The sequence below is a fragment of the Akebia trifoliata genome, chromosome 11 (genome assembly GCF_017979445.1).
Source record: "Akebia trifoliata isolate Shusen 1 chromosome 11, ASM1797944v1, whole genome shotgun sequence".
Lineage (NCBI taxonomy): Eukaryota > Viridiplantae > Streptophyta > Magnoliopsida > Ranunculales > Lardizabalaceae > Akebia > Akebia trifoliata.
In genome coordinates this window covers 42,557,288-42,629,376 of record NC_141385.1, presented here as the reverse complement: position 1 = coordinate 42,629,376, position 72,089 = coordinate 42,557,288, and the positions used below count along the sequence as shown (strand labels likewise).

The 72,089-nt window shown below is 33.6% G+C and overlaps 6 protein-coding genes and 3 pseudogenes across 6 annotated transcripts in view; 6 read left to right on the top strand and 3 right to left on the bottom strand.

Annotated features, from left to right (window-relative positions):
• Window positions 1-5,265: 5,265 nt before the first annotated feature.
• On the top strand, window positions 5,266-7,869 carry ALKBH2 (oxidoreductase, 2OG-Fe(II) oxygenase family protein). Its single transcript, XM_086417409.1, has 4 exons — window positions 5,266-5,594; window positions 6,352-6,468; window positions 6,596-6,785; window positions 7,355-7,869. The coding sequence occupies exons 1-4, from the start codon at window positions 5,382-5,384 to the stop codon at window positions 7,561-7,563; spliced, it is 729 nt and encodes a 242-aa protein (XP_086273535.1). The 5' UTR covers window positions 5,266-5,381; the 3' UTR covers window positions 7,564-7,869.
• A 4,086-nt stretch (window positions 7,870-11,955) lies between these two features.
• LOC147391818 (transmembrane emp24 domain-containing protein p24beta2-like) lies at window positions 11,956-16,925 on the bottom strand. Its single transcript, XM_086460035.1, has 5 exons — window positions 16,782-16,925; window positions 15,852-16,061; window positions 13,560-13,746; window positions 13,354-13,461; window positions 11,956-12,376 (listed from the first exon to the last, which is right to left on the bottom strand). The coding sequence occupies exons 2-5, from the start codon at window positions 16,059-16,061 to the stop codon at window positions 12,243-12,245; spliced, it is 639 nt and encodes a 212-aa protein (XP_086316161.1). The 5' UTR covers window positions 16,782-16,925; the 3' UTR covers window positions 11,956-12,242.
• Window positions 16,926-23,717: 6,792 nt separating this feature from the next.
• LOC147391817 (UDP-glucose flavonoid 3-O-glucosyltransferase 7 pseudogene) lies at window positions 23,718-25,422 on the top strand (annotated as a pseudogene).
• A 4,002-nt stretch (window positions 25,423-29,424) lies between these two features.
• On the bottom strand, window positions 29,425-41,427 carry LOC147391816 (patatin-like protein 5; annotated as a pseudogene).
• A 45-nt stretch (window positions 41,428-41,472) lies between these two features.
• LOC147391815 (UDP-glucose flavonoid 3-O-glucosyltransferase 7 pseudogene) lies at window positions 41,473-43,002 on the top strand (annotated as a pseudogene).
• Window positions 43,003-46,301: 3,299 nt separating this feature from the next.
• Window positions 46,302-47,140, top strand: LOC147391814 (scopoletin glucosyltransferase-like). The gene is made up of 2 exons (XM_086459113.1): window positions 46,302-46,863; window positions 46,938-47,140. Exons 1-2 carry the CDS (start codon window positions 46,302-46,304, stop codon window positions 47,138-47,140), a joined length of 765 nt encoding a protein of 254 aa, XP_086315239.1.
• Window positions 47,141-53,984: 6,844 nt separating this feature from the next.
• On the bottom strand, window positions 53,985-64,321 carry LOC147391813 (patatin-like protein 2). Its single transcript, XM_086459112.1, has 9 exons — window positions 64,256-64,321; window positions 63,652-63,837; window positions 62,645-62,806; window positions 61,122-61,184; window positions 55,714-55,881; window positions 55,219-55,323; window positions 55,064-55,106; window positions 54,792-54,958; window positions 53,985-54,377 (listed from the first exon to the last, which is right to left on the bottom strand). Exons 1-8 carry the CDS (start codon window positions 64,319-64,321, stop codon window positions 54,900-54,902), a joined length of 852 nt encoding a protein of 283 aa, XP_086315238.1. The 3' UTR covers window positions 53,985-54,377; window positions 54,792-54,899.
• On the top strand, window positions 63,763-70,907 carry LOC147391812 (WD-40 repeat-containing protein MSI5-like). Its single transcript, XM_086459857.1, has 11 exons — window positions 63,763-64,617; window positions 66,748-66,822; window positions 66,936-67,080; window positions 67,152-67,517; window positions 68,266-68,377; window positions 68,492-68,566; window positions 68,721-68,800; window positions 69,155-69,235; window positions 70,311-70,371; window positions 70,453-70,558; window positions 70,671-70,907. Exons 4-8 carry the CDS (start codon window positions 67,495-67,497, stop codon window positions 69,180-69,182), a joined length of 318 nt encoding a protein of 105 aa, XP_086315983.1. The 5' UTR covers window positions 63,763-64,617; window positions 66,748-66,822; window positions 66,936-67,080; window positions 67,152-67,494; the 3' UTR covers window positions 69,183-69,235; window positions 70,311-70,371; window positions 70,453-70,558; window positions 70,671-70,907.
• LOC147391811 (solanidine UDP-glucose glucosyltransferase 1-like) overlaps window positions 70,544-72,089 on the top strand; it is a 5,257-nt gene continuing 3,711 nt past the window's right edge. Inside the window, exons 1-2 of the mRNA XM_086459111.1 lie at window positions 70,544-70,558; window positions 70,630-70,741. Coding sequence (XP_086315237.1) covers window positions 70,544-70,558; window positions 70,630-70,741 — 127 coding nt within the window. The remainder of the gene's footprint in view (window positions 70,559-70,629; window positions 70,742-72,089) is intronic.

The window sequence follows — 72,089 nt, the reverse complement described above, 5'->3', positions numbered from 1 at the left end:
TATTCACATTATAATTAGAGGGTAAGAAGAACATAAATCACAACCACAAAAATAAAAAGTGTAGCCAACTAAGGCACATATTAATGTGTTAAGAATGGATGGTCATAAAAATGTTAATATCGTACAAAAGTCTGACCTTGAAGATTTAAAATGCACAATTCGTCAAGTGCTTCGCAACTATCTCTCCTAATTCGGTGTAGCTGGCTTTCAGATACAGGCGATACAAGTGTTGTCTCTATTGCAAGATTGATACTAACAGAAGATACCTGAGGCTAGCCATATTTATAAAGTATCACTAAATGTGGTATAGTAAACGTAAAACAACAAAAGAGAGATAAGTTCATGGCACTATGAACTGATACTTCAATAGAAAAATAATGAATTAGTTCACTAAATATGCTGTAGTTTTTTTTTTTATAAGTAAATGAATTACATGAATTCAAATCCGAAAAAAGAAAAAAAAATATCACTGGTCTCTGTATTTAAATCCAATTAGATACCTTTATTTGAAAAAATTCCATATATAGTGAATCGCAACCAGCCCCATCATCTCTTCCTCTTCTTAGGGTTACAATTACAATAATGTGGAGAGAGAGAGAGAGAGAGAGAGAGAGAGAGAGCGAAAAAAGCTTTTGCCAGAGAAGACGGTGTCAAACTTCGCTTGATTTCGTAATCCCTTTGGATTGCTGAAGACTCTTTGTTGGGATCGAGAGAGAGACGATAGTAAATCCGAAACACTAAATCGTGAAATAAGATATTGTGAGCGGAGATCGAATATCAAAAAGCCTAGAGTCGTGAGAGAAGAAATCGAATCGAGTCCTTGATTTGAGATTCTAGGGTTTTTTGGAGAATAAATTTCGAATCGGCTATTGTTAAGGTTTGAGCCTGAATTTTAATGGATATAAATAACAGTGCCACCATAATTTTTTTTAACGCCACACCAATTGGTGTAGCATTAGTAAAAGTGGGTGCGGCAATAGTAATTCTCTTAGTTATTTAATGACGGATTAAGTTAGTTGTTAATAATCGACAATTATAATCGTCGTTACGGATTAGACAACTAATAAAACCTGTCGTAAATAAACAACGGCTTTAGTCCGTCGTTTTTTCCGCTTTATTTAGTCGTTTTTTCTTATAAATGACGTAGTGGAACTCCATAAAATCATAACAACACAATGTGAAAAAACCCAAATTTGATGGCCCATTGCCATTGAATTTCATAAAATTCGACAGACCAATGGGTCGAATGGTATCGAATTTTTCATTGTTGAGTTTTTTTTAAGCCGTCGAATCTGGGAACATCAAGAATTTCGACATCCCTAGACAATCAAAAATCAGTTTCTAAATTACATGGGCAGCCCATCGAATTTTTGTTTTGAATTTTCCAATTTTCACATAGTGCAATTTCAACTTCTAACTCTTTTTCCACATTGATTTTTATGGGAAATAGATGGTATTCACCAAATGAACATTTTAAACCCTAATGTCCTTTTGGGTCTAAAGAGAGAATTTAGCCCCAAAACACTATCATCTAATTTCTAACTCAATTCGTTTGGGTTTTGAGGTGACTGGGCCTCTATTCAAAGGAATCAAATTGCTGAATCAACTCATCAATAGTAGTCAACTTGAAAATATACCGAGTTCAGTTTAGAAATTCTACTGAATTATACAGATATACTTATTATTTTATTAGAGAATATTTTTTATTATTATTTATTTTATAATTTAAAAATTATTTGACATTTTGATTCGGCCAAAGCATATATGATTGTAAGTTACAGGAACCTTTGGGAAAAAATAATCACAATGCAAACATATAGTATAAGCACATATCCCTATTAAAAGCCCATGGGCCTATCTCTTCCTTGAAAACTGGCATGCAAGGAAGGAGAGGGTTGCCCCCACTTGATACACTGCACAACCCAAGAGTACTCAAGCAATGTGGGATTATGCTAACACTCCCCCATTAGCGCCAGGGCTGGAGACATTGGCTCTTCCCTCCATGCAAGGTTGGAGATACTAACCTGACCCAATAAGTTAATATATGATTAAGAATAAGTAAAATTTGGGATGACAATAGAAGTTAAATTTCTATTTTTTGAGTTTATGATTTTATATGAGTATTATAATATTTGGAAATGTGGAGATTGTAATTTGAGTCAAAGCTTTGTAATGTTTGAAGAGTGTGTTTTAATCTTTAATTGGGGTGTGATAAATAAGTTTAGGAATTGGGGGTGCCAATGGCAGTTTTGTAAAATAAAGCCTTGTTGCAAACATTATTAAATTTGTATCACTTTTCTCATGATGTTCAAAACATATCTTGCTAGACCTTTAAATAAAAGGAAATTAAGATATAAAAATTTATGTTACAAATAATTGATCAAATCAACAATTTTGGGCATGTCCTCTATGACCTTGATCTTCTCCATCTTCAACCTTTAGCCAAAGATTCCTCGTGGAGTGACTTCAAGGTTGGACCTCATATTGCACATCTTTTTATGTGAAAGTGGATAGGAATTATAAATGATTTTTCACTCGTATCTCAACAAAAAGCATCTATGGTTCCCATATACTTTTACTTAGAGTGTGCAATTCGAGGTCCAATCTTGAGGTCACTTCGGCATTATTTTTAACCAAAACCTCTTAATCTTTCTCAAAAAAAATAAATTTTGCCATCTTAATAGCTTTTCATTGTCTAGGATAAATTATGTTATAAACTATTTGACCTTGTCTTGAATCTTTAATTTTTTTTTATAACATTTGATTTTTCTATATGTATAAATATATATATCATCTTCAATTTTTCTTAAAAATCTTATTTTAATCTTGAGATTTGAAGATTTAAGTAGATGAAATTTAAGCAGTTGAAGAAAAGGGTCTTTATTTTATTTTCTTTTTCTATTGTCAAAAGGTATGTCAAGAACATTTGGAAACACAAGGGGTATCTCAAACATTAATGATTTTCTGAATAAAAAATTTTCACTTGGTCTTCACTCGATTGACGTGGCAAATGCATAAAATCGTATTCCTTGTGTATCTGAAGAAAAAGATCTATGATTTTGTACCCTTGCCACATCGACCGAGTGAAAATTGTTGAATAAAAAAATCACGGCTCTTAATCAAAAGCAAGAGGATTATGTCTAAATTACCCAAAAGTATTTCAAACATCAAACTTTGTGTTTAGGGTTTTACAGTAAATTCATGTCTCAAAGAATTTGTCTATTTCTTAAGATACCCCATAATACAATTAATCATATCAATACACGTGGCATACATGCACGTAGCGGACTCCATGACTCCACGTTGGATAACTCTTAGATCAAAAGTCAACATATTTAATTACAAATGGACAATTTATTGCTCTGAGATTTGAAAATCGTTTCAACCCTTTAAAAAAAAAAAAAACAATTTGCAATACATGGACGCATATTGGAATTTTTCTTCAAGGGGCAAACTATAAACAATCTATAATGTCAATAATTAATTTACCGCTATGTTTTCAAATTGATGAGATGGTCTTTGACTTTGGTCTTCTCTCACAGATTAATTCTAAATAACATAAATACCATTTATTTGAAGGAAAATATAAGGGTATTTCAAACTATAAGAAAATATGACCAAAATTGGTATTTCTTAATATTAATATCAAAAACATTTACAGTATTTAATAATAATTTTTTAATCGTTTAAAAATAACTTGTGAATCATAAACAAATTTTTTATTTAATAGTCTGGAATGTGTATTGTCTTGGAAAATAAGATGATTTCACCGCATGTTCAAATAACTTCTTGACGAATAATATATTATGAAGATTGAAGATGATTATTTTTTAGAAATAAATCATGGTTTTGATTACAAATTTTTAAAAAGGATATTATTGTCATTTTTAATAGTTTATTAGAGAAGATTGAGGCCAAGAGGAGCCCGTAATCAATTTAAAATCTTACTCGTATCCCAAATATTCTAAAAATACTTAGAGAATTGAGGGGGGAAGGGGCATGTCATTGTTTGAAACCACAAGGATCTTTCTCAAATAATCACTTATAGGAAGTGCGTTCTAAATTTTTTTATTAAAAAAAAACTTGTAAAAAATATGGTGTTGTTGGCACCCCAGCTTTTACTTATTACATCCCAATTTCTTAAATGAGTTACCAGACCCCACTTAAAAATTAAAACACACTCATCAAGCATTACCAAAAGTTCCACTCAAATTATAATCTACACATTATAACATTCGTTTAAACAATTCCAGTTGTTATTTATAATTATGATTAGATTCATATAAAATCTTAAACCCAAAAAATAGAAATCTAGCAACAAAAAAAAAAGGAACTTCTATTGGCACCACAATTTTTATTTATTCAAATATTGACTACCTATCTTTATTGTGTAAATTACCATTTCGTGTACTAAACATGGCAAAATTCTAATTTCCCAGCGAGTTCATCACTTTTATAATCAGTGATATCATTGACAAATTATCAACGAACTCACCATTAAAAATATTGAAGATATTTGACCTTAACATTACGTACGATCGATCTCGCTAGTAATTTATTAACGAGATCACTGATTATAGAAGTCACTTTAAAGTTACCTGCAATGTCACTAATAATTTATCAGCTATATCATTGATTATAAGTGTGATTAGGAAAACATGTTTTGGAAATTAAAATTAACAGTGTACTGGAATTAAAATTTTGTCATAAGTAACGCACGTTTATGACTTCATGGAAATTTATTTTTTGTATTTTCAATTGGGGTGCAATAAGAAAATGTTGGGATTATACCCATAGCTCACTTAGTTTTGATGTATTGCAACAAACACAAAAAAAAAAAAAAAAAAAAATCAACTTAGAGGTCTTGGGTTTAAGTCCAATTTAGCTAGAGAGAGAGAGTTGGGGTGCCAATAGCAGCTCTAAAAAGAAAGCGAATTTGTTTGTGGTGTATTCATGGTTTTTAAACTCGTCCGAGACCGAGACGTATCGCCCGAGTTAACTCAGTATCAGAGTTGAACGAGACTAACTCACAAAGTGATTTTTTTAACCGAGTTTTACATCTCATGTACAAATTTTCCAGTTATCTCATGAGACGTCTCAAATGTATCGGAAAACTCATCCGAGACGACTCGGTATCGGAGCTGAACGAGACGAGACGCCATACCGAGTTTAAAAACCATGGGTGTATTGGTGTCTAATTATGTATATTGGAGTGCTAATATAACATCCCTTTGACTTTGACAATTGGAAGAGATTGCGAGCCTTTTCAAAACCCTCAACGGCATCGGCAGTACAGCACTACATCACCGTATATATAAAAAGGGTGATTTCGAAATCCCATCTGGTAGCCAAATTTCGCGGGTTCTCTGTCTGATAATTCGATGAGTTTCAAGTTTCAAACGAACCCTAACCCTAACCCTAACCCTAATGAGAGGATAAAGAGACAAACTCTCGATCTCGGAAACGGAAGCGAAGTCATCTACATCCCTCGATTTCTGCCCTTCGACGAGTCCTGGAAATTTTTTGATTACCTAAATAAAGAGATTCCATGGACGAGGCCTTCGATCCATGTCTTTGGTCGCTCTTGCATCCAGGTTGTTTTTTTTTTTTTTTTCCCTCTTGTTCCGATTTTTTTCGTAAATTTTTCCATAAAATTGCGATGAAGTTGTATTGTTTTGTTTTTAAAGATTTTTTAGTAGAAATTTCAAGATTAATTCGATTCTTTTTTACACTTTAATGGCAGGTTTATTTGTCATAGTTCTGAGAATGGAAAATAAAAATGTAAAGAAGTGGCCTTTTTTCATCGAATCTTCAGTTCTAGCTAGGGTTTATGTTAATGGAAAACAGATTCTTTGAAGAAGAAAGTCGGAAAACAATTAGTACCCCCCCACCAACCCACACAAACAGAAAAAAAAAAAAAAAAAAAACTTGAAGTTGGGTGAGATAAAATTCTGCTGCCAATTTATCAGCTAATTTCACTGATCAGAATTCAGATAAATTGGAGCTCAAATCTGAATCATTTTTATTTATTTATTTAATGTCTGTCTCTCAAATATGTTAGAAATCCAGACCCTTGGTTAGATTGTAGGAGTTCTTTGAGGTTAAATCTGTATCCTTTTAAGGAGCTACACTTGGTACATTAACCATTGAACACAATGTTTAATGAAGTTATTCTTGATTTTCTTTTACAATATGCCTCTCAAGCTTAGACTCATAGCTCAGTTGGTTGACATAATGCAATGTAAATTTGAGGTTTTGGGTTCAAATCCTTCTTACCCGTCATAGGAAATAGTTTGTTCCGTCTGCTGGTTTGTTGAACCTTGAAATCTAATAATATATCTCCCTCTGCAGCCTAGAGATACATGTTATGTCGCGAATAAAGGGTTGACTGAACTCCGTTACAGTGGATATCAGCCGCACGCTTATTCTTGGGATGATTACCCTCCACTTAAAGACATCTTGGCAGCAGTAAGAACAGTTTGAAAGTTCTAAAACAGAAAATTTTCTTTTTAAGGAAATATATTTGTGGAAATTTTTTCTAAACTGCATGAAATAAAATTTCCTTGCACCTAAATCTTTACATGTTTATTGTCAGGTTCATGAAGCTCTTCCTGGAAGTAGGTTTAATAGTTTGGTCTTGAACAGATACCAGAGTGGATCTGATTATGTGGCATGGCATTCCGATGATGAGAAGTTATATGGACCAACCCCAGAGATCGTGTCGGTCACCTTTGGATGTGAGAGGGAGTTCCTATTGAGGAAAAGACCCAGCAAAATACCCAAAGGTACAATACTAGCTTATTTCCGTAGAATTTGTGCATATTCACATTCATACTGTTCTGGAACTTCAAAATTTCTTAGCCCAGAATTCCAAATTCCCAACGTATGGGACTGTTTGGGGAGTCCGACTTTGAAGTGGCCATCCTGCTTCAAATTTTGAAGGAACCCTCTTCATTACAAGACATGTGGCATTTTGTATTTATTTTATGCCCCTACATATTTGGCAATATTTAGAATATACCTACTTAGAAATGCCACATGTAATCCAAAGGCAAGGGTTCCTTTGAAATTTTGAAGCATGCTTCAAAGTTTTTTCCCTGTTTGGGTATCAGAAAATTATGGTTGGTCAAGGTCAGTTCTGGAATGTGGGAACGATATTTTTTGATCTAGCATATATGATTTTTGGCCCTAAAACTCTGGTTCATCTCTTATTTTTCTGAAACAAGTTTTTAAAAAAAAATCTGGGAATGCGCTCTCTTTTCATCAAACTAGTCAAGAACTAACCTTGAACTGGACTAGGTCTTGCTTGGCCCTGAAAATTAAGAACCATTACACATATTTCTTGTTAATGCAGTGAAAGTAGTAACTGCTAAGTCTGAGGAACAACCGGCAAGCAAGCGTTTAAGAAAGAGCAGCCATGATGATACGCACTCATTTATGTTGAAACACGGATCATTGTTGGTTATGAAAGGGTACACACAGCGGGATTGGGTCCACTCAGTACCCAAGCGTGCAAGAGCAGAATCTGTCAGGATCAACCTCACCTTTAGGCTTGTACTCTGATGGTTCTAAAGATTTCACTACTACTTTCTGGAAATCCCACGACTTGCTGATCCATTGATGAGGCTTCAGTCCAATTTAATGATTTTCTTGTTGGTGTCTTAGAGAAGATCTGAGTGGCCAAGGTATTTTACTGACTTAAGTTCTTAAAAGAGACGCAACGGATGAATATAGCATATTTTGGGTTGTTTCTAGTAACCACCACAAATTGTGTAGTACTGATTGACTGTTACACAATTTTGTTTCTCATAGCTTTTAGTGAGCAAGAAATGTGAAAGTCGTAAGATCATAGAACTGCATGTTTTTCAATTACTTCGGAAGAGAGGTTTATTTGGCAACTTCATAGAAAATACTTGAAATATGTAGAGAAAAATCATTAAAAATGAACCCTTTGAAGTGTGCTTTTGGTGCTTCTTGAAAATACTTGAGATTCATGGTAAGATATAAATGCATCAAAGTTGATCCTACCAACTTTTGGGCCATTAAAGAAATGCCAATACCAACAAATGTCAAGCAGATGAAGAGATTTCTCGGCTGCATCTCTTACATTAAAGATTAATCCCACATTTATCTCAGATAAGATTTTTTATTTGATGAAGTTATTAAAAGGGGAGTGCCTATTGCCATGTTTATCATCGTCTGAAAATACAATGGTGTTTTGTTAGCACAAGATGAGGATGGAACCGAGAGGTTGATTTGTTATTTGAGCTAAGTATTCCTCCCAAATGTTTACTGTGCCAACCAATGGCAATTGAAGCTAATCAAAGTTAACATTGATCATAAAACCCGGAAAGGAGATTATAAAGGGAAAGCTATAGCCAATTTGTAAGCAAAAATCCAATCTCTTACCGTCAAAACTCAGTCTTGTATCTTCTCTTTCTTGTAGAACCAAGCTTCTAGTGAACATCAAATAAGTTTTTCTAACTAGACATCAAACCCAGGGTATTAAGGGCCCGATTGATTCCGCTTCAAAACGCGGATTTTCCAATGTTTGCGGTGGAAAGCCGAGTTTTGAAGCTGAATCAAACATGACCCTACCTCCGTGTTATGATTTTGCGTCGTCGAATTGCGTTTCTAAACGCAAATGTGAAAAGCTGTATTTTAGAGCTTTTTTTAAATTGCGTTTGTAGAGATGCGAATTACCCAAAAACATCTCATATGAAAAGATGCAAATGCCCTTGATCTCATTTTCTTTTCTTCTCTGCCGACAAAGCCCACACAACGCGTTCTCTCTCTCTCTCTCTCTCCCCGTTCAACCTAAACCCATCGACGGCGACACTGTTTTCGTTCAAGTTAAACCCATCGACGACACTATTTTCGTTCAACGACGGTGACCACGATTGACGCCATTGACGACACCGTTTGCGATCAACGCCATTGACGACCATGTTTGCGACGACGTCATTGACGACTCCGTTTGCAATCGAAAAAATGATCTACGTAAGTCTCCATCGTTAGGTTCTTTGGTGATCAATCCCAAAAAATTATTTAAAAAAATCTGTTTGACTGGTGGGTAGAAGATGAAGAATAGTGGTGGTTTTCAAGCAACTTTTGGGTTTTATTTAATTTTTTTTTTCTTTCTGGGTTTGTTTGATTTGAAATGGGCAGGTGTTTCCCTTGTTTTGGATCGTCAAGTAGTGAGAAAAATCAAGTTTTAAAGAATGATTTTGCCAAGGAGGGATCAGCTGCACAATCTCAGCATGTTAGTAGAGTTAGTTCAAGTAATTTTTTTAAAATATATATTTATTGTATTGTACTTTTGATTTGTTCTTGAATAAATGCTGAATTTATATTTTTTATTTGTGTAGTTTTGAGTAACTTGGGATGGATTGTTGATCTTTTAGTTTATTACTGTTTTGATCTGGGCTCTGGGTTTTTTATTTTTATTTTTTCAACTTTTTTTTTTCTTTGGGTTTTTGTTGAATTCTGGTTTTGCATGTCTTATTAATACACTTTAATGGATGAATTGGTTTGTGTAACAAACTGCTATTTGGAAAAAACCCTCTAAAAGATTTTAGGGTCCCAAATACATAGATACATAAACAGGGAGGTTGGTGTTGGAAAATCACGATTTGAAAGATTTTATACAAAATTTGATGTAGGACAACACAATGATTTAGAGGTTTCGTGAATTGTTATATGTTGAGAATTTAAAGGTTAAAATGGTGATGGATGCATATGCCTGGTGATGTGAATTGGGTTTAAGGATTTGGAATTTTTGAAGGCTATGAATTGAGAAATAAGAGCTGCTCATATAAAATTGGAAGAAAAAAGGAATAGATTTGAAGATGTAGAGGCATGACACTTATGGTATTTTTACAGATGATTGAGCAACAACCTTCAAAGACTCATAGTTATGGTAGAGCTGTTGAAGCTTAGATGGTAAAACATTCTAGAATCTAGACCTAATGAGGTTACTTTCGAAATGAAAATCCTACTATTAAAATAAAATAAAAGAAACATATTGAACTTGTAAACATTGAGAATAAGGGGTACTTATAGGTAGCTGAACAGTAGGCTTGGAGTATGTTAAGTAATATACCACTCCAAAAGACCGATCCATTAAAAGAGGGGAGAATTAGGAATATAAGAGGGCCACGAGGCTTAACTAGGATTTGACATACCTGAGAGTGGAGGAAAATATACACTGAACCCCTCTCACTCAAAATATATGAAAAAACATATGTAAAAACAATGTAACAATAATAAATTTTCAAAATATGGGTTAGAAGTTTTAAATTGAGCTGATTTTTTGTGAGGATCTATGATGGGAAGGTCATCCGAAAAAAAAAATCAATCCAATCTAAAACTTCTAACCCCATTTAAAGTGATTTAGAATGTGGACCATTGATTTTTTGCTAATAATTTGTAAATCACTTTTGATGGATTTAGAAGTTTCAGATTGAGCTGATTTTTTGTGAGGATGATCTTCTCATCATAGTGGCCATCCTCGCAAAAAATCAGCTTAATCATAAACCTCTAACCCATATTTTGAAAAACCATTATTTTTATATATGTTTTTACATGTCCCATGAACTGCCCCATATATGTATATAAATATTATTATATATTTATAAGGGTATTCTAGTAATTTTTTATGCATTCTGGGTGCATTATGTTGGATTGCGTATTATACAGGTATTTTTTTTATTAGAAAATTTTCATATGTCCATTTTTAAGAGAAGATGCTGTCGAAATTTCTATAGAATTATAAATTTTTCTATGATTTTTTTTTAGAATTATAAATATTTTAAAATTAAAACAATTATTTTTTTAATTGTATATATAATTTTATTATATATATATATATTTAGTGTAATTATATATTTATAAGGGTATTTTGATAATTTTTAATGCATTCTGGATGCACTATTAACCTTAAGGGTATTCTGATCATTTTACCCTAATACAGTAAATTCTTGAAGTTGTATCAAACAGTAATTACCAGATTCTAATCAACAGCACAACACTTTTACAAAACTCTATTAAACAAGTTTTTCAATGTTTCAACTTCTAACAGTAGATTCTGACAACAGATTCAAGAAACTGAATCAATCAGCACCTAAGTATGTATTAGAATGCAAATCCCACTTGAATTGACCGACTTTTCATAAACTCAATTGACATATTGACAATATTGAATGAGTCAATTTTGTGGATGATTCAATTAAACAAGGGGCATGCTAATGTCCCAAGACCTTAAGGACACTAGCATCATCCCATAATTTTTTGTAGACAAAATAGCCCTCCAAGGGAGGGTAGGAAACAATGTTTTAATTTGGTTTTTTAGTCTTTTCACAACCAAATTTTTTTTTAAAGAGAACAAAGCAGAACAGAAGTCCGGATAGGAAATTGAAGTCTCCTTCAATTGTGAAATTAGGATCCATTCAGGTCAATCAATGGTGTTTTCTCAAGCTGTAACTGCTGAGCTTTATAAACCCAGGCAAGAAATCGACTCAAAAGGGTTTTTTTATTTATCTAAATAGAAAGTACAGACATCATAGAAGGGATTCTTTTCTAAATAAAATATTTAAAATAGGTTTTTGTTTTATTACTATTTTTATTGATTTAATGCTTTATTATTTCTGATTTTGTTTCCACATTCGATTGTATTACGGAGAGCTAATTCAATGGCAAAATCTCAGATTCCGATTATTTTTGGGTTTATTATTTCAACCCCTGAAATAATGCTTTATTCTTTTTGGGCTTTCCTCCACATTTGATCATATTTTTAACATTTGCAATGGATTTTTGTTTTATCATCATTTTAATGAATTTAATGGTTATTATTTCTTGGTTTTCCTCATTTGTATGGAGACTTTTTCTTTCGATTCTAGGTTATATTTGTAGTAGAACGTGAGGGTAAGATCAGGTTTGCAACTCTTAAGAACAAAGAAAGCAACAAGACAATTACTTGTAAATATGCAAATCTGAGGCCAAAGATCAGTTTTCTTAATAAAATACATAATAATTGAAACATTAAAAATGCATTTCCAAAAACTATTCTCTACTAAATTAATCATTGGAAAGAACAACATTTGACAAATTCTTTTTAAATAGATAATGTACATTTTTCCTGTTATGAAACTAACAAGTGGAAAGTGTTACACTTCTATTTAAATATGAAAGGAAAGGAAAACATGGTTCTACACCCAATAGTGATACCAGGTGGCTATCTGAATCTAAACTCTGGATGTGCCAAGCTTCCTTTCAAACAGACGGCGCAAGAGGTAGACTTGGAGAACGCTAGCCCCAATAAGTGCTGCTGATTCAAACATGGCCTTGTGTATTGCTCGCCGGCTCATTCCTTCATTCACTGAAAGCACAATTGGAGGAACTTAATTTCACAGGAAGTTTACTTCATATAAATTGCATTGCAGAGAATATATTCTTAAAGCTAGTTCCTCACCAAGTCATGGTCAGATGTATCTAATATAGAGGGGCAACCAATCACCCGTAAAATGCCTCTCACATATAAATGTTTGCATTACAGTGATTTGTGGCATTCCAAGCAGGGGTCAATACAAAAGGATTGTGTCCAATACATCCGTAAAATTAATGCATCCATAATGTCCATAAGGGCCTATGGCCATGGCTGGAGTGACTAATCATAGCAGGGTTTGGAATTTAAATCATCAAATTAACATTGTATGTGATGCTTATAACATAGTGATTGGTACCCTTATGCTATTTCTTTCAAAAGGCTTCAACTAAAACCTCAACAACTAGCTACACAAGGGTAACATAGACCCCAAGAAATAAAATTCCTGAACCATCGCACCAAGATCCTGAGAATCATAATATATAGCTACTAGACAGTTACAAGTTCTGAAACATAACCCCCCCCCCCCTCTCTCTCTCTCTCTCGCGCAGCGTGGCAGAGCCTTCCAATGAACAGATGTATCTAGTTCCTCGAGGGATGGAAATCATTGTATTTCCAAAACATTTGGGAATAATTTGAAAATCCGGTATTGTTGTTGGCGATAAAATTAACAAGCCTTCTATTCTATTAATCCCAACAAATTCATGCAATGAACACACAAAAACACCAATTTGCAGTTCAGGTGAAGAAACAATGAATCAGGTTCTATTCTTTGAATGCACCTATCCTAATAATAATAAATAAATAAACCCTCTGAAGAAATTTGTGCTGTGGAAAAAATAAAAAGAGAATCTAGATGGGTCAAATATTTTTGTAAACATGATGATCTAAGAGCAAAAAAAAGTTATTTGACTAGTAATAGATAATCTTCTCATTGGAAAAAGAAACAAATATGAAGTTTTGATGCATACCCAGTGCTTGGCGATCAGTTTGAGCCTCTAGCCAATGTTGCTCAAATTGGATGTTGTATAAAGCTTCCTCTAACTTTGCAATCTGTTCCAACAAGGGGGTAAAGTGCTCTGCATACATTCAGAAATTTACCATAAGGACTATTCCCTCAACTTTTTAGGGGTAAACAAGCGCAAAATAATGGAGTCCATAAAAACTGATCTCTTACCATCTTTTGCATGCTGTTCGTAGTATGAGAAATGGCCAACATGTACGTCAAAGTCTACGGTTTCATGATAAGGAGACTTGTTGATGAAGCAAAATTGGTGGAGACCTTTCTTGTGAACCACAAACTCAAACTTCTCACTTGTCTTGTCACGAGAATCATGAATTTGATCACCAGAAGGGCCTTTTACCTGGTAATTCAACAAATTTGCAGGATCAACGGCAGCATTTATGGGAAATATGGGGCAGCAAGAGTAGTAATTCAAGAGAGCCCATGCATAGCATGTTTGTCAAGACACTAACAGATAGGTTGTGAAACTGTGCAAACAACTATTTTCTTTTCAACTATGATGGTTACATGGCATGAGATACCACCCACTCGTTCACTTTCACACCAGGTAAAAAAATGGATTTCATATCTGACTAACTTCTGTGAAAAAAGAGAAGCTCTCTGAACATTGGTGTAGGATGGATAATAACTTCCATAATTCTTCAATCTTCTACTTGATGAAGTTTGTCCTATAAGTAGGAGTTGGATATCCTTTATCCTATTCCTAGACCTTCTTCAGCCTATTCCTAATGGTTTGAATTTTCATAAGGCCTTGATGAAGATGAATGCTGTTAAATCATATCTACTTGTGGATTTGCAGTCCACACACATTTCCAAGCCCAAGCCTAAGACTTCTAATGTCCCATTCCCCATATCCAAAATTCCTAAAACTAATGCACAGAGACATACCATAAAACCAAAAATATTCCAGACAATAAATGGCTAAATCTCGTCCAGCAGATAATAAATATGTTATTATTATCTACTACTGAGAACTCAATGTCAAGTATGGCAGAACATAAGCTAGTCACATGTCCTTGTTTATGACCTATTCCAACTCACCTAAGGATTCCTTAACTAGAGTTTTCCAAATATAGTCCTTATTTAAGTTCAAGCTTCAGGAAAGTTCAAACCCTTTAGGACATACAAGTACCACTTGGAATAACTTCCAATAACATCAACAGCCCATCATACTCCTCTACCCAGACTAGAAGAAATATGGTCATATTTGTAATTACAACTATAGGGAAATGAGTTTCTTGGTCCTTTAATTTCTAAAAAATTGAAATAGTGGAAACTTGTACTATTACTAATTAAACACAAGAAGAGTTACAGATTATTTCTCCTGTGTTCCACTAGATTGCGAGTCCAAGAGCTATCCTTTAGACCATTCTGCCTGCCTATCCATTCCAAGCCCTTACATGGCCAGAAACCACTTGAATGCATTTAATAGTTGAGTAACTGCCACGTGTTTCATGTGAGAAATTTACAGAATCATTTCTCATTTTCTTCAACAGGCTCCAAGTATAAAGTCTATATCCTAAGGGTCAATACCAAAAAAAAATAATTTTTACCATTTACATGAAAATGGAAAAATGCTTAAAATTCGGGTAGGTCTGATTGTTAAGAGAAAGGACAGATATCTTTTGATTGGTTAGCTACTGTACATATTATTATAAGCTTAAATAGGCATTTTCCTCTTTCCATTTGTTATATATAGCAGTTTTTATAATTTTCTTTATTTTTTTTTCATTTGTATTACTCTTTACCTTTGTGACAAAAAAATAAACACATGCAATCAGTGTTGTACTTATGTTTGACAAAGCACATGGATGGAGATAGTTAATTCAATTTCAATTACATAAGACTTGGCAATGGACAAAGTAGAATGGAGGAACAAGATTCATTTGGCTGACGCAAAATATTTGGGATAAGGCTTTATTGATGTTGGTAAAGAAACATTCCGATAGATAAAAGATCTATTTAAAAAAGTGTGCAGGTATTTGTCTAAAACAGGTTCAGCACAATTTCCAATACAGCTAATTCTTTTTATTAAAAAAATGTAGTGTCCTCATTCTTTAAGCAGGTGCCGCACCTCTAGTTAGCTTGATGCAATCCATGCACTTTACGTGAGTTTTGGGGGTAACAAAAAAATGCCCAAGAAAGTCAATAAAGTATTGAGATATTATCAAACATATGAACTTATAAAGTAATGCAAAAGATTCAAAACAAAGCTAAAGATATTGTGAAAAATAAGATTGCTCTATTTTTCTTTTTATATACATATCAGGAACAATGTGGTCGGTGTTTTTACTCTTTAAGAATATAAAACCTTGTAAAATCAGCTAGATGGGAACCTAATAGAAGCGTAAAGAAAGAAATCTACATAACAATATGGATAAAAAAGAAAAATAAAGAAACTTAACAAATTATACACTTAGTTTCATGGAGATAGGTAAGACTTACCACAAGATCCACACCTTCATTACCATAATGCCATGCCGTTTCAGCTTTAATTACAACAAATGAAACATGGACAGTATCTCCTTCATATGGAACGGAATGAGAGAAACATTCTTCCCTATCGATCACAAATCTAATCCCAATTGCTGACTCTAGGCTTGATAAGAGCGCCAATACTCCAATAATAATAAATATTGACAACCGAATTTCCATCTGTACATTTGAAAGAACAAATTTTTAATTGATTCTTGATATCATAAGCAACCCACACTCTAAAACAGAAAATTATATGCACTGAGACATTGGAAAGATAAAAGAAACATCAGATCCACATAAATTAAGTAAACAGGGACAGATAAATACCCACACAAATCTTTGATGAAACTTTTGGATTTCACCAATAAATTAGGGCATATTAAAAATCTAAAATTGTGCAATTTGGGGTTTTCTATACTTCACAAGATTTAAAAAAAAAAAAAATCTAACAAGAATTAGCGATGATTCTATGCGAAAATTGAATAGGGATGCCAGCACAAATCTTTTAAGAAACTTCAGGATTTCTTTCTTGAATTTTTTTTTTTTTCAACAGTTATAAGTTCACCAATAAATTAAGGCATCATAAGAAATTCCATATCCGTCATAATTCAAGATTAACCTACTAAAACTGTGAAATTTAGGGTTTTCTACTCCAAATTTCGAGTTTCAGCAGTTGCACGACGAATGGAAAATTCTACTTTAGAAGATTAAAAACAAGAATTAGGGATAATTCTGTGCGAAAAATGTAAAAATCGAGCAAATAAACGAAGCAGAATTCGATCTACGTATCCGAGATTAATTGAAATAATGTTAATAATGGATCTGATTTCTGTAAAATAAATTCAAATAATAAAAGAAACCCGAACATATGGAAAAACGAAAAATCATCAAAATTACCTTTCGATTTGAAGAATCTTAGAAGAAATCTTCAGATTGAATCGATGGAACTTCGAAGCCTCGATATAGGTTATTTTAAACAACGTAACCTAAGAGATCTATATCGAGTTCTCTCTGACTTTTATTAAATATAAAAGGGACTAGACTTCGGTGTTCAACAAATATAGAAAGAGTGCTGTCCACTTCACATACGGAGTAACTTGTCTTCATTGACTCACATATGTATCAATCAGGACCGCTGATCTGTGGGCCAAATTAGAAGTACTTTCCCTGGATTTTGTAAGAATGATTATTTGATTGAATAGATGGTCCTGATTAATCTTATATAGACTATATTATAGTATCCTGTGATACCAAAAGTTGGTCTTTATCTAGACTTGGAATTAATGTAAATCTAACAATAGTTTACATTTAAGAGGGGCGTTACATATCTACACAAAACCATAATAAGGAGGGAAAATAAATCAAAACCATTGAGTTGTCCCGGGCGAGTCAATTTATCTCAAATAAGACAAATCATTTGACTCGGTTTACATTGATTTATTTACATATATTTAAATTAAAATAATTATAATTTTTTAATATAATAAGGTCAGTTAGAAGATGTTTAATCATAAAATTATATTTTATTTATATAATAAATATTTAAATTCTAAAAAAAGAATTAATGATTTTAAATAAAATATATAAAATCCCATTTGACTCGACCGGTTTTTACTATCTCATCTGAGATTTTCAAAATATCATTCCAATCATCTCGTTTATTTCGTGAGATGGTGTAAAAGCTAAGACACGATGCATAAATCACTTCATCCTTCTAGGGTTCACGGTAAAAAAAATATAACTTTTTTTACCTAATCAAAAACTTCGTGGAAGAGACTAGTAATTGTCAAATATCTTATTATAGGGGTCTAATTGAAACATGGATATCTCATGTCGCTTATAGTTTCTACTTTCTAGACTGTTCTTCGAGTTATTTCCTTTACTCCTATATTTGAAGAGAACTCAATAATCCCCAAGTTTATGGGCCCATATATTGGGCTAATTATTTAAATGTTTGTAAGGCCAACCATGTATAATGGTTAGTAGGCAATTTAATTAATTAATTGGCTCACCTAATAAAACAAGGAAACACTATGGATGGTGGAAACCATGTTGGTGCCCATTGAAACAAATTTATATAACAAACTTTTAAAAATGTATTGGATTAGTGGATTAGAAGTTATCTAATTCAATTAGATTTACAAAATTCTTGCTAAAATAGGCCACCACATTGTGAGTATGGTTTTAAAACTCATTTTGACGTCTCATTCATGAACAAGACCGAGTCATCTTGGAATGAGACAAGTGACCCATGGTTTTAAATCTCGTCCATATTTACAAATATGAAGAGTCATGCTACATTGTCCGCATTGGACGTTGAGTTCAACACTAAACTGATTTGGCAATGCACAAATAACCGTATATTTATTTCCTCAAAATACAAATTAGAAAATCAACGATTCTCTATGCACTGCAAGGTCAGTGTGTCTAACACATGCAGTCAAGCATTTTCGTTTCTTATTCGAAATCCACTCAATTTGGTACGTATTACATAAAAAAAAAATTAGGATTTAAGGATGATTACAAAATTTATAATTATTTTAAAAAATTCAAATAGATAATTTAAGAGAGCTTCTATTGCCACACCAACTTTTACTAATGCCACCACAAGATGTGTGCCAGCTCTTGGGTGATTTACATATAAATTAGGGTGGCATTAGCAAAAGTTGATGTGGCAATAGAATATCTTTAGTTTAATTTTATATCATATTTTATTTTTTAATATATTGTAAGGACCATTTCGTGATTTAAGAAAACCAATTACCTCGGGGGGGGGGCGGCCTTTTTTGTAATTTCGTTATATTAAAGATAACCAAATAACATCATATTTTTTTTAATTTTAGAATGGAGCCTTATGGTCATGGTTTTAAAACTCGTTTTGACGTCTCGTCTCGCTCATGAACAAGATCGAGTCATCTCGATCGAATTGTTCGATACGTTTGAGACGTCTCGTTGAATAATAATAAAAAATGAGCTTGGATTTTAAATCTCGTCTGATGCATTGACTTGTCTGTCCATTTCGTTGCTAGGCAATATCAAGATGACTCGGACAATATATCTCAGTGTCGGACGAGCGTTGAAATCATGCTCGGGATAGTTTTGACTAAGGGTAGTTTGTGCGAATCCAAATTTTGGTGTGGAACCATACTGATTCTGCCATCTCTGATTGTAATAGTAAAGATTTACTAAAATAATACTTATAATTGAAAATCTCATAAAATATTTTTGTGTTCTCGTCCCATGTGATCAGCGCGGACTTTTAACCATTAAACAATTCTGCAACTAATTAAATTTTAACGCATACTTTTCAGGTGGGCCTTGAGATGATCGTGACATGAATGTCTTAGCTAGGACTTTGAATAGTTGATCTTTACGATTTGAATTTCCGATCACAATGATTCATGTCCAATCGTTGAGACAATGATTCAAGTTCAGTTGTTGAGATTGCTTGATTAATGATCATTGATCTAGACATTTAGAATGATTGATCTCAATTATTTGAATTTTTTATCTCAATGATTCATGTTCCATCATCATGTTGATGATTTATAATCATTGACCTTGACAATTGTAACAAGTCCATCTCGATGATTGGAGCAAAGGATGGTCTTGATGATTGGAAAAAAGGTTGATCTCAATGATTTGAATTGTCAATCTCACCAATTTGAATCATCGATCTCAATGATTGAAAATTAAATGGGATGAGTAGAGTGACACTTGGTTCAGTTTGGGGCCAAATTGAAACTGAACCAACCTCGATCAATTTGGTTTGGTGGTTCTATGGGTTGTCAATATCCAATAGAATCGTAGATCATTTGCATCGGGATACACATAATCACAAATCTTTTTCTTGTGTATCTGAGGCAACTGTTCTATAGTTCTGTGATGGGAGTGTTATATTATCATGACTCATCCTATAAACATGTTTGGAAGCAACATGTATTTATTGAAAAAATAAAAATAAACATAGAAATATTTCCTATAATAAATCATTAATCTTTGTCATAACTCCCAAGCAATAAGAACAATAACAAAAATGAGGGAGAGAGAGGGGAGGAGAGAATCTAATTCTTTTGGGAGTTTTCAATTTTAATTGAAGTTGTAGGGTATCTTCTTAGACGATCTAAAATAAATCATAATAAATTAATATATTTATTTATTTAATCCATAAGAGGTTCAATTCTAAACAAGCCTTGAACTGAGAACTGAACCAAATTGATCACTTGTATGTTTTCTTAACTTGGAATTAAACTGTAACTTACTCTAAATTAGAACCAAATCAGTCCAAAGCCATCGGTTTGATTTGGTTCTTGATTTGACCCAGTCAGGCCAAGTTGCAATCCTCCATGTGAGGGGGCATTAAAAAGGAAAAAGTTTATTAACCATACTATCAAGTTACGGGGTATTTATTTAGAAAGAAACCCCTCGATCAAGGTTCATTAAATAATTTTTCCTTCAATTTATTAAATATCATAAAGGAAGGTATACAATAAGGGAGGAGCTAATGCTCTCTTCAATTTTGATTCAATAAAGTTGAAAGATAAGAGGCAACAAGCCGTTGATTACATATTTTATTTTTTGCTAGATAAGTAAGGTGATTAATTGTGATGTGAAAGTGGGTTTAATGGAATTTGATCTTAGATAGTGGGATCAACATTCTATACACCTCTAACCCTCTACCAACTTAACTAAATTGGAACCTTCTCAATTACATAAACGTACCTGCCAATGCATGTGCATTTCACGGGATTAGGAATGACATATATTTTTATATAAATTTATTTGAAGCAGCTTTCAACTTATCTACATGTATTTTTAAATCATACCCATAAGTGTCGATTAGTTTTAATTCAATCATCCATGCAACGTGCTTAATATGGATAATTTAAATTATCATCTCTGAAGTCTAGATTGTAAAGGTCAAATGTTCCGTGTTTGTTTCATGATTTTCAGACAAGATTATTTTTATAAGTTTTTGCTATTTATTTAGTTACTATATATACATGGGCGGCATTCAGATGCCCAAAGAGAACCAAACATTTTTTTTCAATGTATGGAATCATCCTCACAAAAAAATCAGCCTATTCTGAAATTTCTAAACATTAAAAAGTGATTTATAAAAATCGAACAGTCTACAATTCTTCAATTTGTAAACTAGGGTTAGAAGTTTCAGAATGAGCTGATTTTTGGTGAGGATGATCTCTTCACCACAGAGATCATCCTCACAAAAAATCAGCCCATTCTAAAACTTCAAACCCCTATTTTAAAAAATGTTTGACTCTCCTTAGGGCCTCTGAACGCTTCTTCATATATAAATACATCAATCATATTACATGTAAGCATATCAATTAGTTTTAAATCAATCACGTGAACCAAGTGTTCAATAATTAATGATAATCTGAATTGCAAAGGAAAAATATCATGCATACATATCCCAATTGTTGGTCAAGATTCCTTTGATAAGTTTTTGTTAGTTTTTTAGTTAGTATACAAATATATCAATTTATATTAAATCCAACCTTTACGCATATCAATTAGTCTTAAACCAATCATACATGGCATGTGCTCAATACTGATAATTTGAGTTATATCACCACAGTAGACATCACATGTATCATAATTTTCAGAAATGATTTCTTTTATAAATTTTTGTTAGTTATTTAATATCCATATAAAATTATAATTTTTTGTTAGTTATTCTGAAGACTCGACAAATTGCAAAGGACAAACATCACGAGTATTGTAATTTTCGTAAAAGATTTCTTTTATAAGTTTTTGTTACTTATTTAATGACCATATAATAATACAAAAATTACTCTGATGATATTACATTTAAATATAAAAGTAGGGGCATTTATGGCTAATCAAATTTTGGTGTCACAACCTCTACCCCTCCTTCTCTAAGTATACTAGTAAAGTTTCAAAACCAGTGAAAACTAATAATTTTAGTGTTTGTGAGCAATTTTTCAAATTGCTCACCCCTTGAGATTTGTGAGCAATTAATATTGTCTTCTCTGAAAATATATAGTGTCTCTGGTCTTATTCTCTAATTACTTAAATTGTAGAGACACTAGTATAATAATGGTCAAAAAGCCTCAAACAATCAAGTTAGTGAACATATCAGTTGTTGAGCAAAAAACAAAAGATACTAGCTAGAGATAGAATTTAGGAGTTGAGTCTCAAGTCCCTCCAAATGAAGAAGCATCTCTTCTTTTTTATAAATTTGAAGGGTTGCATTAATTGGGGAGCATTAGAGTGTAAGTGTAATTGATCCTTTACTACTCCATGCATAGCTGGTTAAAAATAAATGTATGTTATGTTTATTTAATGTTTATTCAAATAAAAATAATTTAATTTATTTTAAACTGCAATTTGAAAATTACACGTATGTCAAGTTCTTCCAAATTTAATGCAAACTTTGAGAAAATATATAGTTGCGACTAAAGTGTGCTCTGTTATATCCCAACGACAAGTTTTTCAGAAATCCAATTGTTAGAGAATTAGTAAGATGTCTTGTATTACAATATATATAAATACACTGATGAATCAATTTATTCATTAAGATTAGATGACATGGTTGAGGCAGTTACACGGTTATAATAGAATCTATCCGGATATAATATCCAGGAATTGACTCTCTCTCAAATCTTTTCACCAATTACATCTTCTTTTTCAAGCGAAGTGGGACTTCTATTGTCTATATGGCAACATAGAAAACTACGTGCCTCAAACTAATTTCTCGTTCTTCTAATTTTTCTCTATTCTTTCCTTGATTTAAATTCAACATACCTTTCACTAATGACATTAATAATCTACTAACCTTGGTATTTGATTATTTGCAGTTGATATTAGAAATGACGCAACAATGTTACAATTTAAACTCAGTGGTGATTTTGTTTGTTGAGTTGACTTAGTCAAATTATTCAATCAAGTTTCGGAGATTCTATTCTGTCGAAAAGGATTTAAGAAATAAGAAGTACTTTTCAAGATTTTTTTTTTTTTTAATATTTTGAAGATGTATGTATAAAATTAGGATTTTTTCACTTTTTTTTTTTATAGTTTTTGGATGAGAATTAATCAAGAATGGTTCTTTTGGGTTGAAATCATCTAAACAAATCATAATCTCAAGTTTTTAGTCGATCTTTCCATATATTTTTGTCAGAAAAACTTGAAAATTGAAAAATGGATGGATTTTCCCGTGTCAAGTTCACCAATAATAAAAAGTGGTGAACTCGACACTTATAAAGGCGTCTAGTTCAACAATAATAAAAAATTGTGAACCCGACAATAAATGAAAAAGATGTGAGTTCAATAACAACGAAAGACCTTTAAGAAAGAAAAATTTTTACTAAATATCCTATTAAACTATGGTGCAAAACTTAAAGACTATTTAAAAAGAAACCCTTCCAAGAGAGAGAAATGGATTTATTCCTCAAAGAAAATCAAAGTAAAAGAGTAGAGGGAGAAAAGAAAAAGATATTTTTGGAACGTAAAGTGGGACACTTATGTATAAGAGTGAGATCTTCTGACTTGTAAGAATTGAAATTTAATTGCATCAAATCATGCACCACCTATTTATGGTAATGTGACCCATCAACTTGAATGATTGCCATGTGAATCGCAAGTACTGTTGGTTGGTAAGGTTGTACTTTAGTCACTCTTTACTAACTTCACAAGAGAGCCCCAAAAGCCTTGAAATATTTTTCAAATTAGTAAGAACTGAAATTTAATTGCATGTAACATCAGGGTCCAAATACAGTGACTAAAGTACAACCTACTAAACTTCTTCGACTCAAGACTACTAGGAAAACAGTTTTCGATCCATCTATAAATTAAGGGAGAGAACCACCACCACTACTACCACCACCACCACCACCATCACCATCATCATCATCATGGATGCTTCAATTATAAAAGTATTTTTCCTTCCATTTTTGAGTCCAGGCCATATGATACCTCTAGTCGACATGGCAAGAATGTTTGCTAGACATGGGGTTAATGCTACCATCATCACCACCCCTTTCAACGCCAAACTCTTCCAAAACTCCATAGATCTAGACATCAAATCCGGCTACCCAATCTCACTTCATTTACTTCACTTACCTTGGGAGGAAGTCGGCTTGCCAGAAGGAATCGAGAATTTCAACACCACAAAAACTCCTCAACATTCACAAAAATTATTTCACGCTATGAACCTTCTCCAACCCGAAATTGAGAAATTCTTTAGAGAAAACCACCCAAATTGCATAGTCACCGATATGTTCTTCCCTTGGACTAATGACATCGCTGCAGAGCTTAGAATCCCAAGGCTGTACTTCGACCCCACGGGCGTCTTCTCTCTAAGTGCAGTAGACAGCATGGAACGCTACACAAGTGATCATGACTACAATCACCAATCAGATCCATATTTCATATTACCCAGTCTTCCTGACGAGATCAAGTTCAAAAAGTCTCAAATCCCTCAACATCTCAAGATTCAAACTCCTTATTCGGATCAGATGAAAAGGATCTACAACACAATACCTGCTAGCTTCGGTTGCGTGGTGAATAGCTTCTACGAGTTAGAGTCTACTTACATTGATCACTACAAGAAGGCTGTGAACAACAATGTTTGGGTTATAGGGCCCGTGTCTCTATGCAACAGAGATTATTCGGCCTCGGCCTCTACTGAAAGTGAACACAGCTGTTTGAGGTGGCTCGATTACAAGAAACCCAACTCGGTTCTCTACGTATCTTTTGGAAGTATGACAGGCTTCGGTAGGGCACAACTTCATGAGATCGCGCTTGGTCTTGAAGCTTCTGGTCATTCATTCATTTGGGTTATTAGGAAACCCAATGGAGATGGAGATGGAGATGATGAGTTTGTGGAGAAGATGAAGAAGAAGAAAAGTGACAAGGGTTTGATCATAACTACGTGGGCCCCACAGTTGTTGATATTGGAACATCCAGCGATCGGAGGGTTCATGACTCATGTTGGATGGAACTCCACACTTGAAAGTGTAACCGCGGGTGTACCAATGATCACTTGGCCGCTCTACGCTGAACAATTATACAATGATAAGTTCGTGACTCAAGTGTCGAGGATTGGAGTTCCCGTGGGAGTTGAGAACGATACATGGAGTTATACATACCCAGAGATTAATGATGAGAAGGTGACCGTGACGAGGGAGAAGATAGAGAAGGCAGTGAATCAGTTGATGGACCGTGAAGATGAAGCGATGCAGCAAATAAGAAAGAGGGTGAAGGAATTGGGAGAGATAGCTAAGAAAGCTGTGGAAAAGGGTGGATCTTCTTACAACAACATGACTCGTCTCATTCAACAGATCACAAATTTATAGGAAAATTGTATCCAATGTGAGATCTGTTTGTTTGTTTGTTTGTGTTTTATGAGTCCTGCCCCCCACCCTAAACAAAAAACAAAAAAAAAAATTAAGGATTAGAGCTTTCATCTTTAGTCCACAGAGAAAGATAAGGCTCATCACTGTCCCAATACCATGTAATCTGAAACACTAAATAAACACCATTAGGTCATGTCTCATTACTACGACTATATGAGAGAATACCTTAAAGTAGTGAAGGGCAATGTCATCTGTTTTAAACATTGGGGGTATATCAAATATTAACTAAAACACCCACATGCACACCTTGACGTCAGTCTTTTCTAATAAAATAATGTAAGATGATGATGACCTTAATAATTTCATTTTCCAAAACCAGTCAGGTAAATTCTTCTAACCCTAATCTTCAACATTAATATTAATATACTGAACCTTCAAACCTAAAGAAGATAGGATTTTTTAGAAGGGATTAAGATGAAGTTCAAAACGATGGATTGGAGATAGGGTCCCCTAAATTTCCTAAACATCAAACAAAATCAAAATCAAGATTGAAAATCAATTTGCGTAAATAAAAATAATAAATACAAGTCACAATCACTTGGAAGCCTCCCCTCATTGTGGAGGCCCTGAAACTCCAGAAAGTATTACAAAACTCTGACGGAAAAGAGTCTTGATAATCTAACGCCCCCCCTTTGACATGCACCCCCTTACACCCTATCACAGAACCGCAGATCATTTGCCTCGTGATACACAAGAAAAAGATTTATGATTCTATGTATCCTGAGGCAATGTATCTACAGTTATGTGATGGGGGCGTCAAAAAATCATTATTCTACGAAAAACTATACCACTAAATCAATGACCTGAAATCCATCGAAAATAACCAAAACTATCAATGATTTAAAAGAACTTTAAGAATTCTTTGCTGACCTGAAATCTTCTAAATCCTAAATAAAACCCTATAATTAAATTGCCCAGTGACCCACATCAATCTTGATTAAAATTCTAACTTATCCACAATTCAAAACTTAATAAAAAGACCAAAACTTAGGATCCTGAACAACTATTCACTCTTTTTCTTTGAGAACATTTAACAGAGAACCCATTATTTTGATTCTTGTTCATGTGTTTTTAGCAGATGATACATTCATTATCATTTGCTTGGCCTGCTTGGAGAAGGACCAAGTTATAGCATCACTATATTTGAGAATGAGGGCAGGGCATTTAAATCATAGTCCATTAGTCCATAAGAGAGGACTGAGGTCGAGGAGTCAATGCGATTAATTTGAAAACAATGGGGTATTTCGAATATTCACCAAAACATTTAGGAATTGGATGTCTATAATAATAAATTGAACAAAGAAATTATAGTAATGAATGAAGAATTTTACTTGAATTTTTCTCTTTCTGAGTTAAAATCTCCTCTTTATTCTGTCCAAATCACACCATATGCTCTCAGTAGGTCTTTCATCTATATTTTATCTTAATGACCTGAAGAGTTGTGGACATGGTTTTGTCATGAATTCGAACTTTCTTACCATTTCTAGATGGGAACATCTACGGAAGTGCCATAGAAGTACAACAGAACCAGAGCCATTTGATTCATATGACCAAAGAATAGTCTTTTAGACAAGAATAAGTGACCCAAGTTAGTTAATCAAAGATTCAATGGTGTGTTACATCAATGAAGGTGAAGATTGTAGAAGAGTACATCGGAACCCTCCTTCGATGGTTAAACAGTCTACCCCATGAGTTGATAACCTAATCCAACATAAAATATAAAATAAGACATGAATTTCTACAGAGGATATCATGCAGAACGTCGATTGATCAGAAAAATGAGTAGATAGATATGTAATCCTTTGATTACATAGTTTTCTTAGAATGTTTTAATCAAAGATAAAACATGGTTGAGCAGAAAAATGAGTAGCAATGAAGAAAGGTTAGCCAAGGAAATGAGAAGTATGAAGCCTCGAATCCCAACGGTTCCACAGGCAATGCGAGAAATCGAAGACCACAACAAATGCTTTGATCCTGTGGTGTTGTCGATCGGCCCTTATCACCATGGAAAACCCGAGTTCAAGATGGTACAAGATCTCAAGATTGCATGTGCTCAACAATTTGTCTCAGGTCGTGATCTTGATAGCTTCTGCAGCATTGTTGAAGAAGTGGCTACTGAAGCCTGGGATTACTATGATTGGTCCAAGATTGAGCGGAGCTTCAATAAGGAAGAGTTCGCATGGATGATGTTCCTTGATGGTTGCTTTATTCTGTATTTCATTGATTGTTGCATAGAAGAAACAGAGAGAGAGTTCGACAAACATATATATATTCTCTCTCTCATATGGAGAGATTTGTTCCTGCTTGAGAACCAACTACCATATGTAGTTCTCAAGTCATTAATGAGGTTCAAAAACACTGAGTTGGATTAGGAAAAATTGTCATGTTTTTCTCTTTATTACTTTTCTTTTCTCCTCACTTGACACTACTAACATGAGACATGGAGAGAAACTCACAATTTTTCTTTTTCTTTTCTTTCCTGTCCATTTCCCCCAATCCAAACACAAGGTATAAATTGAAAAATGCTAACCCCAAACAGACGAGTAGAGGCCATCAACATGACCGTTGTAATGTTATGGATTCCAAAGAGAAACGTATCCCTAGGATCAATATCTAGGAAATCTGCTTTTTTATTATTTATTTATTTATTCCTCTAATCACAAAGGTCGTATTATTGGAGAGAAAAAAATATAATAAACTCTCCAACCCTAAATTGCTTTCCCTTTGTCCAAGACTTAATCGCAACGTTCCATCCTTGAGCACCACCAACCACGAACTCGGTTGCTTGAGATATCTCAAATTGGAAACTAAAGCAGTGGATTACATAAAATATTTTATGTTTTAAATTATTATTATAGAAAGCAGATGATTTAAGGTGATGCGGTAGAGAAGAGAAAGAAAGTGACATGTGTACGGCACATGTAAAGTGGGACCTATAAAAAATTACATAAATACCCTCACTACAACTCTTAAAATAAAATAAGACTTCTAGAAAATTAATTTTAAAATTTAACAAAGTTACGGTTGTTGATGCCAACAAGTTCGATCCCTTCTATTCCTAGAACACGATCCATTTCCCTTTCATCGTGCACCTGCAAAACAAATATAAACAATGAAAAATCATTTACTATTTCCTTTTCTTTCCATTCAGAAATTTTGATAGAAGTTTTATAGACCCAAAGGTTGGAGTAAAAGAGAGGAACAAAAGATAATCGAGGACATGTCTTAAAAGGTAAGATACAGTTAAAAAATTATTTTGAATTCAGCACACCCACAATAAGAAAATTGATAATGGTGAGAACAACTGATACAGTGACTCAAAGTAATTGTAAGGACTTACAAGAAATAATTTCAAACAATGAAATCTACTAATGATTGACTTGAACAAAATGATTGTATTAACCTTGAGAAATAGTAACTATGTTTTATCCGAGGAATGCAGGATCACAGTTTAGGCACTTAAGCTAGAAAAAAAAATGTAATTATGACTAAAGAAAACCTACAGACCTCAACCATTGCTGCCAACCCAAGCATTTTGCAGATCTTGGTCATGTATTTGATATCAATATCAGGCAATACAGCGGCAATCAAAAGAATTGCATCTGCCCCTTTTGTTCAAGCATAGTAAATTTGCCACGCATCAATGATGAATTCTTTCCAAAGAAGGGGGCACTGTAATTCCTGCTCAAGAAACCAATAAATAAAACATACAAGTAAAGATGAGGCAGCAAAGAGGACATCTTTAACAAGAAAATAACTCTACTCCAGCATTACGTATAGCTTCCAAATTTTCAAAGCTTCCCTGCATTTAATAAAACCAAAATAAAGACAAAAGTGTTTAGAAAAATAAATATAATTAATGTTTCAACTTTCAACCAGCCTTCTATCCTTGAACTTATGCCATCATGCAAAAACTTTACCTGGAAGTATTTGGCATCTGTCAACACACTGAGGCATGCTGCTCCACCTAGATATATATTTATATTAGTTGTTTAATGTATTGAGTGCAAATATGAAGACATTTTCCTTTGTGGGAAGCATATTGTTAGGTTGAATTAAATAGAAGAACAAGATTGGTGCAAAATCAATAATTTGGAGCTAAATTTTGATTTTGGCCAAAATAAAAATAAAAATTGATTCAATCAATCAATTTTACTAACATGGCTTAGTACCTGAATTCGGAGATAGTTCTTCTTGGAATGATTGGCGTGGAATAGAACAGAAGCATGAATGTCAACCACATCCAAGCTTGCATCAATGAAAACATCAATCAAGGGTGTGTATCCACCATTATACAACCATCCAAGCAAGCCCCACTTAGCGGCCACAGATGTGTTGTATCGCTCCTCACGCTTAGCTGTCCCAACCCCAAGTGAAAGTATTAAGAAACTAGTGCAACCCATTGGCTTGAAAGCTGAAAATTTTGGATTGTATTTCAAAGTCTCCTCTGCGATGTGGCTCATGGCAAGTAGTGTCTGCAGTGCCACTACAAAATAAGCGATCTTCACTGGCATTTTCAAATCGCCACTATATTTTAACGAAGCATCGGTATTATATATCAGCGGCGGTTAGAGTTTGGTTGGCAATTATGGTGTCGAGGAAAATTATAGTGGCGGTTGAAACGGTGGTTATAGAACTGCCAACAATAATAGATTTTTTTGCGGCGATTTTTAGAACAATTACCGGCAGTTATGAAATACCAATAAGACTCTTTTGTCCTAGTGTATTTTTCTATTACTTGTAGTTATAAACCACTGGCAATGTCTAACGTAAACAGCATTTATTGGAAACCGCCACTGAAATCTGTATTAGCAGCGCTTACATGAACTGAGGGGAATGTATCCTTTTAACGTCATTTATGGTAAACTGCCATTAAATAATGTATTAGAGGCACTTATTTTACCTACCGGTAATATAATATATTAACGGTATTTACTAGAGACTGCCGTTAAATATACTATTACCTATGGTTTTTAAAACACTTCTAATACTATATTAATAATATATAATTAATACTATTACCGGCGGTTTCGAAAAGTGCCTCTAATACATTATTTAACGACGATTTCCAATAAATGCCGTTAATATGATATATTATCGGCAGGTAAAATAAGTGTCGTTAATAGTATTAATAATATATTATTAATATGGTATTAGAGGCCCCACAAGATCCCACATAAACAAAAAATCCCCTAAAATCCCTATTTTGCTTACACCAATGTAGACCTCCAGCTAGAAAAGAATTGAATCAAAGACCCTGGAGTGGACCAAGACAAATGAAAAATAGAAAGGAAATGAGACCACACTGAATTTACATAGGCACAATGAATGAACAATTGGTCAACCGACTCCCAATTAGTCTTACACAAGAAGCAAATAATTAATAAGAAGCAAACATGCCTCTAATTCTAAGAATATCCAAGGTAGGTGAGAAACAATGCATCTTTAAAAAGTCCATAAAATGTTAAACTATGTAGCACAAAGCAATTCTGATTAATTGAAGGAAAAAAAATTGATGAACACTTAAAAGAGAAGTAGTCCCATTGGCTCAACTGTGAACAACCACAACTGAAACTATATCACATGGGATGGGCCTCCCTGCTACACCAAGACCCTATGAGAAGCCTTACATTTTTCCTACTTATTAGTGGGGTATTGTAATATCCCTGATCTAAAAACCCATGAAATTATTTTATAAGTAATACTCTTGAAAACATATTTAATTGTGATATATTATAATCAATATTTTTGGTTTTAACATATGGTAGTTTTAAAATTTACATTTCGATAATTTATAATGTTAGACAATTGGTTGTCAACGTTTGAAGTCAACTTAATTATGAAACAAAATATTGATTAATGTCAGGTTTTCATTCATTGTTAAAATTTATTTTTTTAAAAATATATTATGAGATAAAAAGTGGTTACTAATATAGAATTTTGACTTTATATAATTGAGTAATTAATTAAAATGTATGCATCCAATAAATAAATATAGTAGATAACTTAGTAGTTCAAATCATAGAAGTCCATGTGATATGGATAGTATTTGTTAAAGCAAGGATAAATTAATAACTATAAAAATGATTAGTTGATAGTGGTGTTATAATGTAATTTATAATGTATAGGGAAGGTTCTTTTTATTTAATTTAAAATTAAGGGCTTTTATGCAAAATTGGTGTAATCATAGGTATTAAAATAAATATTAAAAAAACCTTCTTAATCAAGTCAAAAATTGCTAAAATTATTATTGGATTACATTGTGTCTTATTTTGGTATCATTAAATCTTTAAGGGTATGTTTAATTGCATGAAAAGTGACTTTCCATGGAATTTGAAATCCATGGAAAAATAGTTATGGAAAATAGGTAGGGTTGGAAAATCAAATTCCATTATTTGATTTTACTTGAATAAAATCATGAAAAAAAATATGAGAAAAAAGAAGAGAAAGATGGGCAGAGGAAGAAGAATATGAGAAGGAAGAGGGAGGGAGGAGGATGTGGCGGCGATGGTGGAGGTAAGTGAAGAAGAAGGGAGAATGTGGTGGTGATGGTGACGATGGTGGTGGTGGCGGAAGTAAGTGAGGAAGAAGATGATGAGGAAAATTAGGAAAGAATGTGGTGGTGGTGGTGACGGAGGAGGTAAGAGAAAGAGAGAGAAGGTGATCAGAGATGATGATGACGAAGACGACAATGGCGACGACAAGGAGGTTAATGTAATGGTGGTGGTGGTGGTGGTAGGGAAGAAGAAGATATGAGTGGGGAAGAATTGGGGATGAAAAATATGAGTGAATTTCACTTTCCCACTCATATGGGTGGGAAAGTGAAATCCATGTAGGGGGCTCAAGTAGGAAATTATTTTAAAATTCAAATTAATATTTTATATTCATGTTGAAGTAAGAAAATAATTTAAAATAGTTTTAAAAAAATTTAATTTGTGAGTAACCTAGATTGATAGGAGAATTAATATTTAGAGTAAATAATTGAGATAATATGTGATGACACTATTGTTGGAATTTTGAGAAGTACACATTTATTTATTTTTCAACTTAATCTCATCCTTAGGAAAGAGAAAGAGAGAAAAATGGAGAGAGGGAAAAAGGGACGTAGGTAGTGTGAAGACTCTCCAATAGAAAGATGAAGAAGACCACGGGGTTAAGGAGATGCGAAGAACGTGTGACTCAATAAAAAATGATCCAGAATTCGATCAGAGTAGGATTTGACTCCCTTTAACTCAGTTTAATAGTGATATAAAAGAAGTAAATCATGCTTATATAAATGTTAATAATCATATAATCTAATGATATTATATGCATAAATGTTGGTATGATTTTAGTGATTCCATGGTAAGGATGAATGGTTCACATGATTTTTGTGTTATATAAAAAGGATACAATTTTTATAAGGACAAATGATGGTGTAAAGCAAGTAGGGCATAGGCCCTTGGGTGCAAGACCCTTAAACCCTCGAGAAAGACCTTAGAATGGGATAATTTGCGGTTTCGCCAGACTTGGAATAAAATGGCTGAATTGAATATGACAGTTTGACCAAATCGAAAATAAAATAATTGATAAGAAAATGATTTAGCAATTTTCTTATTTATAAAGTGGTAAAATAATTATTTTGTTTTATTTTATTATCATCACATCATGTGCAATTTGATGTATTCTTTTCTGTTATTTGTTGACTATGTGGAGGGGTGTCATGTCACTCCTATTGGGCTTCGCCGCTCACCGACATTTTGTGTCAAAAATTTCAGATTTCGATGAAGAGACATTAGCGGCGTTGAGATCATTTTCGACAATTTACTTTGTTTATTTCTAAGTTGATTTGCTTCTATAATTATGGGTGTATGGGATTTTGGGAAGATTTCTTAATGTTATTTATGCTTATTAGAATCGTTATAAACTAATTTATCGAATAAATGTGTAGGATTTTCATCTTAAAAACCTTGGTTATTAATTAATTTAGAAAAGAAGATTTATTATGTTATTAATTCCTTTTAACATGTTTCACGAGAATATTATAGAATTTTTATTTGTTATTGAAATGATGTTATACTGCTTAGAAGAATTTTGTAACTCGCACACGCATATCCTTATATTTTTTTTGGAATTTAAAAAAAATTATTATATTTTAAAATGAGTCATTTTTGCTGTCACTATTAATGGACAATAGAAATAAATAGAAAACAAAACCTACTTTATATCGTCGCAATCCATGGTTAGACTTCTCCTTTAGTTCTAATTTTATTTTAGGATTGGGTTTTGGAAGTTAATTTCGACATAGTTTTGGCCCCATACCATTTTAATAACAGAAATATTTATTCTGGATTTTACCATCCAACCTACTAAATATGTAGGAAACCTATTTTGTACCGTTGTTTTTGAAAAAAACATTTCACATGCCAAACAATGATTTTAATATACATTTCATATTTTCTTGAGTTCCACATTTCAATAACTTCTATAGAATTTAAAATCTCTACTTTACAATATGAATTGAAGTGTGTACATATTTCGAAGTCACACGATGTGTTATTAAATCTTAAATTACATCATAGTATAGAACTTTTGTTCGGTATTTTTATACTTGAAAAATAAATATTTTATTTGATTTAGCATTTTTATATTATGGTTATTTCAACCATCTTTCCAAAATGGGGTGTCGCATTAAATTCTGATAAAAATTGAATAATTTATGAATTTTTTTACTAAAGGTGCATTGACCTATCCTATGTGACTGTTTCCAAGAAATGGATTTAGATAATGTTTTTAGTTAGGTTTATCATATGTATTTTTTTTTCTTGTCGATGCGAGTAAGTGGATTATTCCTAAATCACCCCTAAGTTATGGATCACGGTTCAAATAGTGATAAAGGATCGGGTTATGGATCTTGAAACTTGGGGCATGACAGGTATTCTACTTAATCATGCAGCTCATAGTAAACTGTGCAATTAAACGTATATTCTCTAAATTGTCAATGTAACTCAATGTTTCTAAATGTGGACATACATATCATACCTGGATTAATCTAAGAATTTTAGAATGTCACGCATACAATCGTACATGTTCTAATTTCTTTGATATATTAAAGCAATATCTACACATACTTAGGAAAAAAAACCATTAATGCAGTAGTTAATAGTTGGTTATTTAACCAAGTGTTTTAATGTAACTGCGTGAGTAGTTAATGCAATCACATAAATTAATTAAGAAATCATTCATACTTGTAGGGAAAAAGGGATGGATATCTGATAATGGAGGAAAAAAAGTAAACCTGGTACAAATAAGCTTGAGACACAAGATTCTTGCAGATTATAGCCATAGTCCAGACGAGTTCCTGTAAAACTGACACAATAACCTTGTCAATGAGTATAAATAATATACTAGATTCATAAACAATTTTGAGTTGTCTTATGTTGGCATATCATGAAAAAACAACTTTTGGACATTTGACAAACACTGGCAGGATTATCAATAACCAGTCTCTAATTATAAATTTCGCCAACATATTCCTCTACTTCAGAAAAACAGAGTAGCGGAGGTCTTTGATTTGTTCCTGTTGAATATTTGAAGCGGTAGATACCCGAGAATGAACAAAAAGAAAGTTTGACCGAGGCTTGTGTTGAACACAATGTCCTTAAGACAATTTTGTTCCCGCAACTTGGTGCACACGGATCAATGAACAATTGTCTCCCAGGATACAACGATCACACGTGTAGAGGCAGCACTACAATCTACACGTCTAGCGAACCGAACGCTACTGTTTATACTCTCAAAGAATGCAGAAGGAAAACAGAATGCTTGCACGTTTAAACAGCAAAAGAAACTGAGGTCGAGATGACCTATTTATAGAAATTTAAGAGACAAGGTGTCTCTTAGGAAAAGGACATGTGCATGTGTGTCTCTTAAGAGATACCCAAATTGACGGGATTTGCACCCCCCCCTGCGCGCGCATCGTGTGCCCGCATACGCATTAAGGATATTTTGGACCAATGGATTAAATCCTTCTTGAGCCCATGGGCCCCTTGTGCGCGTGCGTGGGCTTATCCAAGTCTCTCTCTCATATACACTTAAGTGATATAAGAAGTTCTATATAAGAACTAGACAATTTTCTTATTCCTATCCGATGTGGGACTAAAGAGTTTCTCTTATAAACTCAATAATCTTATAAACCACATACAACAAACCATGGCTAATAGGGGTTCTTTGGAGCTGATTTGTCATTCACCCATAATGAATTTTTGACAACTTAAAACATGAAACTATTCTCTTCAATGAGATGAATAAGTTTCCAAGTGGTCCAACTACAAAAAAGTAATGGGACCCACTTGAATCGTAGCTCAAATATCCCTACTTGATCACAAAAATCTGCATAGAAATGCAGATTTTTCCAACAGTTCCTTCTTTCTTTTTTGGGGGTTACCTTGCATGCACGCTCGCACGTGTGTGTGTGTGTGTGTTTTGCCTTTTTCGGACCCCTATAGTGGCGGTCAAACACCACCACTAATTGGTTCTATTACCTAGTTAAAGATACAAGTGAGGCCTATAGTGGCAGTAGTGGCAGCTGCAAATTAGAGAGTGAGAAATCATTCGCTTACAAGTTACAATTGTGGTTTAATTTCTAAAGAAAAGAAGAGAGGGAGTCAAACTCAAAGCAAAAAATAGAAACTTGAGGCTTTTGGAGTGCATAGAGTCAAAAAAACGTGACTGTGTCAAACTTTTTTAGATTATTAATCGAAGATATAAAAATGTCAGCAAAGAGGATGCGTCCAAACCATCCAATAGAACTTACTCATGGGCAAAGTGTAAATCCTGAATCACTTCTAATCAAGACATCACTTCGATAATGCTTGCGAATTTACATTAAGAAGGTACCAAAGAAAGGGGCTTGCTACCATTTCAAACGGCCTGCTAATATTTGAAGAAAATTCAAGCAAATGCAATTGGTGAGCAATTGATTTGGATCCTATCCAAAGTGAACGTGATATGAGATGACAATTATTGTAGGCAGATATAGTTGCTAGCAGATGTGTGCGGTAATTGCGCACAATGACTACAGTAATCAAAAGTGAGTTTTGGGAGGATTGTTAGCGTAAATAAATGCATAAATTCAACCATACATTCACACATAAAGCTTGATCTGATGGGACTGCACAAACAAATGGGTGAGATTTATGAAGACCAAATGCATTATAACATAAATGTAGGGAAACCAATTGCTGAGTTATTGTTAGTCACATAAGTTCTAACACCGAAATCACCCATTTCATGTACCCCAGACATATACTCATTTTGATACATATCTAGTTATTTTTACCAAAAAAGGACATGTAGGTCCACTTTCATGATTTTACTTTTATACCCTCCATTTCTAGAAAGAAAAAAAAAATAGTATTGCATGAGATTCACATGGGTATAAAGGTAAATTTAGTAAAATGATGTAACTATTTTGGTAAAAATAAATAAATACCATTACAACGATAACTGCCCAATTTTGTATTTTTTTCCCCTTAAATTTATAATGCTTGTATACTATTATTGGGGACTAATAGTCAAATTTCATGAGATATACCGGATTATTTGCTGCAACCCCACCATCGATGAGGTCGAAGCTTTTAGTTTTTCCTGTAGAGTCTTTCGTCTCGAAGTAATGTGCTGAGAGATATGTAGATGCTGCAGAGGTACTGAGGCAGATATCGGATAATTTGGCATCTTTGGCAACATCAGTTTGGGCCTGTATATATTTGTATAAAAAAAATGTGAAAAACTTTGTTGGATTGAAAATTGGAAGAATTAGAGAATATATCCTTACCCCTAACGATGTAAAGATGGTGGGTTGAAGTAGCTTGACGTCAAAAGCTGAGATGGGCACATTTGTGAGGGTTTGGCTGATGGTGGTGTCACCAAGTAGGTCTTTTGCTAAGGATCGCAAATACTTTCCGTCATATATACTTGGGCCCCTGTGGCCGTCTTAAACAAACCCTTTGCCCAACTAAAGAAACCATTTCTGCGATCATCAATGGTCAATCATCAATCATCGAAATGTCAATAAAATAACATTGGGTGCAAATTAGGCCAAAAGATTAGGATAACCCCATGTGTGCATGTCCTATAATTTAAGAATTAATTAGAGAACTTAAATCATCATTACTTGTATCTTAATATAAAACACACCAAATCATAGTCACAAAAAAATTCTAAAATTCGACGAATAAAGGACCAATCAATTAGATCTGTGAATCAAACAATTAATCGATAGTTTATCTATAAATCATTGAATAGATAGCATTTGTACCTTTCAAAAACTCAAAATTATATCTTCTTCTACCTTTAAATCTCAAAAACAAGAAAACGTTTTTGGAAGCTTGAAGATGATGGGTTTTTGGAAAAAACCCAAAAACATCTTTCATTTTTATAATCCCCACGTTGTGGATAATTGCCTAATCCAAACTCGATTACCATGCACTAAATATGGATATAGGCACACTAAAAGGGTTATGAATTGAGGAAGATTGTCAATCCAACATTAGTCAACATAATTAGCCTACCCAATATTAGGATAAGATGTTACAATATCTCCCCTTTTACTAGCCCTTTTTGAGGAAATATCTTTGGGCAATGCTCGAAATAAAAATTATTAATATCCTTGGCAGCGTAAAGCGGGTGATTATTCTTATTAGGAGCCGTAACTATGGTAGTCACTAATCCTCCTGTGCTTGTTCCCGTGACCATGTCAAAGTAGTCCGCGATCCTTGCTTGGGGTCCATCAAGCTCCTATAACTCAAAAAACATCTTTAGCCTCATGAACTAGTACACCATTTTATGTAAGAAAATTTGAAATTTGGGGTAAGGCAATTAAGAATTGAAGTTTTTTATGTGTACCTGAAGCTTGGATTCGAAGAAGTCTGAGTATGCATGGCTCCCAGAATTATCCCTCTTATACCGCCTCCATCGATCTTCAAAACCTCCAATAATCCTACCAGTGGTGGGTGGATCAGTGGAAGTTGCCTTTGATTCAAAGGGGATTCTTTAACTTAATAGATGGGAAGTTAATGTGTAGTAGTAGTAGTAGAATGGAAAAAAGAAGTTAACGTGTGGAACTTCTCAAAGTGGACACATTTATAATTGAAGGCCCCCAATCCATCCAAAGTATGCATAATAGAAGTCTTATGGTCCCACCTCTCATTTTATTGAATTGTGGACTCATTGGTTTGTGTTCTGATTGCCTTGCAACGAAGAACGGATTTTTAATGTCGAAAAGCGCACGAGAGTTTAATGATTTTCTAATTTTTAATTTGGTCCGAGGATATGTCCAAGGTCGTCTCCCATCAGTGAGTGAGAACAAGTATATATAAATATGCATGGATTTTTAATTACCACCATGGATGATGAGATTATTTTAGTTGCCTCATTTTATCTCGTAATATTCGTTATTTCCATGGTCTTGTATAATGGAGATTAAAATAGTACTGTTTGGCATTAATATATAGATACATCTATACATCGAAGTGTCATACTTGATTGGCTGATTATTGCATTTTGAGCCGATGGGTTTTATGAACAAGTATTTGAATCATCGTCATTGAAATTTTATTCTAAATTTTTTGGATTGATCGAATCAATTATTTACTTCAATTCAAAGTTTCTACTCTTTATAAAATTGACGTCGACAGAAGATTTTTAATTTGCTAATTTGGTTAATTTTTTATTATCGCATGCACATGCCATGTCTAATACAAGACATGTATTTCTATTTTCTGTCAAACTCTGGGAAGTCTGGAAGGCCACTTACAGTCTTGGACCCTATTTTCGGTTTAGGAAAATTATTTAATAGACTATAGGGAAGAGATGTATTCCTAAAGAGTGTGATGGAGTGACCTCAAGATTGGCACTCATATGGCACATATTTACCACGTGAAAGTGGATAGGAATCATAGATGTTTTTCAGTCATATCTCGAGACAGAATCTATGATTCTCGTACACTTTCTCATCAGGGCTTGCGTTGTGATGTCCAATCTTGAGGTCACTTTCAGCATTATTCATTTATAAATGCACCTTAAAATTTTAATTAATAATAATAAAAAAATAATGATTTTCTGGCTCCCCTTGAAATGGGGATGTGCAGTTGAGTATCCCAAGGTGCAATTTTGTATCTTGAAAAAAAAATCTATGATTCTAACACATGACATGTCAAGAGAGTATGAGGGAATACGTCACAGAGGGGGAGGCCAAAATCTCAAATCTAATAAAAATCTTTGTTTCTCAATGCCCCCTCATCTACCCTGATAAAATGGTCAACTCATCAAATCATTGATCTCGGCAATTTGAATTGTTGATCTTAACGATTTGAATCTTCAATCAAAATGATTCATGTTCAATCGTCAAGATCGATGATAATAATCATTGATCTCGACAATATTTAGAATGTTTGATCTCAACGATTTGAATTTTTTTTCACAATGATTCATGTTTCAATCATCGAGATCAGTGACTTTACCATCATTGACCTTGATGATTGTAAAAGGTCAATCTCGACAATTCAAGCTAAAAATTGATCTCCATTATTCAAACTCTTAATATTGACAATTTGAATCATCAATTATTTAATTACTTTATAAATACATCATTCATATTAAATCCAAACCCGTTTGCATATCAATTATTCTTTAATTACTTAAATTGCAAAGTCACCAATATAATAGTGGTCAAAGAGCCTCAAACAATCGAGTTAGTGAGCATGTCAGTTGTCGAGCAAAAAAGAAAAGATACTCACTAGAGATAGAATTTAGGAGTTGAGTCTCAAGTCCCCCCAAATGAAGAACCATCTCTTCTTTTTTATAAAGTTTGAAGGATTGCATTAATTAGGGAGCATTAGAGTCTAAGTGTAATTGCTCTTCCACTGCTCCATGCATACCTGGTTTTAAAATAAATATATGTTATATTTATTCAGATAAAAAATATATTTTATTTATTTTTAACTGCAATTTGAAAATTACATGTATGACATGCAAACTTTGAGATAACATACGGTTTGTGACTAAAGTGTGCTCTGTTATATCCCAATGACAAGTTTTTCAGAAATCCAATTGTTAGAGCATTAGTATGATGTATCGTATTAGGGTATATATAGATACATTGCATCAATTTATTCATTAGGATTAGCTGACGTGGTAGAGGTGGTTACACGGTTATAATAGAATCCATAAGAATATAATATCTAGGAATTAACTTCCTCTCAAATCTTTTCACCAATTACATCTTCGTTTTCAAGCGAAGTGTGACTTCTGTTGTCTATATGACAACATTGAAGATTTATGTAAAAAAATTAGGATTTTTTCACTTTATTTTTTTAATTTTTAGATGAAAATTGATCAAGAGTGATTCACTTTGATTGAAATCATCTAAACAAGTCATTATTGCAAGTTTTTAATTAATCTTTCCATATATTTTTATTAGAAAACTTAAAAATTGAATATGGGTGGGTTTTACCAATGTCGAATTCTCCACTTTTTTATTTAAAAAATGGTGAACTCGACAATGAAAATTGTGATATCAGATATCTAAAAATATCATCGAGTTCATCAGCAATAAAAAATTATGAATTCGACAATAAATAAAAAAAAGATGAGTTCAATAATAACATAGGACAATTAAGAAAGAAAAAATTTACCACATATCCTTTTAAATTACAGTGCAAAACTTACACAGAAACCCTTTAAAGAGAGAGAGAGAGAGATTCCTAAATCAAAGGATAAGATTAGAGAGAGAAGAAAAAGATTTTTGAAAAGATTCGTGTCGTTGGGATGACACAAAGGTGACAAAATGATGTGGTGTCATGCCCAATGATGATGCTTTTTTGTGAGATTGATGTAAAAAGCATGTACAAGTATGCGTGCTCCACCACATCACCTCTGTCTATCGTTCCAACATTTTCCTTTTTTGGGAAAAAAAAAGTAGTTCCCTTCCCAAAAAATTTCACATGCACCATTTATTGCATTACTGACATGTGGACTTGAATAATTGTCATGTGGGATACCTACCAAGTCTTTGTTTTACCTCAAATCCTAAGAGCCACAAAAGTCGAAATATTTCCCAATTACCATCGTCCATGATATAGAGTGAGAGAACTACAACCACTCATAGATTATCAAATTTCTTCGATTCAACACAGTTTTCAATCCACCTATAATAAATCAAGGGAGAGAACTACCACCACCATCATCATGGATGCTTCAGTTATAAAAGTATTTTTCCTTCCATTTTTGAGTCCAGGCCATATGATACCTCTAGTCGACATGGCAAGAATGTTTGCTAGACATGGGGTTAATGCTACCATCATCACCACCCCTTTCAATGCCAAACTCTTCCAAAACTCCATAGATCTAGACATCAAATCTGGCTACCCAGTCTCAGTTCATTTACTTCACTTACCTAGGGAGGAAGTCGGCTTACCGGAAGGAATCGAGAATTTCAACACCACAAAAACTCCGCAACATTCACAAAAACTATTTCACGCTATGAAACTTCTCCAACCCGATATTGAGAAATTCTTTAGAGAAAACCACCCAAATTGCATAGTCACCGATATGTTCTTCCCTTGGACAAATGACATCGCTGCAGAGCTTAGAATCCCAAGGCTGTACTTCGACCCCACGGGCGTCTTCTCTCTAAGTGCAATAGACAGCATGGAACGCTACACAAGTGATCATGACTACAATCACCAATCAGATCCATATTTCATATTGCCCGGTCTTCCCGACGAGATCAAGTTCAAAAAGTCTCAAATCCCTCAACATCTCAAGATTCAAACTCCTTATTCGGATCGGATGAAAAGGATCTACAACACAATACCTGCTAGCTTCGGTTGCGTGGTGAATAGCTTCTACGAGTTAGAGTCAACTTACATTGATCACTACAAGAAGGTTGTGAACAACAATGTTTGGGCTATAGGCCCCGTGTCTCTATGCAACAGAGATTATTCAGCCTCGGCCTCTACTGAAAGTGAACACAGCTGTTTGAGTTGGCTCGATTCCAAGAAACCCAACTCGGTTCTCTACGTATCTTTTGGAAGTATGACAGGCTTCGGTAGGGCACAACTTCATGAGATCGCGCTTGGTCTCGAAGCTTCTGGTCATTCATTCATTTGGGTTGTTAGGAACCCCAATGGAGATGGAGATGATGAGTTTGTGGAGAAGATGAAGAAGAAAAGTGATAAGGGTTTGATCATAACTACGTGGGCCCCACAGTTATTGATATTGGAACATCAAGCGATCGGAGGGTTCATGACTCATGTTGGATGGAACTCCACACTTGAAAGCGTAACCGCGGGTGTACCAATGATCACTTGGCCGCTCTACGCTGAGCAATTATACAACGATAAATTCGTGACTCAAGTGTCGAGGATTGGAATTCCAGTGGGAGTTGAGAACGATACATGGAGTTATACATGCCCGGAGATTAATGATGAGAAGGTGACCGTGACGAGGGAGAAGATAGAGAAGGCAGTGAATCAGTTGATGGACTGTGAAGATGAAGTGATGCAGCAAATAAGAAAGAGAGCGAAGGAATTGGGAGAGAGAGCTAAGAAAGCTGTGGAAAAGGGTGGATCTTCTTACAACAACATGGCTCGTCTCATTCAACAGATCACAAACTTTTAGGAAAATTGTACTGAAGGTGATGGGTACAATATCAATAAGTTAATTACTACTATCTCCAATATTGTATCCAATGTGACATTCCCCCCCCCCTCCCCCCCTCTCTCAAAAAATAATAATAATAATAAAAAAATTAAATAAGGAGGATTAGAGCTTTCTTTTGTAGTCCACAAAGAAAGATCAGGCTCATCATAATATCCCAATAACATGTAATCTGAAGCACTAAATAAACACCATTAGGTCATGTCTCGTTACCACGACTATAAAGTAGTCAAGGGCAATGTCATCTGTTTTAAACATTGGGGGTATCTCAAAACATTAACTAAAACACCCACATGCCCCCTTTGATCTCAGTCTTTTCTAATAGAATAATGTAAGATGATGATGACCTTAATAATATCATTTTCCAAAATCAGTCAGGTAATTTCTTCTAACCCTAATCTTCAACGTTAAGATTAATCTATTGAACCTTCAAACCTAAAGAAGAAAGGATTTTCTACAAGAGATTAAGATGAAGTTCAAAACGATGAATTGGAGATAGGATCCCTTAAATTTCTCAAGCATCAAACAAAATCAAAATCAAAATTAAAAATCAATTTGGATAAATAAAAATAGTAAATACAAGTCATAATCGCTTGGAAGCCTCCCCTCGCTGTGGAGGCCTTGAAACTCCAGAAAGTATTACCAAACTCTTACGAAAAAGAGTCTTGATAATCTGACGCACCCCTCTGACATACACCCCCTATGTCCCATCACAGAATCGTAGATCATTTGCCTCGTGATACACAAGAAAAAAGATTTATAGTTCTATGTATCCCGAGGCAAATGATCTATGGTTCTGTGATGCAGGTGTCAGAAGATCATTATTCTACGAAAAACTAAACCACTAAATCAATGGCCTAAAATCCATCCAAAATCAACAAAACTATCAATGATTTAAAAGAACCTTAGTGTTTGTGAGCAATTTTTCGGATTGCTCACTCGTTGAAATTTATGAGCAATTAATATTGTCCTCTCTGGTCAAAGAACCTCAAACAATCAAGTTAGTGAACATCTCAATTGTTGAGCAAAAAAGAAAATATACTAGCTAGAGATAGAATTTAGGAGTTGAGTCTCAAGTCCCCCAAAATGAAGAAGCATCTCTTCTTTTTCATAAAGTTTGAAGGCTTGCATTAATTGGGGAGCATTAGACTCTAAGTGTAATTGCTCCTCCACTGTTCCATGCATACTTGGTTAAAAATAAATGTATGTTATATTTATTTAATGTTTATTCAAATAAAAGTAATTTATTCTATTTTGAACTACAATTTGAAAATTACACATATGACAGGTTCTACCAAACTTAGTGCAAACTTTGAGAGAACATACAGTTTGTGACTAAAGTGTGCTCTATCATATCCCAATGACAAGTTTTTCAAAAATCCAATTGTTAGGGAATTAGTAGGATGCATTGTATTACGGTATATATAGATGCATTGAATCAATTTATTCATTAGGATTAGATGATGTGGTTGAGGTAGTTACACAATTATAATAGAATCTATCCGGATATAATATCTAGAAATTAACTTCCTCTTAAATCTTTTCACCAATTACATCTTCGTTTTCAAGGGAAGTGGGGCTTCTGTTGTCTATAAGACAATATAGAAAACTACGTGCCTCAAAATAATTTCTCGTTCTTCTATTTTTTTCTCCATTCTTTCCTCGATTTAAATTCAACATACATTCCATTAATGACATTAATAATCAGCGAACTTTGGTATTTGATTATTTGTAATTGATATTAAGAGTGACTCAACAATGTTACAACTTAAACTCAGTGGTAATTTTGTTTGTTGAGTTGACTTAGTCAAATTATTCAATTAAGTTTCAGAAATTCCATTCCGTCGGAAAGGATTTAAGAAATAAGATGTTATTTTCAAGAGTTTTTTGAAAATTTTTGAAGATGTATGTAAAAAATTATGGTTTTTTTCACTTTTTTTTTTTTTTTTTTTTTTTTTTTTTTTTTTTCAGTTTTTGGATGAAAATTGATAAAGAATGGTTCTTTTGGGTTGAAATCGTCTAAACAAATCATTATCTCAAGTTTTTAGTTGATCTTTTTAGATATTTTTATCATAAAAACTTGAAAATTGAACATAGGTGGGTTTTACCAGTGTCGAGTTCACCACTTTTTTATTTAAAAAGTGGTGAACTCGATAGTAAAAATTGTGAACTCAACATCTAAAAAGGCATCAAGTTCAACAATAATAAAAAGTAGTGAACTTGACAATAAGTAAAAAAGCGGTGAGTTCAATAATAACAAGAAACTATTAAAAAAGGAAAAATGTACTAAATGTCCTATTAAACTGCGACGTAAAACTTAGGAAGAAACCCTTCCATGAGAGAGAAGAAAAGGATTTTTACCTAAATCAAATGAAAAAGCTATAAGGAGGAGAAAAAATATTTTTGGAAAAAAAATAGTTCCCTTCCAAATCTTTTTCACATGCACCATTTATTGCATTATTGTCATGTGGACTTGAATAATTGCCATGTGGGTCCCAATTACTCTCATAATTGATATTACAAAGTCTTTGTTTAACCTCAAATCCTAAGAGCCCCAAAAGTCTTGAAATATTTCCCAAATTGACATCACTTGCACGGTCCATGATATGGAGTGACTAAACTACAACCACTCATAGATTACCAAATTTCTTCGATTCAAGACAGTTTTCAATCCATCTATAAATTAAGGGAGAGAACCACCACCACCACCACCATCATGGATGCTTCAGTTATAAAAGTATTTTTCCTTCCATTTTTGACTCCAGGCCATATGATACCTCAAGTCGACATGACAAGAATGTTCGCTAGACATGGGGTCAATGCTACCATCATCACCATCCCTTTCAATGCCAAACTCTTCCAAAACTCCATAGATCTAGACATCAAATCCGGCTACCCAATCTCACTTTCATTTACTTCACTTACCTAGGGAGGAAGTCGGCTTGCTAGAAGGAATCGAGAATTTCAACACCACAAAAACTCCTCAACATTCACAAAAACTATTTCACGCTATGAACCTTCTCCAACCCGATATTGAGAAATTCTTTAGAGAAAACCACCCAAATTGCATAGTCACCGATATGTTCTTCCCTTGGACAAATGGCATCGCTGCAGAGCTTAGAATCCCAAGGTTGTACTTCTCCTCCACAGCCATCTTCTCTCTAAGTGCAATGGGCATCATGGAACGCTACACAAGTGATCATGACTACAATGACCAATCAGATACATATTTCATATTACCTGGTCTTCCTGACGAGATCAAGTTCAAAAAGTCTCAAACCCCTCAACATCTCAAGATTCAAATTCTTATTCAGATGAGATGAAAAAGATCTGCAATTCAATAACTGGTAGCTTCGGTTGCGATGTGAATAGCATCTACGAGTTAGAGTCAACTTACATTGATCACTACAAGAAGGCTGTGAACAACAATGTTTGGGCTATAGGCCCCGTGTCTCTATGCAACAGAGATTATTCGGCCTCGGCCTCTACTGAAAGTGAACTCAGCTGTTTGAGTTGGCTCGATTCCAAGAAACCCAACTCGGTTCTTTACGTATCTTTCGGAAGTATGACAGGCTGCGGTAGGGCACAACTTCATGAGATCGCGCTTAGTCTTGAAGCTTCTGGTCATTCATTCATTTGGGTTATTAGGAAACCCAATGCAGATGGAGATGGAGATGATGAGTTTGTGGAGAAGATGAAGAAGAAGAAAAGTGACAAGGGTTTGATCATAACTACGTGGGCCCCACAGTTGTTGATATTGGAACATCCAGCAATCGGAGGGTTCATGACTCATGTTGGATGGAACTCCACACTTGAAAGTGTAACAGCGGGTGTACCAATGATCACTTGGCCGCTCTACGCTGAGCAATTATACACGATAAGTCCGTGACTCAAGTGTCGAGGATTGGAATTCCCGTGGGAGTTGAGAACGATACATGGAGTTATACATACCCAGAGATTAATGATGAGAAGGTGACCGTGACGAGGGAGAAGATAGAGAAGGCAGTGAATCAGTTGATGGACTGTGAAGATGAAGCGATGCAGCAAATAAGAAAGAGAGTGAAGGAATTGGGAGAGATAGCTAAGAAAGCTGTGGAAAAGGGTGGATTTTCTTACAACAACATGACTCGTCTCATTCAACAGATCACAAATTTTTAGGAAAATTGTATCCAATGTGAGATTTGTTTGTTTGTTTATGTTTTATGAGTCCTGCCCCCCACCTCAAACGAAAAACAAAAAAAATAATTAAGGATTAGAGCTTTCATCTTTAGTCCACAGAGAAAGATAAGGCTCATCACTGTCCCAATATCATGTAATCTGAAACACTAAGGGGGCGATTGATTGCGCTTCAAAACGCAATTTTACCGGCGTTTGCGTCAAAACGCGGCGTTTTGAAGCTGAATCAAACGCATCCAACAGCTGCGTTGTGAATTTGCGTTAAAATTTTACGTTTTAAAACGCAATTGAGTGAAGCAGTAAAAAGAAGCTTTTTAAAACTGCGTTTGCGGGAGATTGAGATACCGAATAAACGGCTCATGTAAATGACGTTTTTGCCCCTGCCTATTATCTCCTTCGATAGATAGACAGAGAAGCTCTCTTGAACCTCTCTTCGCACACACAGCAGCGCTCTTTCTCTCTCGAACCTCTCTCTCTCTCTCTCTCTCTTGCTCTCGGACACCTCTCTCTCTGTTTCATCTTTGTCTTCCAACGTCGAACACAGCTACGCATAGCTGTTTGATCTCCAACTCGCACAGATCTCGCTCAAATCCATCTCCTTCTCAAAGATCTCTCTCTCTCTCTCTCGCACAGATCTTGAAGGAGTTCGACCTCTACATCATCACTCATCAATTCTTACAGGTATCCTTCTCATTTCAGCTTTTTTTTAGATCGAATACGTTTTTAGTTTGGGGTTTTCGGTTTAGAGAGTGGGTTTTACCTGTATACCCATCACAATATCGATCTCGAACTCAACAAGTCAAGGCCATGTGAAGCCAATCCAGGATGGTGAGAGCTATTGATTTGGTGCGACCATGACTGTCATTTTTTTCCAAAAATCGAAACAAAACAGAACAGAATTTTATATTTTATTCATAAATAAATATAACAATTCTTTAAGTGTTAAAGATGAATGTTAGAATTAAAATTTTCAATTGTTAGCTTGAGTTTACATAGTTGAGATCGAAATTTTTTTTTTTTTTTTTTAACATGAATCATTTTTCTGGAGTTGTTGAGTTTACATAGTTGCTAACTCATGTAGGCGTCAATGATGCTTAAGGCATTTTGAAGTCCCATAAATCTAGGCTTTTGAACTGAATGGGATTTTGATACATTAATAAACAAGTCAGGCTCAATAGATAACATACTGGTTTTATATATAAAGGCTCTAGAGTCTAGCCTATAACTTGTTTAGTGATTGATTTTGTAGTTATGGGTGGATGATGATTCTGTGGGCTTTGGCATGTGCAATGGGCTCACGTTGGAAATGGTTTACAACCTATTTTTTTTTAACCTTTACTATTATTTACATATTCCCCTAGTTAATGTGCCTTTGGGTGTCAACATTAACCAAGGGATGACCATGCCATACTCTGACAACCCTGGAGCGAAATCGATGATGTTGGTGGGATGCTCAAGCTGCCTCAAGTACGGGATGGCATCGGTGACTAACCCAAAATGTCCACATTGCAAGAGAACTGTTTTGATTGATTTTCGTCGTGAGAACAATGCCAATAAGACAAGGATGAATTCGGGATCATCGAATGTGCCAGAAATAATTGTACCTTTACTATTTCTTATAGCTTCAGTAGTTTGGTATCTAGTTCTGCTTCGATAATAAGAAAATAAAATAAACTCTATTACAATAAATCCTTCTCTATCCTTTCTTAATTGAGTGCTGATTTTAAGTTGACAAAATTATGTTCAAACTAGGGGTGTCAATGGGTACCCATTTAACTGAATCAGAACCAAAAAAACTCTCAGTTCTGGTTACCTTTTTTATTGGCAGTTCTGATTCCATTTATTTTGGAATTGGACCCTTCTTAGTTTTCTGTCAGGAGTCTTCATGAAACTTATTGATGAGTTATAATGTCGTCATTCAGCTCCAAGTCCCCTTGATATATGTTATTAATGGGACATCATGTGCTTGGAAAGATTCTTATCAAGTGTCTGTAATGAGCCTCATGGTTCAATATTTAGATGCTTCCCATTCTTTTTTGGGCTATAAGATGATTAACTACTGGACCATACTCTTTTTTCCCCCACATGCTATTATATGTTTATTTCAATAATAAGCTCAAAGTTTTATTAAGTAGTTTATCTGTGCGTGGCAATTTTAACTAGACTCTTCAACAATTATTTGACATATACAATTATTTAAAATGCAGAATTTTAGGCATATCATGAAGGAGCTCAAATGTTTTAATCGGTACTGTAATATTTAATCAAAATGTAGGGTCCATCATGAATCATTATCAAATCATGAGATTTAGGAAGAAATTATACAGTTTGTTAACATTGATAAAATAACAAGAATGTAGTTAAGTAAGCTAATATATTATCTACTCTAATTGAAAATCAATCATATAGTAAAATGAAATTTGTACACTGGTTGTACTTGAGTCTTGCCTGATTAGTAATAGAAGCAAAAGTTCAGACGTAAATCTTTATTATATTTATCTATATTTAGTGTAATTATATATTTATAGGGGTATTTTAGTAATTTTTGATGCATTCTGCGTACATTATGTTGGAGTGTGTATTATGCATGTATTTTGTTTATCAGGAAAATTTTATATGTCTATTTTTAAGAGGAGATGCTGCCGAAATTTCTATAGAATTATAAATTTTTCTATAATTTTTTTTAGAATTATAAACATTTTAAAATTAAAATAATTATTTTTTTAATTTTTTATATAATTTTATTATATTTATATATATTTAGTGTAATTATATATGTATAGGGTATTCTAGTAATTTTTATGCATTCTGATTGCATTATCAACCTTAGGGGCATTCTGGTCATTTTACCCTACTACAGCAGATTTTAGAAGCTGTATCAAACAGTAATTACCAGATTCTAGTCAACAGCACAGCAGTTTTAAAAAGCTCTATCAAACAAGTTTTTCAGTTTTTCAGATTCTGACAGCAGATTCTGACAGCAGATTCTGACAGCAGAAGCTGAAACATTGAAAAACCTGTTTGATAGAGCTTTGTAAAAGTGCTATGCTGTTGACCAAAATCTGGTAATTACTGTTTGATACAACTTCAAGAATCTACTGTATTAGGGTAAAATGACCAGAATACCCTTAAGGTTGCTAGTGCACCCAGAATACATTAAAATTATCATAATACCCCTATAAATATATAATTACATTAAATATATATAAATGTAATAAAATTATATAAAAAATTAAAAAAATAATTGTATTAATTTTAAAACAATTATAATTCTAAAAAAAATATAGAAAAATTTATAATTCTATAGAAATTTCGACAGCATCTCCTCTTAAAAATAGACATATAAAATTTTCCTGATAAACAAAATACTTACATAATACACAATCCAACATAATGTACGCATAATGCATCAAAAATTACTAAAATACAGTAATTGTTGTGTGTGTGTAATTGAACTGTGTAATTTTTTTTTATAAATTTTGAAACATTTCCTTAGAAATGCCACATGTAATCTAATGGAGAGAGGGTTTCTTCAAAATTTTGAAATGAGTAACCCGTTTCAAAGGTTTTTCCTTTAAGAACTCATTAGTCTAAACTTATTAAATTCAAAAGAAGCAAGGTTTATTCTTGTCGGGCATAAACAGCTTCTGAACCATATATATACAAGCAAGAATTAAAGTCAATTTTAGAATATTTTATAAGATAGAGTGTTTTGGATACACCTTACAAATTTTAAAGAATATTTGAGATACACCTATTTTTTTAAAAACTAATGATATGCTCTCCTTGAGTTCAAACTTCCATGACAGACTAATAGAAAATGACCTAAATTCTATCATGTTCAACTTATATTCGAATACGAATTTTTGGTAAAGTACAAAATGATGGGTTATAGATTATGAGGGTATTTAAATTATTTAGCATTAGTATATAAAATAAGACTGAGGTCAAAGGATGCATGTTAGAAATTTGGAAAACATATGGCATTTTACTCAACACAGTCCTACGAAAAATGATTTTCTCGTCAGGATTGAAAAATCATATTTTTATGCCCCATAATTACCATTAACCATTCAACTAAAAATCAACTATTTTCCTAGATGCAACCGAACACCATGAATCATTCTGTCTAGAAAGCCATTTTATTAGGACCATTTGCTTGAGAAATTATTTTCAAATGCAATTATACAATCCCCGTATTAATAAAATAAATCAAAACCATTAAGAACAAAAATACTTATAAATGAAATTAAAAAGGGAAAAAAATAAATAATCATAAAAAGTGTTTGTAGCTTCTTAAATATAAATAAGTTGAGCAGAGCAGTCAAGGAGAATTTGTTGTTCATCATAAAAATAAAAATAAAAATAATGAAAATTCACTATTTTGAATAATTATATATAAATCATGATAAAATCATTGAAGATAAAAATAAAATAAAAAATGCATGCGTTCTTAATCAGATACGAAAACCCTACAACAATAGAGTATAAATCGAGAATTAAAATAAGAAAATGTCTATAAATTACATAACAAGAATGCCTAAAACTCCTTCAAAATTTATCACAAAAAATAAATATATTTATTGAATATAAAAGAGACAATAATATTCCAAAAAAATCAAAGAGAAATTTGAAATAATCTTAACAGAAATCTAACAAGAAATTAGCAATTATAAATAACCCTAACAAAAAAAATTTATGCTGTAAATCCAACATTCAATATGAAATTTCGTCAAAAATTAGTCATGATAATTGAAATCAATGAGAGAGAGAGAGAGAGCTCACAGTCGTCAATGGCGTCGATGAAAAAAGGAGCAAACAGAGAGATTGCGTTGGATCGGACTTCGAATTGTTGTCGTCAATGGCATCGATAGCAAACGAGGTCTTCAATGGCGTCGATCGACGTCGCTGTCTTGATCGGAGTTAGATTCAACGAGAAATGGCGTCGATGGGTTTCGAAAGCTTGCTGTTTATAGTCGTTGTCAATGGGTTTTGATTTAACGCTTAGCACGTCACCGTCATCGATGGGTTTCAATCGGAATGATGGCCGTCACCGTCGTCGTCGTCGAGGTGGGTCACTGATACTGTTGAAATCGATGAGAGAGAGAGAGAGTGAGTGAGTGATAAAAACGAAGACAGTAGAGGTTTTTTATCGCGGACTATGCGTAGAAATAGGATATATGACGAAGGGTAATTTTGTCATTTCACTCGATCGTTTTAAAATGCAGTTGCGCGAAGTTGCTCTCATGCGCTTCTCGTTTCATCGTTTTTTTCACAAAATTGCATTTCCAAATTCAAAATGCTGCGTTTAGAAGCGTTATCAAACTTGCAAATAATTATAAATCACAATTTTTTGACACAAACGCCGGTAAAATTGCGTTTAGAAGCGCAATCAATCGCCCCCTAAATAAACACCATTAGGTCATGTCTCATTACTACAACTATATGAGAGAATACCTTAAAGTAGTGAAGGGCAATGTCATCTGTTTTAAACATTGGGGGTATATCAAATATTAACTAAAACACCCACATGCCCCCCTTGACCTCAATCTTTTCTAATAAAATAATGTAAGATGATGATGACCTTAATAATTTCATTTTCCAAAACCAGTCAGGTAAATTCTTCTAACCCTAATCTTCAACATTAATATTAATATACTGAACCTTCAAACCTAAAGAAGATAGGATTTTTTAGAAGGGATTAAGATGAAGTTCAAAACGATGGATTGGAGATAGGGTCCCCTAAATTTCCTAAACATCAAACAAAATCAAAATCAAGATTGAAAATCAATTTGCGTAAATAAAAATAGTAAATACAAGTCACAATCACTTGGAAGCCTCCCCTCATTGTGGAGGCCCTGAAACTCCAGAAAGTATTACAAAACTCTGACGGAAAAGAGTCTTGATAATCTAACGCCCCCCTTTGACATACACCCCCTAACGCCCTATCACAGAACCGCAAATCATTTGCCTCGTGATACACAAGAAAAAGATTTATGATTCTATGTATCCTGAGGCAATGTATCTACAGTGATGTGATGGGGGCGTCAAAAAATCATTATTCTACGAAAAACTATACCACTAAATCAATGACCTGAAATCCATCAAAAATCACCAAAACTATCAATGATTTAAAAGAACTTTAAGAATTCTTTGCTGACCTGAAATCTTCTAAATCCTAAATAAAACCCTATAATTAAATTACCCAGTGACCCACATCAATCTTGATTAAAATTCTAACTTATCCACAATTCAAAACTTAATAAAAAGAAGCATACACCCCCAAAATTAGGATCCTGAACAACTATTCACTCTTTTTCTTTGAGAACATTTAACAGAGAACCCATTATTTTGATTCTTGTTCATGTGTTTTTAGCAGATGATACATTCATTATCATTTACTTGGCCTTCTTGGAGAAGGACCAAGTTATAGCATCACTATATTTGAGAATGAGGGCAGGGCATTTAAATCATTGTCCATTAGTCCATAAGAGAGGACTGAGGTCGAGGAGTCAATGTGATTAATTTGAAAACAATGGGGTATTTCGAATATTCACCAAAACATTTAGGAATTGGATGTCTATAATAATAAATTGAACAAAGAAATTATAGTAATGAATGAAGAATATTACTTGAAATTTTCTCTTTGTGAGTTAAAATCTCTTCATTCTGTCCAAATCACACCATATGCTCTCAGTAGGTCTTTCATCTATATTTTATCTTAATGACCTGAATAGTTGTGGACATGGTTTTGTCATGAATTCGAACTTTCTTACCATTTCTAGATGGGAACATCTACAGAAGTGCCATAGAAGTACAACAGAAATGAAGAGAGAACCAGAACCATTTGATTCATATGACCAAAGAATAGTCTTTTAGACAAGAATAAGTGACCCAAGTTAGTTAATCAAAGATTCAATGGTGTGTTACATCAATGAAGGTGGAGATTCTAGAAGAGTACATCGGAAAAGAAATAATGGTTAAATGGAAAAATACAAAGGTGATGCGGTAGAGAAGACAAAGAAAGTGACATGTGTCAACGGCACATGTAAAGTGGGACCTATACAAAATTACATAAATACCCTCACTACAACCCTTAAAATAAAATAAGACTTCTAGAAAATTAACTTTAAAATTTAACAAAGTTACGGTTGTTGATGCCAACAAGTTCGATCCCTTCTATTGCTAGAACACGATCCATTTCCCTTTCATCGTGCACCTTCAAAACAAATATAAACAATGAAAAATCATTTACTATTTCCTTTTCTTTCCATTCAGAAATTTTGATAGAAGTTTTATAGACCCAAAGGTTGGAGCAAAAGAGAGGAACAAAAGTTAATCGAGGACATGTCTTAAAAGGTAAGATCAGTTAAAAAATTCTTTTGAATTCAGCACACCCACAACAAGAAAATTGATAATGGTGAGAACAACTGATAGAGTGACTCAAAGTTATTGTAAGGACTTACAAGAAATAATTTCAAACAATGAAATCTACTAATGATTGACTTGAACAAAATGACTGTATTAACCTTGAGAAATAGTAACTATGTTTTATCCGAGGAATGCAGGATCACAGTTTAGGCACTTAAGCTAGAAAAAGAAATGTAATTATGACTAAAGAAAACCTACAGACCTCAACCAGTGCTGCCAACCCAAGCATTTTGCAGATCTTGGTCATGTATTTGATATCAATATCAGGCAATACAGCGGCAATCAAAAGAATTGCATCTGCCCCTTTTGTTCAAGCATAGTAAATTTGCCACGCATCAATGATGAATTCTTTCCAAAGAAGGGGGCACTGTAATTCTTGCTCAAGCCAGAAGTTTACAGACCAAGAAACCAATAAATAAAACATACAAGTAAAGATGAGGCAGCAAAGAGGACATCTTTAACAAGAAAAGAACTTTATTCCAGCATTACGTATAGCTTCCAAATTTTCAAAGCTTCCCTGCATTTAATAAAACCAAAATAAAGACAAAAGTGTCTAGAAAAATAATTAATGTTTCAACTTTCAACCAGCCTTCTATCCTTGAACTTATGCCATCATGCAAAAACTTTACCTGGAAGTATTTTGCATCTGTCAACACACTGAGGCATGCTGCTCCACCTTTCTCAAAAGCTTGAGCTATCTGAACCTGTTGAAGAATTAAACCAAAGTCTGCACGCTGAGAGAATGTAATAATTGATGAAGAAACTCAATGCAAAGTGTCAATCCTCACCAAAAAATCAACCTTACATCCTTCTATAAGCAAGGGGAGAGAATCATTTAATGTGATAAAATAATCTCAACTTTCCTCCCTAGTTTAATTTTTAGAAGGAAATATATATATATATATATATATATATATATATATATATATATATATATTAGTTGTTTAATGTATTGAGGGCAAATATGAAGACATTTTCCTTTGTGGGAAGCATATTGTTAGGTAGAATTAAATAGAAGAACAAGATTGGTGCAAAATCAATAATTTGGAGCTAAATTTTGATTTTGGCCAAAATAAAAATAAAAATTCATTCAATCAATCAATTTTACTAACATGGCTTAGTACCTGAATTCGGAGATAGTTCTTCTTGGAGTGATTGGCTTGGAATAGAACAGAAGCATGAATGCCTACCACATCTGAGCTTGCATCAGTGAAAAGATCAATCAAGGGTGTGTATCCACCATTATACAACCATCCAAGCAAGCCCCACTTAGCGGCCACAGATGTGTTGTATCACTCCTCACGCTTAGCTGTCCCAATCCCAAGTGAAAGTATTAAGAAACTAGTGCAATCCATTGGCTTGAAAGCTGAAAATTTTGGATTGTATTTCAAAATCTCCTCTGCGATGTGGCTCATGGCAAGTAGTGTCTGCAGTGCCACTACAAAATAAGCGATCTTCACTGGCATTTTCAAATCGCCACTATATTTTAACGAAGCGTCGGTATTATATATCAGCGGCGGTAAGAGTTTGGTTGGCAATTATGGCGTCGAGGAAAATTATAGTGGCGGCTGAAACGGTGGTTATAGAACTGCCAACAATAATAGATTTTTTTGCGGCGATTTTTAGAACAATTACCGACAGTTATGAAATACCAATAAGACTCTTTTGTCCTAGTGTATTTTTCTATTACTTGTGGTTATAAACCACTGGCAATGTCTAATATAAACAGCGTTTATTGGAAACCGCCACTGAAATCTGTATTAGCAGCGCTTACATGAAGCGAGGGGAATGTATCCTTTTAACGTCATTAATGGTAAACTGCCGTTAAATAATGTATTAGAGGCACTTATTTTACCTGCCGGTAATATAATATATTAACGGCATTTACTAGAAACCGCCGTTAAATAATACTATTACCGATGGTTTTTAAAATGCTTCTAATACTATATTAATAATATATAATTAATACTATTACCGGCGGTTTCGAAAGCGCATCTAATACATTATTTAACGACGGTTTCCAATAAATGCCGTTAATATGATATATTATCGGCAGGTAAAATAAGTGTCGTTAATAGTATTAATAATATAGTATTAATATAGTATTAGAGGCCCCCTAAGATCCCACATAAACAAAAATTCCCCTAAAATCCCTATTTTGCTTACACCAATGTAGACCTCCAGCTAGAAAAGAATTGAATCAAAGACCTTGGAGTGGACCAAGACAAATGAAAAATAGAAAGGAAATGAGACCACACTAAATTTACGTAGGCACAATGAATGAACAATTGGTCAACCGACTCCCAATTAATCTTACACAAGAAGTAAATAATTAATAAGAAACAAACATGCCTCTAATTCTAAGAATATCCAAGGTAGGAGAGAAACAATGCATCTTTAAAAAGTCCATAAAATGCTAAATTATGTAGCACAAAGCAATTCTGATTAATTGAAGGAAAAAAAATTGATGAACACTTAAAAGAGAAGTAGTCCCATTGGCTCAACCGTGAACAACCACAACTGAAACTATATCACATGGGATGGGCCTCCCTGCTACACCAAGACCCTATGAGAAGCCTTACATTTTTCCTACTTATTAGTGGGATATTGTAATATCCCTGATTTAAAAACCCATAAAATTATTTTATAAGTAATACTCTTGAAAACATATTTAATTGTGATATATTATAATCAATATTTTTGGTTTTAACATATGGTAGTTTTAAGATTTACATTTCGATAATTTATTATGTTAGACAATTAGTTGTCAACATTTGAAGTCAACTTAATTATGAAACAAAATATTGATTAATGTCAGGTTTTCATTCATTGTTAAAATTTATTTCTAAAAAAATATATTATGAAATAAAAAGTGGTTACTAATATAGAATTTTGACTTTATATAATTGAGTAATTAATTAAAATGTATGCATCCAATAAATAAATATAGTAGATAACTTAGTAGCTCAAATCATAGAAGTCCATGTGATATGGATAGTATTTGTTAAAACAAGGATAAATTAATCACTATAAAAATGATTAGTTGACAGTGGTGTTATAATGTAATTTATAATGTATAGGGGGGGTTCTTTTTATTTAATTTAAAATTAAGTACTTTTATGCAAAATTGGTGTAATCATAGGTATTAAAATAAATATTAAAAAGACCTTCTTAATCAAGTCAAAAATTGCTAAAATTATTATTGGATTACATTGAGTCTTATTTTGGTATCATTAAATTTTTAAGGGTATGTTTGATTGCATGAAAAGTGACTTTCCATGGAATTTGAAATCCATGGAAAAATAGTTGTGGAAATAGGTAGGGTTGGAAAATCAAATATCATTGTTTGACTTTACTTGGATAAAATCATGGAAAAAATATAAGAAAAAAGAAGAAGAGGAGAAGGATGGGGAGAGGAAGAAGAAGATGAGAAGGAAGAGGGAGGGATGAAGATATGGCAGCGACGGTGGAGGTAAGTGAAGAAGAAGAAGGGAGAACGTGGTGGTGATGGTGGCGATGGTGGTAATAACGGAGATAAGTGAGGAAGAAGATGATGAGGAAAATTGGGGGAGAATGTGGTGGTGGTGGTGGCGGAGGAGGTAAGAGAGAGAGAGAGAGAGAAGGTGACCGGAGATGATGATGACGGAGACGACAATGATGACGACGAGGAGGTTAATGTAATGGTGGTGGTGGTGGTAGGGAAGAAGAAGATATGAGTGGGAAAGAATTGGGGATGAAAAATATGGGTGAATTTCACTTTCCCACTCATATGGGTGGGAAAGTAAAATCCATGTTTTGGTGGACTTTTTAATTGGGATGGAAAATGAATTTTCATTTCCATGTGCAATCAAACACTTGAAAAATGTCATTTTCCATGAAAATTAATTTTTCACCCTATTTTCCATGTGCAATCAAACATACCATAAATAGAATACAAATAAAATTTATAGAAAACTGACATATTGTGGTGGTCCTTAATAAGTGTTTTGTTTCATTTTTATTTTTTTAATAATATAAAAAAATAAAATAATAAGGATGATATGATAATTGAATTGTGAAGTTATTCAAAATTTAAAATCATTTCTTAAATGGAAGGGACTCAAGTAGGAAATTATTTTTAAAATTCAAATTAATATTTTATATTCATGTTGAAGTAAGAAAATATTTTTAAAATAGTTAAAAAAAATTTTAATTTGTGAGTGACCTAGATTGATAGGAGAATTAATATTTATAGTAAATAATTGAGATAATATGTGATGACACTATTGCTGGAATTTTGAGGAGTATACATTTATTTTATTTTTCAACTTAATCTCATCCTTAGGAAAGAGAAAGAGAGAAGAATGGAGAGAGGGAAAAAGGGACGTAGGTAGTGTGGAGACTCTCCAATAGAAAGATGAAGAAGACCACGGGGTTAAGGAGATGCGAAGAACATGTGACTCAATAAAAAATGATCCAGAATTCGATCAGAGTAGGATTTGACTCCCTTTAACTCAGTTTAATAATGATATAAAACAAATAAATCATGCTTGCATAAATGTTGATAATCATATAATCTAATGATATTATATACATAAATGTTGGTATGATTTTAGTGATTCCATGCTAAGAATGAATGGTTCACATGATTTTTATGTTATATAAAAAGGATAGAATTTTTATAAGGACAAATGATGGTGTAAAGCAAGTAGGGCATAGGCCCTTGGGTGCAAGACCCTTAAACCCTCAAGGAAGACCTTAGAATACGGTAATTTGTGGTTTCGCTAGACTGGGAATAAAATGGCTGAATTGAATATGACAGTTTAACCAAATCGAAAATAAAATAATTGATAAGAAAATGATTTAGCAATTTTCTTATTTATAAAGTGGTAAAATAATTATTTTGTTTTATTTTATTATCATCACATCATGTGCAATTTGATGTATTTTTTTCTATTATTTTTTGACTATATGGAGGGGTGTCATATCACTCCTATTGGGCTTCGCCGCTCACCGACGTTTTATGTCAAAAATTTCAAATTTCGATGAAGACACATTAGCGGTGTTGAAATCATCTTCGACAATTTTACTTTGTTTATTTCTAAGTTTATTTGCTTCCATAATTATGGGTGTATGGGATTTTGGGAAGACTTCTTGATGTTATCTTATGCTTATTAGAATCGTTATAAACTAATTTATCGAATAAAAGTATAGGATTTTCATCTTAAAAACCTTAGTTATTAATTAATTTAGAAAAGAAGATTTGTTATGTTACTAATTCCTTTTAACATGTTTCACGAGAAATATTATAGAATTTTTATTTGTTATTGAAATGATGTTATACCGCTTGGAAGAATTTTGTAACTCGCACGCGCATATCCTTATATTTTTTTTGGAATTTAAAAAAAATTATTATATTTTAAAATGAGTCATTTTTGCTGTCACTATTAATGGACAACAGAAATAAATAGAAAACAAAACCTACTTTATATCGTCTCAATCCATGGTTAGACTTCTCCTTTAGTTCTAATTTTTTTTTAGGATTGGGTTTAGGAAGTTAATTTTGACATGGTTTTGGCCCCATACCATTTAAATAACAGAAATATTTATTCTGGATTTTACCGTCCAACCTACTAAATATGTAGGAAACCTATTTTGTGCCGCTGTTTTTGAAAAAAAACATTTCACATGCCAAACAATGATTTTAATATGCATTTCATATTTTCTTGGGTTCCACATTTCAATAACTTCTATAGAATTTAAAATCTCTACTTTACAATATGAACTGAAGTGTGTACATATTTTCGAAGTCACACGATGTGTTATTAAATCTTAAATTACATCATAGTACAGAACTTTTGTTAGGTATTTTTATACCTGAAAAATAAATATTTTATTTGATTTAGCATTTTTATATTATGGTTATTTCAACCATCTTTCCAAAATGGGTGTCGCATTAAATTCTGATAAAAATTGAATAATTTATGAATTTTTTATTGAAGGTGCATTGACCTATCCTATGTGAATGTTTCCAAGAAATGGATTTAGATAATGTTTTTAGTTAGGTTTATCATATTTTTTTTTTTCTTGTCGATGTGAGTAAGTGGATTATTCCTAAATCACCCCTAATCACTGTTCAAATAGTGATAAAGGATCGGGTTATGGAACTTGAAACTTGGGGCATGACAAGTACTCTACTTAATCATGCAGCTCATAGTAAACTGCGCAATTAAACGTGTATTCTCTAAATTGTCAATGTAGCTCAATGTTTCTAAATGTGGACATACATATCATACTTGGATTAATCTAAGAATTTTAGAATGTCACTCATACGATCGTCCATGTTCTAATTTCTTAGATATATTAATGCAATATCTATACATACTTAGGAAAAAAAACCATTAATGCAGTAGTTAGTAGTTGGTTGTTTAACCAAGTGTTTTAATGTAAATGCCTGAGTAGTTAATGCAATCACATAAATTAATTAAGAAATCATTCATACTTGTAGGGAAAAAGGGTTGGATATCTGATAATGGAGGGAAAAAAAGTAAACCTGGTACTGATAAGCTTGAGACACAAGATTGTTGCAAATTATAGCCATAGTCAAGACAAGTTCCTGTAAAACTAACACAATAACCTTGTCAATAATTGAGTATAAAAGAATATACTAGATTCATAAACAATTTTGAGTTGTCTCATGTTGGCATATCATGAAAAAACAACTTTTGGACATTTGACAAACACAGGCAGGATTATCAATAACCAGTCTCTAATTATAGATTTCGCAAACATATTCCTCTACTTCAGAAAAACAGAGCAGCGGAGGTCTTTGATTTGTTCCTTTTTCTTTTTTGGGGGTTACCTTGCATGCATGCTCGCACATGTGTGTGTGTGTGTGTGTGTTTTGCCTTTTTTGGACCCCTATAGTGGTGGACAAACACCACCACTAATTGGTTCTACTACCTTAGTTAAAGATACAAGTGAGGCCTATAGTGGCAGTAGTGGCCGCTGCAAATTAGAGAGTGAGAAATCATTCGCTTACAAGTTACAATTGTGGTTTAATTTCTAAAGAAAAGAAGAGAGGGAGTCAAACACAAAGCAAAAAAAATAGAAACTAGAGGCTTTTGAAGTGCATAGAGTCAAAAAACGTGACTGTGTCAAACTTTTCAAGATTATTAATCGAAGATATAAAAATGTCAGCAAAGAGGATGCGTCCAAACCATCCAATAGGACCTAATCATGGGCAAAGTGTAAATCCTGAATCACTTCTAATCAAGACATCACTTCGATAATGCTTGCGAATTTACATTAAGAAGGTACCAAAGAAAGGGGCTTGCTACCATTTCAAACGGACTGCTAATATTTGAAGAAAATTCAAGCAAATGCAATTGGTGAGCAATTGATTTGGATCCTATCCAAAGTGAACGTGATATGAGATGACAAGTATTGTAGGCAGATATAGTTGCTAGCAGATGTGTGCGGTAATTGCGCCATGTTCTTCTCCTATGAAAAGATTGATCATGATTTAAGTTTCTATATAGAAAAAACTTAACAATGACTACAGTAATCAAAAGTGAGTTTTGGGAGGATTGTTAACGTAAATAAATGCATAAATTCAAACATACATTCACACATAAAGCTTGATCTGATGGGACTGCACAAACAAATGGGTGAGATTTATGAAGACCAAATGCATTATAACATAAATGTAGGGAAACCAATTGCTGAGTTATTGTTAGTCACATAAGTTCAAACACCGAAATCACCCATTTCATCATACCCCAGACATATACTCATTTTGATACGTATATAGTTATTTTTACCAAAAAAGGACATGTAGGTCCACTTTCATGATTTTACTTTTATACCCTCCATTTCTAGAAAAAAAAAATAGTATTGCATGAAATTCACATGGGTATAAAGGTAAATTTAGTAAAATGATGTAACTATTTTGGTAAAAATAAATAAATACCATTACAACGATAAGTGCCCATTTTTGTATTTTTTTTTTCCCTTAAATTTCTAATGCTTGTATACTATTATTGTGGACTAATAGTCAAATTTCATGAGATATACCGGATTATTTGCTGCAACCCCACCATCGATGAGGTTGAAGCTTTGAGTTTTTCCTGTAGAGTCTTTCGTCTCGAAGTAATGTGCCAGGAGATATGTAGGTGCAGCAGAGGTACTGAGGCAGATATCAGATAATTTAGCATCTTTGGCAACATCAGTTTTGGCCTGTACATATTTGTAAAAAAAAATGTGAAAAACTTTGTTGGATTGAAAATTGGAAGAATTAGAGAATATATCCTTAACCCTAACGATGTAAAGATGGTGGGTTGAAGTAGCTTGTTGTCGAAAGCTGGGATGGGCACATTTGTGAGGGTTTGTTGGCTGATGGTGGTGTCACCAAGTAGGTCTTTTGCTAAGGATTGTAAATACTTTCCATCATACTTGGGCCCCTGTGGCCGTCTTAAACAAACCCTTCGCCCAACTAAAGAAACCATTTCTGCGATCATCAATCGTCAATCATCAATCATCGAAATGTCAATGAAATAACATTGGGTGCAAATTAGACCAAAAGATTAGGATAACCCCATGTGTGCATGTCCTATAATTTAAGAATTAGAGAACTTAAATCATCATTACTTGTATCTTAATATAAAACACACCAAATCATAGTCACAAAAAAATTCTAAAAGTCGACGAATAAAGGACCAATCGATTTGATCTGTGAATCAAACAATTAATCGATAGTTTATCTATAAATCATTGAATAGATAGCATTTTTAACTTTCAAAAACTCAAAATTATATCTTCTTCTACCTTTAAATCTTAAGAACAAGAAAACGTTTTTGGAAGCTTGAAGATGATGGGTTTTTGGAAAAAACCCAAAAACATCATTCATTTTTATAATCCCCATGTTGTGGATAATTGCCGAATCCAAAATCGATTACCATCCACCAAATATGGATATAGGCACACTAAAATGGTTATGAATTGAGGAAGATTGTCAATCCAACATTAGTCAACATTAGCCTACCCAATATTAGGATAAGATGTTACAATATCTCCCCTTTTACTTGCCCTTTTTGAGGAAATATCTTTGGGCAATGCTCCAAATAAAAATTATTAATATCCTTGGCAGCGTAAAGCGGGTGATTATTCTTATTAGGAGCAGTAACCATGGTAGTCACTAATCCTCCTGTGCTTGTTCCTGTGACCATGTCAAAGTAGTCCGTGATCCTTGCTTGGGGTCCATCAAGCTCCTATAACTCAAAAAACATCTTTAGCCTCATGAACTAGTACACCATTTAATGTAAGAAAATTTGAAATTTGGGGTAAGGCAATTAAGAAGTTTTTTATGTGTACGTGAAGCTTGGATTCGAAGAAGTCTCAGTATGCATGGCTCCCAGAATTATCCCTCTTATACTGCCTCCATCGATGTTCAAAACCTCCAATAATGATCCCTCTTATACTGCCTCCATCGATGTTCAAAACCTCCAATAATGCTACCAGTGGTGCACTACGTGAAAATCCCAAATTTGTCTAAGAAAATTTGTTGGGCGTGGCCCGTCGAATTTTAAACCCAAAACTCCGCGGCCCGTGAATCACTTTTTTCGGTCAATTACTCTCACTCTCTGCCTCTCTCTCACAGTCGATCTCTCTCTCTCTCAATCGATCGACCTCTCCATCGAAGGTGAAGCACGATTCTTCCCGATGGAAACTTTGCGAAGAACTCTTTGTCTCCATTGTTGACGGAGTTGCATCTCTTTCGATTGCACATCTCGAAATCGAACATATTTCAATCGCAGCCACGCGAAGAAATCTCTATCTCCATTTCAGACGAAGTCGAATTCATTTATAGTTGATCTAGACACTCCTCCATCACTAACTTCTCTTTGAATTTCTTTATAGAAATCTCTATGTTCTTGGATTCTCTGCTAATCGAGGATCGAAAAGCTTGAATTTCACATCATTTGAGATCAGGTATCGTAGATTCATGACGATTTGTCTGGAAAAATTGAATTTCACATCTAATCCTCAAGGTATGTTCGAAATCTCTTTTTTCCTATTTGATTCATGTCTTCTAGGGTTTGTATCGTATAAATCGAATTGAGTTTCATTGAATTTTAGTAGAAAATTAGTTGAACTTTAGGTTTTGTAGGATTTTCTTATTTCAAATCTCAGTTTTGTATGATTCGCGTTTTAGATTAGTTAAAAACATTATTAAAAAAAATTATGCCAAATTAGAGACTTAGAAAACGGATTGCCACTAAACTCAAAAATTTGGATCCTGTATATATTGTCACAATGGCCCAAATGATACCTCAATCATTCAGGTTTAAAATACAATAAAAGAATTTACTAATGACCATTACAAATATGTTAATATAGTTTCTATAGTCCAACTACTAAGTTTTAAATTCTAGTTCTAGTGTTTTTTGACAGTGTTGCTGTGAGTTCTTCAAGTTTAGAATTTACACCAAGAAATTGTCATCATTGAGCTTAATTCAATGCTTGTGGGGAACAGATTGAAAGGAGAATCTTTCCCGTGGAGAACAAATTCTGTGATACATAGTATAAAGTCAGCTCTATCAAGATTTTGATGGAAAGTTCAGCCCACATGGAGAGAGTGAAATGGCGTTTACTGATACACTAGCAAACTATGGAGTGTTTGTAACTCTTCTCTTGATTTTTTTCTCTTTTGCAAACCTACCTCCTTTGGCTAAACAGACCCTTCTGGAGGACTAGTTGGGGACGGTTTCCCATATTTGGATTGTAAACTAATCTTTTGTCCATATTAATATAATCTTACTTAACAAAAAATAAAGTTTCAACTCTTTTATGTTATATTTATATGTCAAAGGGCATATACCCATGCAATGTGGAAACGAGTAAAGAAGGAAGTTCAATAGTTACACAGTCAAGAAGTCTAATATCTTTTGAATTACTATAACTATGACTTGAATTATAGTAGGCTTTTGATTATGAATTTCTTAACAATCCCATAGTTGAGAATTAATTGTTGCATTTAATGGTTTTGCTTTTATCTTAAGACAAACAAGGTAAATTAGAATATATCTCTAATTGATAATATGTCAATAAGTTTGAACGATTTTCATTTTAATGATGATATATTTGCATCATTACGAATTCTTTTATCCTAGTTTTGAAAGCTTTTGTTCAAATTTTATGTTATGTTTATCTGTCTAAATCACATTTTTTTATTAATTATCTTTCAAGTCATTAGTTGGTTAAATTGTTAATATTGTTACGGATGCATGTGCATGCATGTTATTCTGTACCATATGTTTATAAGCTCAAAACAGTAGATTGACAAAGTTATCTAATTAATGGATTGTGAGGTGAGGTCAAAGTCCAATAATCTAAGGGAAAAAAGGGAAGTGCAGAGTCTTCACTAACGTGTTCTTTCTATGCTTCTCGGGTCATTCTTTACTATGAATTTTATAGATAGAGAGTTATGGATGATCATCCAGCTGCTCGTGTACTTGTTGTATACAAAGGTGATGTATGCTTATAGTTACAATTTTTACTTGTTTTATGCTTATAGTTACAAATTGAAAATTCTATTTTTACCTCTAGAGGTGATGTATGAAAAGGTGATGTTGTTGTGTTCGTAGAGAGAGTTTATGAGAAGTACACCTACATTTCCTAGCATCTGTTATTTCAATAGTTTGTGAAGGTCCACACATGATGGACCAAACCATTCATGGATTCATTGGTGTACAATTTAGCACTTTGAGTTTTACTTCAAAACTTTGAAGTCAAACTGATTGATCATTTCTATCTATTTAGTAAAACCTTTTTTAACTCTGCATGTATTAAGTAAAACTTTTTTAACTCTGTATGTATTAGGTAAAACCTTTTTAACTCCGCCAATGTAAAATTAACGTTTTACATAGCCGGTCCCAAGCCCGGATAAAGGAGGAGGGAGAAGGTATGTCATGGATTCATCACTGTGCAAGCTCATTATTGTACACGTCTGCATTTACCTATATGTGCATGTGCATATTTTTTGTTTTAATTTGTGCACTTAGAGGCATTTCTTAATTGTCTGCCTGTATGTATGTATGTATGTATGTATGTTTACATTTATACGTGCATGTGCGTACTTATAGATAATGATTTGATTTTGCTTCCTTCTTCCTGAGTAGGCTCTGCATGACGCACTAATGAGGCAAGAGGAGCTTCTTGCTTATATAGACAATCAAGAAGAAGCCAAACTCCGGGTAAGTCGAAATTGAAATCCTTGCTTGTATAATTAAAAGAAGACTATTTACTTGGGTCATTTATGAGACTGATGTCCTTATATTCTACTTCTGTTTTTTTGGTTTTGGAGCAGAAAAAGAAATTTTGCTGGTGAAGAAGTGAATCATTTCGACACAAATGTTTGAGAAAGAGAGGTGTAGCTATCTATAAAAGTTACTTGTTTTGTGTCCAATTGCCTTTGTTTCATAATAATTCCTAAGGCTCTCCTGCCATTGGAGGTACTGTGTTATCCCCACTGTCATTTGTTTTCTGAGTTATATATAATTAATAAACTGAATTCAAAATCCAGATTTCAAGAGAAACCATTGGATAAGTGAAGACAGTTGCAGATATGCATGAAAGGAAGTCGAAAATGGTGAAACATGCTGATGCTTTCATGAAAGGAAGTGAAGACAGTTGCAGATATGCTTTCATTTGTTAAATGAGTTTTAACAAAATATATGTTATTCTGTGTAACCTAAAGTACAAGTAGTTAACATGTTTTCGTTTTCCGCATGAATAGAAAGCTTGGGAAGTGGCCCAAGCCCCTTTCAAGAATTTGTTCATGATGGGCTTCATGATGTGGATGGCTGGAAGCACAGTCCATTTGTTTAGCATTGGCATCACATTTTCAGCTCTTTGGCAGCCCATAAATGCCCTTCAAGGGGTTGGGAAGGTTATGACACTCGACTTAAATTATTTTATTTAATATTTTTTGTTGTTTTGCGTGGAACACATGCCTTCTGTTTTGTATGGAGTACTATTGTATTGTCTGGTTAGCTTCTCTTGGATTGAAAAACTATCTTAATTATGGTAATTCATGAAATATTTAATTCTATGTAACGGTAACTCTGCTTTCAGCAGTTCACACATAGAAAATTTACATATTTGGTCCCTTAGATTGAATTCAATCACAGCTATAAATATAATTTATCAATTTTCTGATGAATCAACTTACCAAATTGTTGGTGGTATTGTTTCTTGAACTAAGATATATTCAATCTATTAGATCCATATGCCATCTAGATAGTCCTATTTATGTGATTTTGCAGATCGCATGATGCATGATTTCTTTTCCATGGCCTGTATATCTGAATTTCATTATTTTTTTTTTTTTCTTGATGGATATAAGGTAATACTTTAAAATTGAAAACCAAATGATGTGCGTCAGTTGTAAGTCACATTTTCACTTAAAGACGAGATCTAGCCATCCACAACATCAGATCCAACGGTCATAATCCATCGGAACAAATAGGGATTCTTCTTGTTGCAAACATCATGTTATCAGCTAGAATTTGCAAATAGAAGTACATAAATGTATAATGCTTTTTTTTCCTGACCTAGTTATATGCTTAATTTTAATAGATGTAGAAGTTTTTACAGCATTTTTGGTTATTTTCTATTCTTCATTCTTTTTACTTCAGGTTGGCTGATAATTCCGTTCACATGTTTGATCGCCGAAACCTCACTTCTGGAGGTGTTGGGTCACCAATCTATAAATTTGAAAGTCACAAAGCTGTTGTTCTTTGTGTACAGGTATGGGATAATTTTCTTGGCTTATCTCTTTCTTACGATTGCATTGTTATTCTGTATTGATGCTTGGATTTTCACTTCCTTTCTTTTGTAACTGAAAATTTATTTATTATTCAGTGGTGTCCGGACAGATCGTTTGTTTTTGGCAGTGCTGCAGAGGATGGTCTCTTAAATATTTGGGATCATGATAAGGTATAGCAATCTATAGACATGTAACAACCTTTCCCCATCCTCTGATTGTGTTCAAGTGTACAAGTTTATCTTGAAAATCAACACAATCATGAAACAAACAATGTCCCCCCTTTATATTTCAAAATTAAAATTAAAATTACTTCTTGTGTTCCAGTTCGGTAAAAAGAAAGAACGTGTTGGAACAAGGATGATGCCATATACTCCAGGCTTACTCTTCCAACATGCTGGCCACAGGTACGAAAAACGAACCTCGTTCCTGAATATCTTCTAGTATAGAATTTGGTGATGTTTTAAGTTTGCGGAGGGGGCACATTACATAATTTCATATATGTCATGGACATGTGATGTTTATCTTCTGATGGAGTTCGTCCTGCTTTTATTTGTTGACCAAATATTAACTATTTGGTGTATGCATGTAGGGATAAAGTGTATGAAACCATAGGTCGTGCGAGTCTAATTGTGTGCCTGGATTTAGTTATACCACTGCTGCATTTATAGTTTATGGTACTTTGTATGTTATATTTTAACATCATTATAAATACTACCACTTTTGAATTAATGGGTAAAAATGGGCAAATGGCTTTGCAGATTGGCAAGTGGGCACAAGACAGACTGATGGAATCAGATCAGTAACTGGATTTTACCCACAAGAGACTTTTAATTCTAATGGTATTCATTGGGACTAACCTTTGTATAAATTGACTTTTATTGATTCCCTCAAATTTGGTTTCAGTTTTAATATACTCATGCATGACTAACCTTTGTATAAATTTATCAAATCTGATGGCTGGGGTCACTAACAAGTATCAAGTCGAGATATGGGTAAGAATTGGCCCAAAACTGTGAACCACTTGGCTACATTTGGTTGGTCATAACAAGTGACTAAGTATTTATAGTTCTATTAATCTAGTTACCATTTCTCTTTTGCATAATTTAATTTAATCATTTTGGTGCTTTGCATGAGTTATGTTTGATTACTAAATAATACAGACACAAACACACACTATTTTTTTTTTTCCTTTTTGCATATAAAATTGTAGTAAACTATCATGGGTTTGTATTTGGTAGAAAACCTAACACAAATCTGTTCTTACCATGTTGCAAGAGGTTACCAAATTCTCTTAATAGGAACAAGCGGATTCCATAGTAGGTTAGTTAAATCAGTTCTCTAGCATACAATTTGTATACAATTTATCGATCTGACAAGTCCAGCTTATCCATCATTCAATATCCTAGTCAAACAACAGTCCAATTGGATGGTCCTAACCATCCGATCAAATTGCATTTTGGGATTATTCCTGGGGTATATCGAGGAAAGTAGCCCTTTATTTGTATTTTAAATAGGCTAATTCAATGAGATCCCCAATGGAGCTCAATGATTTGGTGGTCTGTCTCCACATCATATATGCTTCATGTATAGTCCAGTACTACAAAAACCTTGGTATGTCTTACTTTCCATTTATGGGTATATATGCTCTAGATTTGTTATAAATATCTGATTATGGGAAAATCATCTCACCTATTAAGTAGTGAGGCCTCCCACTTGAATCTCAGATGTTTTCCCCACTGATACATGGAAATGAAGTATAGAAATTTAGTTATACTGTGGAATTTAGTTATTTTTCTCAAAAATTTGCACTTGGATGGCATATAATCATGTTTTATGTGCAACTATTGAACTCCATTTTCTAGACAATCTAATTTTGATTTTTAGTTTTACTGAAATCCTTTGTTGTTCGTGCAGAAGCTCTCACTCTTGGTTACGGAGGCATACATTATAGGAAGCCCACCAGAAGAGTGTACAGGTAAGGATCTTTCCATCTTTTAGAGAAGACAGATTCTATGCCTCTTACTGAATTGGAAGTTTTTGTATCGAATTTTCTCAGGCTATGAAGGGGAGGATAGGTAATCTTGCCCAAAGCCCAAGAATGCCACAAGGCCTCGGTGAGGGGCTAAAGTAACTGACGATGTTATCTGATGCGGGCGACGAAGGTGAGTTTCAATTTTGTATTCTAGTTGGATCACTTATATTGTGATCTTGTAATTGTTGCTAATTATATTAGGCATCGATATTGATTTACATGTACGTGATGGACCCAATCAGGCATGCAAGGCACAGCTGCAAAGAGGTTGCGAAGAAGGTCACAGCTGCAAAGAAGCAATCAACAAGTGCATGTTAGTGAAGGAAATCAATTGGGCCATCGAATCTATTTTCTCCTCTTACTCATATTTTGTTCTTCAGTTTTCTCTTCTTTTTTCTTCGATTTAATGTGAAGTTGGGTCTATTTCAATTTCAAAATATTAATTCATGAATATTGATTCAGTTTTCTCTTCTTTGTTCTTCAGTCAATATGGATGCCCTTCATATTCTTGTTCTATGATTTTTCTTTTGTTTTTTTTAATTTTTTTAATTTTTTTTTATTATTTCGTTCATTGTGATTGGTGAATTAGAGGATCATGCTATTATTTGTTAAACCTTCAAATTCGATGGTCATACTCTATGATTTTTTTTTCTTCTTCTAAAGCCCATTCTCCAATAATTTGATAGTCCAGGGCCGTCAAAAAAAAAAATTCTACAAGAGAATATTTGACAGGAGGGTCCGTCAAATTTCTCAAAATTTGACGGGCTAAGACCGTCAAATATGGGCTTTTTTCACATAGTGGTGGGTGGATCAGTGGAAGTTGCCATTGATTCAAAGGGGATTCTTTAACTTAATAGATGGGAAGTTAATGTCTAGTAGTAACAGTAGAATGGAAAAAAGAAGTTAACGTGTGGAACTTCTCAAAGTGGACACATTTATAATTGAAGGCCCCCAATCCATCCAAAGTATGCATAATAGAGGTCTTATGGTCCTACGTCTCATTTTATTGAATTGTTGATTCACTGGTTTGTGTTCTGATTGGCTTGCAACGAAGAACGGATTTTAAATGTCGAAAAGCCAACGAGAGTTTAAATGATTTTCTAATTTTTAATTAGGTCCGAGGATATGTCCAAGGTTGTCTTCCATCAGTGAGTGAGAACAAGTATATATATATATATATATATGGATTTTTAATTACCACCATGGATGATGAGATTATTTTAGTTGCCTCATTTTATCTTTGTAATATTCGTTATTTCAATGGTCTTGTATAATGGATTAAAATAGTACTGTTTAGCATTAATATATAGATACATCTATACATCGAAGTGTCGTACTTGATTGGCTGATTATTGCGTTTTGAACCGATGGGTTTTATGAACAAGTATTTGAATCATCATCATTGAAATTTTATTCTAAATTTTTTGGATTGATCGAATCAATTATTTACTTCAATTCAAAGTTTCTACTCTTTATAAAGTTGACGTCAACAAAAGATTTTTAATTTGCTAATTTGGTTAATTTTTTTATTATTGCATGCATATGCCATGTCTAAAACAAGACGTGTATTTCTATTTTCTGTCAAACTCTGGGAAGTCTGGAAGGCCACTTACAGTCTTGGACCCTATTTTCGATTTAGGGAAATTATTTAATAGACTATA

What these genes read in the sequence shown, in the direction of transcription:
- LOC147391814 (XM_086459113.1), top strand. Translation starts at nt 46,302, where the DNA reads ATGAAAAAGATCTGCAATTCAATAACTGGTAGCTTCGGTTGCGATGTG. An exon ending in TGAGCAATTATACACGATAA is followed by an intron (nt 46,864 to 46,937) that starts GTCCGTGACTCA and finishes ATACATACCCAG; the next exon opens with AGATTAATGATGAGAAGGTG.
- ALKBH2 (XM_086417409.1), top strand. Translation starts at nt 5,382, where the DNA reads ATGAGTTTCAAGTTTCAAACGAACCCTAACCCTAACCCTAACCCTAAT. An exon ending in TTGGTCGCTCTTGCATCCAG is followed by an intron (nt 5,595 to 6,351) that starts GTTGTTTTTTTT and finishes CTCCCTCTGCAG; the next exon opens with CCTAGAGATACATGTTATGT. An exon ending in ACCCAGCAAAATACCCAAAG is followed by an intron (nt 6,786 to 7,354) that starts GTACAATACTAG and finishes TTGTTAATGCAG; the next exon opens with TGAAAGTAGTAACTGCTAAG.
- LOC147391818 (XM_086460035.1), bottom strand. Translation starts at nt 16,061, where the DNA reads ATGGAAATTCGGTTGTCAATATTTATTATTATTGGAGTATTGGCGCTC. An exon ending in ATGAAGGTGTGGATCTTGTG is followed by an intron (nt 13,747 to 15,851) that starts GTAAGTCTTACC and finishes TTGAATTACCAG; the next exon opens with GTAAAAGGCCCTTCTGGTGA. An exon ending in CGAACAGCATGCAAAAGATG is followed by an intron (nt 13,462 to 13,559) that starts GTAAGAGATCAG and finishes GAATGTATGCAG; the next exon opens with AGCACTTTACCCCCTTGTTG.
- LOC147391813 (XM_086459112.1), bottom strand. Translation starts at nt 64,321, where the DNA reads ATGGAGACAAAGAGTTCTTCGCAAAGTTTCCATCGGGAAGAATCGTGC. An exon ending in GCTTCACCTTCGATGGAGAG is followed by an intron (nt 63,838 to 64,255) that starts GTCGATCGATTG and finishes TTTGAGTTATAG; the next exon opens with GAGCTTGATGGACCCCAAGC. An exon ending in CAGATGCAAAATACTTCCAG is followed by an intron (nt 55,107 to 55,218) that starts GTAAAGTTTTTG and finishes TATTAAATGCAG; the next exon opens with GGAAGCTTTGAAAATTTGGA.
- LOC147391812 (XM_086459857.1), top strand. Translation starts at nt 67,495, where the DNA reads ATGCCCTTCAAGGGGTTGGGAAG. An exon ending in CCCTTCAAGGGGTTGGGAAG is followed by an intron (nt 67,518 to 68,265) that starts GTTATGACACTC and finishes TTTTTACTTCAG; the next exon opens with GTTGGCTGATAATTCCGTTC. An exon ending in TTCCAACATGCTGGCCACAG is followed by an intron (nt 68,801 to 69,154) that starts GTACGAAAAACG and finishes ATGGCTTTGCAG; the next exon opens with ATTGGCAAGTGGGCACAAGA.